Source organism: Mesocricetus auratus, unplaced genomic scaffold (assembly GCF_017639785.1).
Source record: "Mesocricetus auratus isolate SY011 unplaced genomic scaffold, BCM_Maur_2.0 Super-Scaffold_100011, whole genome shotgun sequence".
NCBI classification, from domain to species: domain Eukaryota; kingdom Metazoa; phylum Chordata; class Mammalia; order Rodentia; family Cricetidae; genus Mesocricetus; species Mesocricetus auratus.
The window spans coordinates 31,377,491-31,449,579 of record NW_024429195.1 but is presented as its reverse complement, the minus strand read 5'-3'; the positions used below and the strand labels follow the sequence as shown (position 1 = coordinate 31,449,579).

General features: G+C 42.2%; 1 long non-coding RNA gene across 1 annotated transcript; it reads right to left on the bottom strand.

The window, feature by feature from the left end:
* Positions 1-39,726: 39,726 nt before the first annotated feature.
* LOC121143121 lies at positions 39,727-48,236 on the bottom strand. The gene is made up of 3 exons (XR_005880232.1): positions 48,169-48,236; positions 44,208-44,367; positions 39,727-40,167 (listed from the first exon to the last, which is right to left on the bottom strand). It is a non-coding gene; the product is annotated as an uncharacterized LOC121143121 (long non-coding RNA).
* Between the last annotated feature and the right edge of the window lie 23,853 nt (positions 48,237-72,089).

Here is a 72,089-nt window from a genome sequence, read left to right as displayed (position 1 = left end):
AAAAGCACAGAATGCTCAAAAGAGAGGCAGGGCAAAATGGGGGAAATAGTCTCCAGCAATCATTCCTGCCTATCTCTACAGAAAACTGAAAACAAGATAAAAGGCACAAAATTTTAGTGCAGATATATCCTACGCAGAACAAGAGAGACTGTGGAAAACTCTTTGATGTTTACTGAGATTTACTTTGTGTATGAAGACTACGCTTTCCCTGGAATATACTATTCCACAACCATCTGTTTGCAAATATCACATTAAGGGGCCTGAAAAGGTCTTTCCCAGAGGGATAAAGAACCTGGAGCATGTGCCTCGCTCCATTAGCCGCATTTTTATACCATCTCCAGGCAATCTATATGTGTGTCACCGTGAGGTGACAGCAAGCTAGAGCCCTTACAATTCAGAATGGCTTCCGGCTGTCAAAGGTTACCAGTTAGAGGCTCCTCCGCACACAAGCTTCTAGGATCTACCAGGAAATACACTGTGAGGCCAAACATTAGAGTATCTGGGAAGAGGAGGGGCCCTACTTGAGATTCTCATATAAATTGCTATAAAATTGATGAAAGTGGGTTTTAGTAAAGTTGAGCTAATTACACACAAAATGCCTTTCATGCATGTACTGGCTAGTTTTCTGTCAACCTGACACAAACTAGAGTCATTTTGGAAGAGGACTTCAACTGACTAAATGCCTCTTTCATATTAGCCTGATTGGTGATTGATATGGGCGGGCCCAGTTCAGTGGGAGGTGCCATTCCTGGGCCCCTTGGTCCTACCTGCGGTAAGAAAGCAGACTGATAAGCCAGGAAGGAGCAATCCAGTAAGCAGCACTCCTCCATGGCCTCTGCATCAGCTCCTGCCTTCTGGTCCCTGCCCTGCTTGAGCTACCACTCTGACTCCCTCAGTGATGGGCGGTTGGTTATCTCACAGTGTAAGATGAAATCTTTCCTCTCCCCCACGACTCTTCTCTGGTCATGCTGCTTTATCCCAGCAATGAAAACCCTAAGGCAATACAAATATTGGACTTAAATCTCTTGTTCAAATCACCAGCGTAAGAGTCACAGCAGAAACGGTGCTGCCTATTTACAGGTTAAAATACGTTTTAATAAAAACTTACATACGAGATATACTGGGAGAAAACAGATTTACAAATGGTACTTGTTCACGCGTTGTTCACTCAACACATGGCCGAGGGGAAAGGCCTCCTTCCATCTGAACGGATGTTATCGGGCTAAGTGGAGCAGTACAGCATCCAATTACACAAAACTTCAAATGTTCTGTTGGCGGAACTGGCTTTGAAGTTAACTGCTAAAGTAAGGATGCTGTCTACAAGCTCCTCTTCCTGTGCCTACAAAAATCACTTCAGTTCAAACAGATATATGAATCAGGCCATTTGGCAAACATGTGTTAATATCCTACGTATGCCAAGCTTTGAAAAAAATGGACTTAAATGTTTTTTAAGTGGGGAGAGGACAAGTAAATATAGCCACATGAACCCATTCTTGGGAATGGGAAACACGGAGCCATCAAGGTCAGAACTCTGAAGTTTAAATGGTAGGTAAGGATGCATGTGGGGTGACTTGTGGGTAGTCAGAAAGGAAACTCTGAGATCTTAGCAAAAAGCCTTCTTCAGTCTTGGATTTTCTTTGCCCTGCTATCTGGCCACAACTAAAGTAATATATTTCATCTGTCTGGTTTTAATAACTCAAATATGTATCAACAAATCATTATCAGCATTGGTTTTTGCTCTCTAGCATTAATTTGTACATGGCTTGTGCAAAAGCATTCTATTGATTTATGTGTAGCACTGAAGGGGTTTAAGTTTTCCATATCATAAATTATATTGGACTGGTATACACATCCTTCCTTTATACCTGCCCAAGAAGCTCATGAAATGGAAAGAGTTTTAGGCACTTGTTTGAAACTGAGTCCCTGAGTGGGGCTTTTCAGAAATCATGATAAGCAGCATATATGCTGGAGCATGAAGATGAAATATATTGTACGGTTTTTTATAAAATCCACCAAGTTATTAAAACATGTACTTAGTTGAAGCACTTGATTAAGAACAACCCAGGATCCAGGAGGTAGAGTGAACAAGATGCAGGATTCCAGAAGGAGGTGGTGCCTCTGCTTTGTGCTAAGTCATAGAGTAGTTTTACAGGTATTTTGTGCTGTGTCGTCCAGGGTTTTCATGGAGACTTCTATGTCTTAGCCATTGCAAGGAAGAATTTGAGACTGCAAAGAAACTTGGAGAGCTGGGGTTAAACCACACTCTCTTGTTCTTCCTCCCCAAGAAATAGCACTAACTTCATGCCCTTTTGTTAATACAAACACACACACACACACACACACACACACACACACACACAAATTGTGTAGTGATTAGTCTCCATTTAACAGAGCCCAAGGTCAACCAGCTCAAGAGCTGTGGGAGGTCTCTAACCAAGATCTATCTCATCCATTGTTGAGGGGGTCTCTACCCAAGATCTATCTCATCCATTGGTGGGGGTGCCTCTACCCAAGATCTATCTCATCCATTGGTGGGGGTGCATCTCTAATCAAGATCTTTCTTATCCATAGGTGGGGGGGTCTCTAACCTGGATCTGCCTTATCCACTGGTAGGGGTCTCTAACCTGGATCTACCTTATCCAAAGCTGGGAACCTCATATCCTCTAAGACACATTGATTCCATGCTGTGAGGGCTGCCTTCAGGTCTCAGCATGAGTGGACTGTGTGATGCATGGATATCTGTAAAGAATTACCTTGTATATTTAGGGGGGTGTTTTGTGATCAGGTAGACTGAGAAGGGATGTTCTGTCCTTAGGGGAAGCAGACAATATTAAATCATCTGAGACCTCAAGTAAAACAAAAGTGCTAAGGAAAGTGTCCTGGTGCTGTCTGTAATGAGAGGTTCTTTGTCCTGGCTTTTCAGCCCCAAATGAACACACAGACGTTATATGAATTGTAAAATTATTGGCCGGTGTCTTGGGCTTCTTATTGGTTATCTCTGTCTTAATTATTAACCCATTTCTATTAATCTATGTATTTCCATGTAGTCTTGACTTACTGGAGAATCCCTGGCGTGTCCTCTCTTCCCAGGCTCTACCTGACGACTCCATCTGTCTATGTTTCCCAGAATTCACCTCATCTCCTAGCCCTGCCTATACTTCTTGCCTGGTCAATCACCCAATCAGTGTTTTATTCATCAACCAATAAGAGAAACAAATATACAGAAGGACATCTCCCATCACCTGTCCTTAAACATCAGACCTGCAACTTCATTAGCCTTTGGACTCCAGCACTTCCAGTAGTGATTTTCTGAGTATTGAGGCCTTTAACCTCAAGACCCAGAGTTATATCATCAGTTTCCTTGATTCTGAGTCTGCCAGATATGCACTCAGTCATGTTTCTAGCCTCCTAGGGTCTCTATCTTACAGATCGCTGGTCAAGGGTCTTCTCAAATTCTATAACTTCAAGGGCATTTCCCATAACTACTCATCTCTCTGGATATCTGTCTACCTAAAATCAATCTATCTATCTAATATACCTACTTTATATAAACTATTAAAAATTGAATAGCAAAATCAAATTTAAGGCCTAATTTGAAGATTGCTACAAACAGCCAACATTAGGACTGAGCATGGCGCAGAATCTAACTCAGTCAGACGGCCAGGCCCCATCTACTGGTGAATGTGAATAGCACTTATATTTATGCCAGTTCTGGTTAATCTTCATTGTATTTGACAAGAGACAATTCTTAACAGCGTTTCTGACTGTGGGCATGGCTTTTGTTTAGAAATATCGCAAAGAGCTGTGCATCTCCACCCTGTTTCCACGCCTTTGGGCCCTGTCTAAAACAGACATCTAGGACGTAGACAACAGCCTTGAACTTTCTTGTCCTCTTGGTCTGATCAGGTCAGAAAGTGTGAGAGATGGCAAGACACTGGGGGTCAGGACCAGTGTCTTCATTCCCATTCTGCAATCCTTCTCTGTGGCTACAGCTCTGCTGGCAGAGCCTTTTCACAAAACAGGGCTATGCCATTGCCATGTCATCTCAGAGGAAAGTGCGTATATGCTGCTTCTGCCAGACCTTAAGAATGCCACACGTCCTTACTGAAGATTTTCCAGGTCTCTAGGAGCAGACCCGAGCAAGCTATCAATAGCTATTTTCAATGTGCAGCTTTTTCAAAAAGTAATTAAAGCATTTTTTTGTGTAGTGAATGAAGGTTACACACTGAGACTGTTTTGGAAATGTCAAATTGCGTCTCTTCTTGGCTTCTTAAGTCATCACAGCCTCATTGGACTCAAACTAGCAAGAAAATCTTCATAGGTTAAGGGCATTTCCCCTGGTTTCCTGTAGTTGAGATCTGGTTTTAGTGGGATGTTTGACAAATGAATTTTTGCCTGCTCCTGACTATAAAATAATCAGCACACCTATTTATTGTGGAAAGTATTTACAAGAGAAACTGGCAACCCAGGAGAGTCAGCAGCTTTCCGATACCTGGAAGCCTGAAAGAGAGCATGTGTCTCTCCTGCACCACCTTTTATTACTACATCAGTATGTGCCTCTAGCCACTCCCAAAGTGGGCGTGGTCAGCAGTATGGTCACCTAAAATCTCTCCCTACACCTGACACTATTGTCTTGAAAACTGTTGTAGCTCTTTGAAAGGGAGTGTTGGAGGACACCATGAAAATGGTCTCTTTGCCCATGTATAACACCCTGGAATGTTAGTAGACACAATGATGATGCTCTCTTTGCCCATGTATAGCAACCTGGAGTGTTGGTGGACACCATGACAATGCTCTCTTTGCCCAGGCATAGCATTCTGGATCTCTTCTAAAGATGGTTATGTCTCCTCCGTGTAGATAATACAGCTTGAACTATTGTTTATAACATTTAGCAAAGGCCCAACAAGAACTTTTGAGGGAGTTTAAGTGGGGAGGAAAAGGACAGCAGACACTAAAGATATTTGAAAAAGGCAAGGAAGCCTGCTTATAACATAGCTCTCTCTCTCTCTCTTTCTCTCTCTCAAACACACACACACACACACACACACACACACACACACACACATACACACACACACACACTGAGTTTAGTTGGAGTTACTCTACAGAGATGATGCTCTTCCAAGAAGCTGTAAGTTATGACATAAAAAGTTGGGTGTAGGCTATGTCCCCTTAGTTGTTGGTTAGGAAGTTCAGAGGAATCCTAAAACAATACAGCCTATTGCCATTGTTCTTGCTTGCTCCCCAAAACTTGAAGATAATGCCACACACATTGGTCACAGTACATGGGGACATTAAATTGGTACTGATCAGGAAGATCCCTCCATGCTGGCTAGTTTTCATGACACTGGAAGGTTCTGGGCAGGCTGCTGGGGTCAGGGAAGGTCATGAATAGTCTTATGCTGATGTGAACTCTGTGGGCTAAATAAGAGCCAGCCTGAAAAGACATGCCTATGGGTGCAATAGTGGCCTCAATATTGAAGGGTAGCCAACTGTTTTATGATTGGATTTAAGGCCTGCACAGTAGGAAATGCATGGCTGGCATTGTCAATTTAGCCAAGAATTTTATCCTTGCATGTGCTGTTGGGATAATATGCTTTTTCACATGTGTGAGCCCTTAGTACTATTCTTGTAGCTTCTTTCCTAGTGGCTTCTCAGGGTTTTATTAGAGAAAGAAAAAATGAGTTGAGTTTGATAGGGATTAAAATGAATTTATTATATTAATAATTCTAAAGTCTAATGAACTGCCAAATCAAAGAGTTTTACTAAAGGCTACATGTCCCTTCCAACTAGAAACTTTGGTTCTGAATTTCTTTGAAGTTTCCTCAAATGATCTGATTTTATGTGGAAGAGCTTTCTTTTTAAAAAGCACATTTTTATTAATTCTTTAAGAATTTCATACAACCTACTTTGATTATATTCAACCTCTCACTATACTCCCTTTTACTTCCCCAAGGTCCACACACCCTCCTTTCCACTCACTGTTAAAAGAATAACACACCAAATCCAACTTGTGTTGCACATGGGCATGGGACCATCCCTTGGAGCATGTTCTACATATCAGTGGCCATATCCTTAAAGAAAGCTGATTCTCCCTCCTCCAGAAGCCATTAACTATCAACAGCTCTCAGTGGTGGGACCCCATGAGCCCCTTCCTATTCCATGATGGAATAGCTTCATATTGTGCAGATCTTTTGCATGTCCCATAGCTGCTGTGAATTCATGAGTGGAACAGTCCCCTCACGTCCAGAAGACACTGTTTTACTCTAGTCCTCCCTGAGCTCTGGCTCCCACAATCTTTCTGCTTCCTCTTTCCTAAGCTTGGGAGTATGTGTGTGACAATACAGTTATCCCATTTGTGGCTCAGAACTCCCCTGACCAGAAAATAGTGCCATGCACAGTGAATAGGCCTTCCCAACTCCATTCACATAATACAGAACTGCTCCCCATTAGACACACCCATGGGCTAACATGATCTGCACAATGCCTCCTTTAGACTCCATTTCTAGATGGTTTCAGATTATGTCAAACTGACAATTAACACTACCAATCACATGGGATAACTTATAAAGAATAGCAACTTAATTCTCATAGTTCTGCCTCAGAAGCCCAAGGTCAAGGCATCAGCATCTGCCTTCTTCTACTCAAGGACACCAGAATATGCTTCAGCTTTAAGCTGAGAGCAAAACTATCATCGAGAAATGGGTTTGTTGTTAGATGAATTGAAAAGAACACCTGTTTATGGTGTGAGCTGGAACAAGACAGTCTCCACTGGGACCACGCTGTGTCAAGTTCTCTGCTACTCTACACATTTGTCAGCAAGAAATATATTCCCAATGGCACCTGATGGGGAAGTCCTGTGTATATGTCAATAAAGCACTGTTGGTCAATAGGGAAGCAAGATAGGTGGGACTAAGAATCCAGGAGGACTCTGGGTAGGAGAAACACAGGGAGTCAAGATGTAACTGCCACAGGGGTAAGAAGCCCAGACCCTTTTCTCCGGTAAGAGAAATACTTAGATTGGCATTTATGGGGTAAATACTTAAGTCAGAGATAGCCAGTAAGAAACAAGCAAAGCCAACAGCTTCATAATTAATACAGCATCTTGTGTGTTATTTGGGAACTACAACTCGGCAGAGCCCAGGCGACTGGTGGGGAAAAACCAAAGCAGCTGGCAAGGAAAAAGCTTCTCTCAACAAATATAGCATCGTGTGTGTTCATTTGGGACTGATGTGGCTCTGGGACCAGGCTGGCAGGAAGCAACACTCAACAGGCACCCTTAGTTTAGAGCACTCAGAAGAGCCAAGGAGGGGTTTCTGTGGGGCTTCGGGCACATTCTCACCCTGTTGCTTGCACAGATACACTAGGATGTGAGCTGGCTTCCAGGAGCACATCAAATCACTAACCCTTGGAATGCTATTTGGCGACTTATGGAAAACTACTGAGTTGAGAATTTCCTTTCCCTTTCAGAGAAACTTACAATTACCGCTGGCTACCTCCCAGGACCTCCTGCTTTATTCTGTCTCAGGAAGTTTTAACCTAAAGAGCATCAGATCAGCGTGGGTCAAGTTAAAGTGTAGGCTCTGTGTTGAAATGGGAGCTACCCCAGGGATGGATTGTAAGGTAGCTTTGCCATGGTCTGCCTGGGACACCTTTCATCTGCCTCCAAAGAGGCAATGGGTAAAGGAAAACAGTTTATTGTTCTGATGCATGGTTCATCCAGACCCCCATCTCCTCACACCAGTCCATGCTCATAAAGCTGCCACAATCAAACACCAACCCAGACAGGTTTATTTCCCCATTTTTTAAGACATAGCTTTTAAAAACAGGAAAATGGTCACAGTGGTTGCATTAAAGGCAATTTTAAGAGGTATTTCATATCTGTTGCAAAGAACTTATGTTTACTAGAGAGATACTGTGTGCCCAAAAGTAATTACCAAAAGATCATAGGGCAGGGCTCTGTGATTATGACAACCCTGAGCTCGATTATCACCCAGCCCCTGCCATCTGAGAACTTAATGATTTTCCAGCAAAGGCGTCCACCTTTTCACTCTTCACTGGCTTGTATCATGTAGTCATTCAGGGCTATCAGTAATGGTGAGTTCTCAGATGGTTGGTCATCTACCAAGAATAGAGGTAGAGCAGAAAACAATGGCCTGTGATTCATGCAACCTGAAAAGGCACCCAGAAACTATGAATTAATATTTATTGCTGGTAAAATACTGAAAGCAAGTGAGTAATAAAAGCAAGTCAAATTAAATTCTAAAATAAGCTCCCCAAAGGCTTTAAAATTCAACTAACTGTGTTTTTTGTTTTGTTTTGGTTGGTTTATTGTTGTTTTTGCTTTGCCTGTTTCTCTTTGATTTAAGTTGCCAGTACACTGTCCTTCACTTCCCAGGATTTAGCTACTGTACACAGACCAGGAAATAAAAACATAGTTACCAGAGACTTCCACAAGGTGTCAGCCTTGGGCCAAAAAGATAAACCTAACACTGGAAGGTTTTCAGTTTTTAAAGTGAAGATTTAAAGCTCCCATCCTTGTTGTCTGTGTTTCTGGAATATACAGCAATGTAGTTTTCCTATGTTTTCTGTACCTGGTATCTGAGCCTTAGACAAAGATTCTCTCTGTCATTTGTTCCTTGCATTGAACATTACTTTCTGACTTAAGAGGATAGTACCTAGAATGAGGATGGATATCTCCAGCTCTGAACTCTTTCTCTTACACTTTGAGTGTGAGAAAACCCCGCTGGGCTATGGTGCCACACACCTTTAATCCCAGAACTCAGGAGGCAGAGGCAGGAAGATCCCTGTGAGTTCAAGACCAGCCTAGTCTACAGAAAGAGTTCCAGGACAGCGAGGGATACACAGAGAAACCCTGTCTCAAAAAACAAAAACAAAGAAAGAAAGGAAAAAAGAAAGAAGGGTGGGAAGGAGGGAGGAAGGAAGGAAAGAAAGAAAGAGGAAGGAATAGAAAAAGAGAAAACACCCATCCTTGTTTTCTGAGGCTATCCAGCAATTCTTTAATCACAGACCAATTCAGATAGTGACAAGATCTAGAATAACCTAGGAGGAGACCTCTGCACCCATGTGTGAAGGAGTCTTGAGAAGGGAGTTGAGGAGGGAAGACCCACCTTGGATATGGGTAGCACTGCTCAGTGAACTGGATGGAATGAAGAGGAGAAAGCTGGCTGAGCGGCAGCATCCACTACTGTTTTCTGATTGTGGATGCAATATGACCAACTGCCTTGTGTGCTCCTGCCATCCTGCCTTCCCCGCCATCATGACTGCATCCTGCAACTGTGAGCCAAAGTGAACCCTCCATCCATTCCTCACATTGCTTTTATCAGGTATTTATTTCGTCACAGAAGGAGAAGAGCAGCTCACACAGTGACCCGCCATAAGTTCACATTCTAGCCATGTATTCTTGACTAAGTCTTCTAAACTCTCAATACCTGAGAAGGGAACTGTAGTAGTAAGAATGTAACTGCCCCCCACATAATCCCATAATTAGAAGGTGCGGCTTTGTTGGAGTTAGTGTGTCACTGTAGGGGAAAGCTTTTAGGTTTCATATACTCAGGATACCACCCATTGTGCCAGTTGATTTCCTGTTGCTGGCAAGATGTAGAACACTGGGATTTTTCTCCAGTACCATGCCTGCCTGCATGCCATCATGCTCCCCACCATGATGGACTGAACCTCTGAACTGTAAGTGACTCACCACAATTAAATGTTTCTGTTATAAGAGTTGCCAAGGTCATGGTGTCTCTTCACAGCAATAGTAGCCCTAACTAAGACAAGAACGTAAGAAAAGCAGCCATTAAACAAGGTACATGTACAGTGCTAGCACTGGGAAATAGCATTCTTACCCCCATAACATCCAGAACTTCCAGAAGTGGAAGCTTGCTTCCTTCTTGCCAATCCTTTCCAGGAAAGAGAACCCATACCCCTGAGCCTGAGACTCAATCCTGGCACAACTCCCAAATCCCATCTACCCTTGCTTTTCCCATATTGTTTGTTTCTACACCATCAGTGCTCTAACTTGGCGGGGAACTTCTGGGAATTCTTAAGCATCAGCAACCTTTCTGACAGATTGCACTCCATAAGCCTCAGTGGCCATTAGAGCACTCCTTTCAAATAGACACAGCCGCTGATCATGGGCCCAGTCAGGAAAGTCTAAGCCGTATGTCTGTGTTAAAATATATACAATTAGATTAAATTCACCAGTATAGCATGAAGCTAGCCTTGAGAGTAATTTTGTTGACTTGGCCAATAATCCTTCTCAATCCAACTGTATCTAATATCCTTGGCAATTAACAGTCATCTTTCAAACAAGCATTTAATGGCTGTCATGTTTGACTACACTTTGACATGTATGTCTTCATCATCTTCATAAACGATAACTCTCTGCTGCTTTATAAAAGCAAGACACAGGATTCAATTCAGCTTTATCTTATGCAATTGCTTCTCTTTGCAACTAGAAAAGGAAAGTGTGGCTAGCAGTGCTGTCTGTTGTAGTTTTCCCTTTTGTAAATGTTTGTGTTTTTGTTCAGTCATATTGAAATACATGTACATATTTCTTCATTTAGGAAATTTTGCCAAGACTTTCTAGCTATACATTATCTAAAACTCAAGAACTCACAACCAAGTCTCTATGAATGAAAATAGTACGCATAATTTCTATCTACTAAGAAATACTTAAGGTTTATGCTTCCTTAGCACTGTATATCATCTCTCATTTAACTTTTAGACTTTGCCATTTAAAGTAGAATCAATATATAGACAGTAGAATTTTTGCCCTTGTCCTTCTAATTTAAAAATGTCACTCAACATCTTTATAAATGATCAATTTTCAGGGAAAGCCAGTTGGCAAATTTTTCCACATTACTCTCTACAAAGTTCAAGTCCAACTTTTCCTAAGATTTGGCTGAGTGTCATGTAGTCAAAGTGGTAATCACTTGCCTCATCCTAGTCTAATGCCCAATCCCTCCCTGGGAGAAGGATACAAGATGGTTCCCCCAAGCACTGTGTCATCTGCTCTCAGACCTCTGTGCCATATTGCCTCCCAAGCATTGTATCATCCACTCTGACCCTTCTGTGGCACACTGGCTCCTTACCAATACTAACTGACCACAGAGTTCAGTTAAAGAAAGCACAGACTCAGTTTAAAGGAGTGTCCTTTAGTTAAGCTGGTTTTTGGTCAACATGCCATGACTACACTTAATTCTCAGAGACTCAGAATATGGCAACAGATGATCACTCTAATAATTTTCAAGTTTTGTGACTGCATGATTTAAATAAAATGGAATGGAACTAGGTAGACTATATGGTGGTGAAGCCCAGTGCTCTTGATTATGAGCCAACCAAGCAAAGACATGGCGAGGATGGAGATGAGAGTTCGAAGATGGACAGGAGAGCAATCTCCAAAGTATTTCCTTCCACGTGTCCCAACTGTGTCAACGCTACTTGGCAGTTGCTAATAATCTGCCCAGAGCACCAGAGACAATAGAAAGTACACACTTAATGAGGATGCAACCTTACTCTTAATCATCAATCAACCAGTTATAGATCCATTGGCTATTATGAGTATGTGATCACATCATGGCCTGAATCTGAAATCTTTCTTGTGGCTCATGTTGTCAGTGGTTGGTCCACAGCTTGTGATACTACTTTGAAGACTATGGAGCCTTTGGGAGGTGGTGTCTAGATGGTGAAAACAGGCTGCTAAAGGAGGGCCTTTGACAGTCATACCTGCTGTAGTCCAGGGCTTCTAGCTCTCTGTCCTGCCTCTTCTCTGTCTGCTACCATGTGAACCAGATGGTACCTATGTTCCCTCTACCACAAATTTCATCAAGCCTTCCTCACCTTGATGGACAAGTCACTTGAAACACTGAGCTAAAATAAACTTTCTTCCTTTAAATGGCTTCTGTCAGGCATCTTGTCATAGCAGCAAGAAAAGAAACAAATACAACATCACGCCAATGTATTTGTTCTTAAAGGAATCTTAGAAATGAATATTCACAGTGCAGAAAACCTTAGACCCTGAGGGTGTCAGAGCTAAGGACAAAGTAATCATCTCATCTACCTTTTTCATTTTGCAGACCAGAGAACAGTGCAAATTGTGGAGTGCAGTTTTATCTAGACAGGCCGTAGCCTCTTCAGAATCTTTTCATAAATATGAATATTCATTATCACAAAGAAGAGGAGAGGTAAATTACAGGTTTCATATGTGATCATCCTCATTAACAAATACTCATTGTTCTTGATCTCTGAATTATTGGACCAGTTCCAATTAACTAATGTAGCAGTTAAGTTTTAGTTTAACCCAAAAAGAGCAATTAGAGCCAAGCCCCACCCCATGCATACACGTACACACAAACATACACAAAACACATGGAGAGTTTTCAACTCATCTACTGTGATACTTTATTCCCTTATGCATTATGCATGTTACATTAGTTACTTTTTATTGCTATAATAAAACATTTTGACAAAAACAAACAGGACGAAGAGTTTGTTACTTAGGTTTACGATTCTAGAATGATACAGACCATCATAGTGGTAAAGAGAAGACAACATACAGGGAAGGCATGGTAGCAGGAGCAGAGGGCTTGATGGACACGTTGCATTCACATTCAGTAAGCATAAAGCAAGCAAAGTGGGACCCTAGTCACCCACTTCTTCCAGCAAAGTCTCCACCTCCTAAAGAGGATTCCCTAATAAAACTACTGAGTAGAGGAGGACGTCACACGGGTTCAAACACCTGAGCCTGTGGAGGGGATTTCACATTCAGAACACAATGCTTTGGGCCTTGCTTACTTCTATGACCCCTATCAGAACATTGTGTTTGAAGTGTCTCTCATTAGTGCCTTAAAACTCGATGCAAACATCTATCTCTAGAGGACATGGAAACTTCCTAAGAGTCAGAAAACACTATGCAATTTCAGACTGGTACATTAATACCATTGTTTCATCATTAAGGAGACAGACTCAGGCAATTTAAGATGTCTGTGTATAAAAATACTTCCTTAACTGTCCCCTTGACACTGACCATGGGACACTGATTCATGGGTCCAGGATTATCACCAGTATCAAAAGGCACTTCAACCTCCTGAAATTGCTCCTCTTAAATGCTGGCATCCTGACTTGGATTTCTCTCCTGAACTATAATAATTCTGTTTGATAATTCAGAAATATAGATCCTTCTACGCTTTCATCAGTCTGAAGCATCTATGTCTAATATAAGTGTTTACTAGGAAAACATGTTGAGGATCCTGAGGAATCAGCAGCACCTGGGGCTGGGAGCCATTCACCACCACAGAGAAACAACCGCATGGTGGACCTCCAGACAGCCTTAAGCAGATTTGTATATGGACTACTCCAAATCAAAAGAGCGTCTCCAAGTACAAAATCAGAGTAGCTAGCTTTCCAAGAAAATATAAGCATTGGAAACAGAAAGCCTTAACTCTATCTGGATTCCATAAGGTTGATTATGGCAGGATGAGTCCATTCAAGATTGGGTAAAAGCCTCCATCTGACACATAGAAAGTCTACCTCTTTGGTTCCTTTATTCACTCTTTCATTCATTAGTCCACATTTATTGAGCATCTGGGCTCTAAGCCAACAACTGTGATTCAAAGCCAAAGCTATATTCCTTCTACAAAGGGTTTCATTCTCCATCAACCAAGCGCATCAACATAGAGTGACTCTGCAGTACTTTGCTCAAGCTCTATATCAAATGATTTTCTTGAGATTGGGGTGGGGGGGTGGTCTCATGTAGTTCCAGCTGACCACAAACTCAATGTATAACTAAGGATAGTTGTGAACTTCTGATCCTCCTGCCAGCACTCCAGAACGCTGATATCATAGGCATGCATCACCACAGATGATTTATGAGCTCCTGAGGATCAAACCCACAGCTTCACACATGCTATGAAAGCCTGTGCTACATCCCCAACCTCCTTAGTCATTTCTATGCTTAGCGAAGAGATATTAAAATACCTGCTCATCTCTTCAAAGATTAATAACTTTATAATTCATATGATTCCTGCAATAATACCTAACCTTAACTAAAATTATCCACTCCATACCACAAAGGTGTCCTACATTTTTGACATTCCATTTCTTGTCTTACAGGAATTTAACTATCACCACCAACACATACAGATATCCTTTCATGGTGGTCTTGTGAGACACCCTCCTACAGGCATCTCAGCCTTCTGCATCCTGCAGCACTATGGTCCACCCAATACTGGTTAAGCACCAGAATATCAGATGGGCACTCTGGACATCAGAAATGTGGACAGTTCTAAGCCAAATCCCAACTTTTCCACATAAATAGGTTGCAAGAACAAGGAAAAGTTATTTTTATTGAGTTTTTACTGTAAGCAGGTACTGTGTGCTAAGTATTTAACAGATACTATATCATCCTCTTTGAAATGCAGCAGAGACTGCTATCACTCCTATTTTCATTATTAAAGCAATTGAGGCCAAAGATGCTCACCCATGGCCATACTTGTAACTGGTGACCATGGACTAAAACTGTGGCAGGCTGACCACAAAATCCACTGGTTGAAAGGACACAGAGAAATCAATGTGTGGCATGGCTAAACTTACTTCTTTATATTACATTCAAGGATAGAATTCTCCATAGATTTTGTTGAATACCAAGTGTCTTGGGAAATGCACATTAGCCGCACAATTTTATCCCTATTTTATTTTTAATATATTTTTGAGAAAGGTTTTCATTCTATAGATAGACTAAACTGGAACTTACAGCAACCCCCTGTCTCAGCCTCCTCAGTCCTGGGATCACAGGCATGGACAACCATGCCTGGTTTTCTATTTCCATTGAACCTGATCTTTTTGGAGAATCTGCTTCCAAACTATGCTGCATCTGCTTAGTCAGGGTATGTTCTCTATGTATATCTATGCTGAGGAGTGAGAAGTTCTGAAAATCAATAGAACTATATAACACGGACACTCTCAAGTTTCCCCATCTTTGGTGTAACGGGTTTAGCCTGCTGATTCATCTAGGAATGGCTGGTCACACCTAAAGAACAGTTTGTTCTGCATCAGAGACTTGCAATGCCTTGTGCTTGCTAATTAGAAAAGGCCTAAGAATGTCTTTCATGCAGACTAATGAAGAGTCTCCTGCTGCCTGAAGCCTGCACTAAAATGGAGCCCAGAGCCAACTATCTATAACCCCTAGAAATAAGCCTTGCAGGCACACGGAAGAGTGTCTAGCTGAGACTGGATAGCAGACAGCCATGGGCCCTACTGTGATTGATGGTTACAATATGAAGTCCCTTGTCTGTCATCACAGAACAGTGTTTATGATGATGGCAGACTCCTCCTTTCCTTTCTCACTAAGCTCTTAAGGAGACTGCTCATTTATAACCACCAAGGATGCTCCTTCCAGGATGGATGTACCATCACACATTTAAAGAGGGATGAAAGAGGCGATTGCAAGAATTCCAGGGAAAAACACTGACAGCTGAATCATCCCCAGTAATCACCCAAATTTATATCCCTCAGTGTCACAAACTGAATTATCTCTATAAAAATTAGTTTAGAAAAACAACTTTTCACTTACAGCCGCATAGTGAAAAGACACACCATATCCATGCGGTCAGGATTTTATTTCCAATCTAATGTGCCAATGGCAGTTTCCAATAAGAAAAGCAATTTGCAGGTCCAGCCAATTACGGTTTGTCCTTGGCTGAAGATGACAGGAAGCCTGAGCCTCTGGTTCACAGAAAACATCAGAGAGATATCCCTAATACTCGCTGTGAAGTTAAGCATTAAGAAGGTGATTAAAATTCAGCTTAACTTTGGTACCGAATCAAAGAAAAGGCACTGCTGTCTGATAGCAGGAGAGGATTTTCCAAACTGTGCAAGGAGCAGCGGCATACATTTAAATGCCATGCTGTGTGAATAACACCAAACCTGAGGGCTTCCAGTTATGACCTCACCAAGAAGGCTCTCTTCCAGACGCCATGTGTGTAGAGGCTCCCAGTGGAGCCTTTAAGCATGCAGCCTTTGCTTCATTTGATACTCCAGCTACCCAAAGGTGACTCTGTAGTTGTGGCTGAGAGGTCTGGAGGGGTGGCTGCCACTGGTTTTCTGTGTCACAATCAGAAGATTATTTTCCTCTTTTTTCTCAGAATGCTATATTAGGATATGTCAAAGAAATGATTTCTGAAGATGCTGTGTCAGGATCAAATAGCAAGACAGGTTGGGAATATTTGCTGTGCTAATAAGTGTTTAAAGATAAATAAACCGATGACACCCGAGTAATTGCCCACTTTTGATGTTGACTAATGTGGTTATACCAATGCAACATTGAATTACTAGTGTGAGGAAATGGAAAACTTGAATAGATAATGAAAGGCATTTACTATATGCTATTCTTAAACAGATGAACATAAAATTAAGCATAAATTGTCTTCTGTCACTCAACCATCAAATAGAAGTCACAGGGAAAGATAAGATTTGGCCCTTCATTTGTTAATTCAACAAACTTTCCACCCTATGTCTGGTTGTGCTGTATCAACAGCACAGAGTAAAACTTCCTTCTGCTTCAAAACACAGAAGAGGGCAGATAGGCGTGCCCTCCATCCCTCTTCCATACGCTGATGTTGCCCCCTCCAGGAGTATACCCAGCAGCATTCCATGCTAACACTCATGGGAACATGCTCTGTTACCTCCCTTACCCTAGTAAGTCCTGTTCATCATGAAGATTTGAGCACTACACCTTCGAACGTTGGTTCTTAACTATTAATGAGTTAATGTGTGAATGATTACGTGAACAAAAGGTTGTAGTACAAGGAAAAGAAGTTCTAAAAGGTCAAATATGACTGAGAGCATAGTAAGACCATCAAGACAGGATTCACAAACCCATGGAACTGCTGGTATTTGAAATTCACTTTCCTGCAGTGCTGTGGGTGGAAGCCAGGACTTGGCTAGGTAAGATCACTACCACTGAGCTGGATCTAAAAACTGGTGCCCTAGTTTCAATAAAATACCTTGTTTCAATAAAATATCTTGCCCCCAAAAACCTTAAGGGAAAGTAGATTTATTTGGCTTACGGTTCTAGTCCATTACTGTGGGTAATTCAAAAGCAGGAACTTCAAGTAGCTAGTGACACCCACTATTAAGGGCAGAGAGAAGTGAATGCATTCATGTTTGCTTGCTTGCTTGTGCTCAGCTCAGTGACTATGGTACCATTCACAGCCTGCAGAGGGCTGGATCTTCTAACATCAATTAACATGTATAAGACGACTCCCACAGATAGGCCCACAGGCCAGCCCAATGTAGGCAATCCTTCATGAGATGTACTTTGTGGGTGACTCTGGATCGTGTCAAGATGACAATTAAAGCTAATTATTATAGGTGTAAATATTTTTTTAAAAATGGCCCTTGACAAACAGCAGGCTCGGGTTGGCTGAAAAATTGGGTGCATTGATGATAGTGTGATATGGAGGATGTTAAATTTCCTGTTGAAATTCATAAATAGCACAATTAGATGTACTGATATTTGTTTTGAGGTGATAAGAAGTTATTAAAACCCCATAGGAATCATAGCAATTGAAACTCAGAAGTAAACCACTAAAATTAAAAAAGTGTAACTCCTGTTCAAAGAGTCTCTGCGAGGGACAGTGGCCCCAGACCAAGAGGTCCCAGCAGCTCCACCATGCACATATTTCAGCAGCATATAAGAGGGCACACATTGTTAAAGCCTCCCTCAACAGGAATGGAGTATGCCCTGAGATTCCTTCCAAGTTTGTTGCTATCTCTCAAACCAAAGTCTCAGGGTGTTTCCTTTGACTGGAAGAGCACATCATGCCAACATCACACCTGTAAGAGAGGCTGAAAAAATGTGTTTCTAGCAGCTGTCCATGCTTCCCAGGAAGAAACTAAAGCCTTTAGTTCTGTGTGGCCTTGTAGATGTCTTGTCTGGAGAAGGATAAGAAGACATGCCATTCTGTCTTCTCCTTGGCCACTTTAGTCCTTGGGTAAAGCTCTTTCCAGCTCCACGTGCAGACATGTTGGTTGCCAGCTGACGCTTGTATACCCCTTTCCACATTTTAAGAAGATGCAGCAGCTTAAACCCCGAGAGTTCCTTAGCTTCTGCCCCAGTCTCTTTCTCATAAGCATCTGAAACCCTTTCAGTAAGATGACCACTAGCTAACCCCTCCCTGTAAAGAAATAAAAGCCTGCTTGCACCGTGGTGATTCGGTACTGACTCCTTAACGTTAGCAAGTTGAATCTATCACTTTTCTGTTGCTGTGACAACATATCATAACTAAGGCAATTTATGGAACAAAGTTGTTGCGCCTCCTGCGCAGTCTGTATCCGAGAATGTAGCGAAGTGGTTGGGATTGATGACACAGAGACCAGTCAGTTGCGTTAAGAAAACTTTATGCTCCCCAAATCGGCTTAGGAGAACTTCCCAAGAAAAAACGCTTCCCTTCAGAAAAACTTCTGCCATCCATACACTCACAAATCTCCAACAGAGCTCTCACACACCTCTCACAGACCTCTCACCCTCCTGGCTGGTGGTTAAATCTCCAGCACCAGAATGGGAAAACAGCAGGGAGTAGCTAGCCACCGGGAAGATCAAAGCCATGGTGTTTCAGTGAGGGAGCCCTTATTGGAGCCCTATCAGGAGCTTATGGCACTGAATTGTTTTCAGTAAACATTATCTCCCAGCAGCTGCCTGCTCCCAGGCTGATGGAGGGGTGGGTTTCCGGCCAGGGTCTGTGATCCCCACACAAAGTATTATTTATTTTGGCTTATAGCTGCAGAAGGATGAGAGTCCATTATGGTTGACAGGTGTGGCAACAAGAAACAGGCACAGTGCTCAGCGGTGGTGGTGCACACCTTTAATCCCAGCACTCGGGAGGCAGAGGCAGGCAGATCTCTGTGAGTTCGAGGCCAGGCTGGACTGACAGCCTCCAAAACAATATAGAGAAACCCTGTCTCGTAAAAACCAAAAAAAAAGAAACAGGCACAGTTATAGGAGCAGGAAACTGGTAGTTTACTTCTTCAACTGAAGCACTAAGCAAAGAGAGCAAAATAGAAGTGGGGTAAGACTAAGAACTCGCCCACTGATGTATACTTCCTCCAGCAAGTATAAACCACGTCTCCAAACAGCACCACCACGTGAGGACTAAATGTTCAAATATCTGAGCCTATAGGGGATTTGTCATGTAAATCCCCACATAAACAAAAGTTTAATTGAAGTTCTGCCCAATATGTATTCCCCTTGAGCTAGACTGGAATCTCATTTCTTTTGTTCCCTTGATGACACCCCATGTCTCAAAGAACATTTGGACAAGAAGGATCCATTACAAAGGAAATTCCAAACAGCAGTCTACCATGGCCTTGCTGAAGCTGGAACAAAGGTGTTGGTGTGATTGCAAGTGGTCAAGGGCACCCAAGCCAAACACTGAATACAGTCTTCCAGGAGAGAGGGAAGCAGTCAGTTTTGATCTGATGTTCAGTTATGGTAAAACCTTAGACACCAGGGCTGTCTAAGAAAAGGAAGGAAAACATAGTCTAAGAGTGACAGTATTGGAGAGAAAAAAATTACCTAAAAATCACCAATATTGGGCCGGACATGGTCCCAGTACTGGTGAAACAGAGGCAGGCAGAGTTCTGTGACTTCCAGGCCAGTATTGTGAGTTCAAGGCCAACCACAGCTATATAGTGAGACCCTGTTCCCAAAATCAAACAGCTTCTCAATCAATACAATGAACACGCTAGTGAGTGTGAACTGTTTCTAATCCCAATTGACACTTTCTCTGGAGGGAAACATCAGCATGAGGACCTCAAAGCCCATTGATTTCATTCCCAACTCCCTCAATAACATAAGAGACAGAAAGTTTAGGGATCGCCCATATATGAGAAATCATTCCCCGTGTTACATGTTAGAACTTGGATGTGATGTATCGCTGCCAACCCTGTCGGATAGGCAGAAGGTAGCTCTGCCATGTCTCTGCTAGGCACTTTTGAAGACTGTGTGACTTCTGGCCCCACATTAGATCCTCTTTATAATTTCATGCCATACTTGTCCGCATGTGAGCACATTGTGAGTGTGCACACACACAGAGGATTCTGGTAAAGCTTTGGCATCCCCTTCACCCCATCTCTGCTGCTTAAAATGTAAAAAGAAAAAAACCTTATAACTCATCATTTAATAATTCTTAAACTGTGTTTTTTTTTTACTTACAAAGAACACCCTCTCCACGCTAAGGTAAGAGAGGGGAAAGCAAAGGGAAGAGATTAAAATCAACAAAATAGGATCTCTGTGACAGCGCTGAGTAGACAAAACCATATTCCGATCCCAGTGTTGCCATGTGTTAGTTCATGAACTTGAGCAGATTGTTTAATTCTTCTGGGGTTTAGTAGGCTTGTTTCTAAAATGCTTTCCCATTAAGGATGTTGTTTGTGCAATGGTTAATCTTCCTCCTTACCTTGATCGGATTTGGAATAACAATAAAAATGCACCCCCCCCAGGCGTGTCTATAAGGGTGAGTCTAGGAAGATTTACCTGGGGAGGGAATACCTACATACCTTGAATGTGGAAGGCCCCATCCCTACATCTGGGGTTCTTCAACTAAATAGAAAGGAGAAAGAACACAGTGAGCATCAGTGTTCATCTCTCTGTGCTTCCTGACTGTGGACACAATGTGACCAGTTGCTTCACATTCTCATCTTCATGCCTTCCCTCACTATGATGGATTCAAATCCTGAAACTGTGACTCAAAATAAACCTGTCCTTCCTTATGCTTTCTCAATCAGATATTTTCTCACAACAGTGAGAAAAGTAACTAAAACAGACTACTTGTTCAAATCTCCAGTGCAGCCGTGGGTTTTGAGCCACAGAGGGCAAGTCTCTTCTGCTGGCGTACCCACTTGTTTGTCTGTTCAGTAATTTCAATTATTATTTATGTATTGATTCAGGACAAAATAGTAGCCCAGAATTCAAAATCGGCAGACTTCTTGAGGTAAATAATCAGACTGTCCAAAAGTTGGAAGTCATGGCAAGTAGCCCAAAATATGTCTTCACTCTGACAACAAAACAAAAAACAAAGAACAAAAACCTGACATGTTTGTGAGGTTGTGCAGGGCTTCACTGAAAAGTTATTAAGAAAGGAAGCACTGTTTGGCATCCATGCCCCTTCTTCCTTCCTCTGTCAAGCTGTATAAGCGATGAAAGAGCAGACATGTGTGCATGACACAACTTGAAAACAAAGAGTAAAATGCGTGAAATAAAACACAAAAAGAATCCTAGGCTGTAAAGGAGCCATGGGGTGGGGGTAGGTTGCTAAGTTGAGACAGAGCTCTGGTGAGTTTCGGGAGTCTTCTGGGACTTAATCAGGGGCAGCAACACCCAGAGGGAAGCACATACTTGACTGGAGATGGTTAACAGCAGAAATGACAGCTTCAAGATAGACGATAGTCCTGTGTTAACGGAAAGGGCACAGTCTCACATCTGCAAGGGCTTGTCCCTGGACTAGACAACTGCCCATGGTCATTCTCCCTCAGTAAATCAAAGCCATCAATTACCACCTCCTGCTGCAGCTGCTTCAGATGCTGTGGAATAGACAGGGCTGAACAGTAAAATCAGAATCACTGGCTAGGGATAGCTCCTTTTGGAGCTGTGTGCTGTCAGGGATGCTATCAGGCAAGCTAAGCAGTCACTGTGGGACTCCTACCCCATACTGGGCTTGGATTCCAACTGAGAGCTGTCCAGAGCTTGCCATGCATGGCTTACTTCCCACATCTGAGCTCAGAGACTATGTGCAGCCTTCACACAGCAGTGCAACCTGGAGCCTCCTTTCTCTTGTCACTGATCTCAAAAAACTGAAGTTTCAGCCCTACTGTACCCCCACGAGTTCCTCAGCTTTAATGAGTCTGTGTCTGACCAAACAGAGTCAAAATCCCTCAACAGCCAAAAGGAACTCAGGGAGAGCTAGCAGCCCATGAGATAATTATTCAATGGGAGTTGGAAAAAAATCTTTTGAGCAGATATTTGAATGATTGACATATATTGATGATTTCTAAAAACAGTCTGTTCGGGCCCGTGAGATGGCTCTATTGGAAAAACACTTGCCACTAAGACTGACAATCTTAGTTCAATCCCTGGAGCTCACATGGTAGAAGACTACCAACTTCCCACAAGATGCAAACATGATTTCCATATGTGTACAGTGGCATGCTCATGGACATGTGTGTACAAATAATGACAGTAGGAACAACCATTTTTTAAAAGAAATACTTTGTCCAGCCAACCCTACAGGAAATTTGAACCAAGCACTGTTCTATTCCCTAATAGTATTTGACAGTTGTGGCTACCAATTGAACTTGAAAAAATAATAGGTGTTTTATGAGTAAACAATGCATGCTTATAAAATGTAGGTTAAAAATGCTTGGGCATAAACAATAAGCACACATTTTCTATAGTTTCCTCTCTTGCCCTACAGCTAGTAATCTGTTCAACCCTCCAACATTTTTTTACTCTCTAAATGCAGTGTGCACGTGTGTGTCTGTTTTGTAGTAAGCATTCCTTGAGTCCCTGTGTTTATATCCTTTTGTTTATATTCATGTCACTCTAATAGGTGGTTTCTAGTAAACAAATTGTTGAAACAACAAGAACATGTGAAACACTGAAATGTGAATAATAAGCATTGACTTTTCCCTATGAGGTTTACTAACTTACACCTTGACCAATACTGCAGGAGAGCTCAATTCTCTACAACCACATCAACATGGATCACTGTCATTTCTCAGATTCATTTCTTTTAAAATTAGTTCTTTGAGAGTTTCATATAATATATTTTTATCATATTCACCACTGAAATTCAACCATTCCCAGACCCACACCCCTTACCTATGTGTATGTGTATATGTGTGCTGTATGCATGTGTGTGCTTTATTAATAATCCTCCAAGACCAGTTTGTGCTGCTCAAATATTCTTGGTTGTGTTGCCTTCCATTGGAATGTGGTTGAGGTATCAGGCACTACACTCAGAAAACACTGTATTTCCCTCTCCCAACCAGAAATGATTGCTAATAGCTTGTCAGATAAAAATGGAATTGTATGCCAAATTCCTATTTCCATGCTAGTATTTGGTCTGCAGTTTTTCTTCATGTTATCATGTGAGAGTTTACGTGTGAAGCTGACCGGCTGAATCTAGAACACTCTTCTTACAGTCATCCAAACACTATGGATCTTATACTATTTCTGCCTCCTTTTCCACAGTGACCCTTGAGCTTTGAGGTGGAGTGTGGTGTGGTATGATATACAATGTTACCTTTAGGGTTGAACATTCTACACCTTGGACAGTTGTGGATCCCTGTTTTAACCACCATCTATTTTATTGCAAGCAGAAACTTCTCAGATGACTGAGAGATGCATTGTCCTATGGATATAAAAGTAAGTGATTAGGAGTTGTTTAACACTATGTCCTTTTATCAGCACAATAGTGATAGGTTCTCTCCTGGGACCTCTAACCTATCTGACATAGGTTCTTAGCCTGATAAATGGTACCACATGGATTTCATCTTGTGGAACAGGACTTAAATTCAATCAGAAAACAGTTGCTTACTCCCATGATGCTCATTCCACTATAGCACCGAAGGACATGCCTTGCTAAGCTGTCATTATTATAACTTACAAGGTTCATAGCTAGTCATCTGATTGATGATTACTTCTTGAAGAAATTGTGTTGTCTTAAATAACATATCCCCAAGTGCTAATGGAGTTGATTGCTCTTTAACTCATAGATTGGTTTTATGGATGAACTTTCAATTGCTAGTTTATATCATTTACACTTAGTTTGTGTACTAAGCTGAGTTCTAAAGGACAAAGATTTATGTTTCTCATTTATTTATTTTAAAGAACTATGGGTTTTAATCCTCTGCTTACTTTTTGCCAGTTAATTCCCTCTTTAGCTTGTTTTCCTCTGCTTTGTTTTGTCTTGCATGTTGCATATTTTCAGTAATGTTTGCTCATCCTTGACTATTCTTTACAGACAGTGAAAGACTTAAAACAGTTCTGGGTATAGATATGAAACTTGTTGGGTAGTGGACATCACTGGGAGATCCATTGGAAAGAGGGTTTTTCCTCCAGGAAATACAAAAACTGTCTAGTTTGCCTGGGGAGTATTAGCAGCTTCTCATTTGGATACTGGAAACCAATCCAGAGAAGTTGGCTTCAGACTCCAATTTCCAACATTCATTATTCTGCCTCATTTCCATGTATTTGCTCCCGAGCTGTATCCCATTCCACCCCTCAGAGTCAAGAGGATCTCAGGATAAATGCCCCCACACAAGAATAAACCCACCACCCCATCAGCATGGAAGGGCAGTAGGGGTCTAACTGTCCTTTTAGAGTCTGTTGGCCATATCTCTAGGACACTCCCTGGTGATTAATGGGCCATTAGACCATACTTCAAGGTGAATATCATGTTTGCCAAGAGCCACCCATTCTGCTGTTTTCCATCTTGTAGAGGCCGGAACTCGCTACTGTTTCTTCTTCTGTTTTATGAGACTGTCAGTCAAGCAGAGGTCACTGGATATTCTCTGTCATGTCAAACGTCATGTAAACTTCCTTAAAAAGTCATTATCAATGCAGAGAAAAGTTGGAGCCAGTAGATATGATGATCGGTTTCAATGTCAACTTACCACCAGTAGAGTAACTTCAGCAAGGAATCTCAACTCAGGAACTGTCCTGATTAACTGATGTGGCAAGACCCACCCCAACCCAAATGTGCATGGCATCTACTGGTGGTAATTCAGACGCCCCTCCCAAAAAATAGGCACAGCAAAAGAAAGGTGGTTTACCCTTTATTCCCCTGGTCTTTCTTTTTGACACTGCTGCTGGTGATGATGGTGGTTCTTTACCAATATTAAAGCACATGCAGGCTTCCGTTACTGACTGAGGAGCAACTACTCTCCAGGGACTTCTAAGGCTTTCAACACCAAATGGGATTGCTGAGGTACCCAGCCACAAGGACCAAGGAACTATTCAATGAAAACATAATACTATACGTGTGTGTTGTGTGTGTGTGTGTGTGTGTGTAAGTTTGTGTATAAGTGTGTGTGTGTATATAAGTGCATATAATTATCATACTGATCTGTTCCTCTAGAGAACCTCCACTAATACACTGGGGAAAGCTCTGAACAGAAAATTGGAAAACAGAATTCAGTCCTAGTTTTGCCACTAATTAAATTCTCACTTGTTTTTGGCACTCATTTGTTTTTGAGGAGGCCCCTCTGCCTCCTGTCTCTCAGGCTTTTTACTGTTTTCTCTCTCTCTCTCTCTCTCTCTCTCTCTCTCTCTCTCTCTCTCTCTCTCTCTCTCTCTCTCTCTGTCTCTCTGTTTCTCCCTCTCTCTCTCTCTCTGTCTTATTCTTACCTAGGAATGCTCGGCCTCAGCATGACTTGTTTCTATCCAGTTTTGCTAAGTTAAATTATCCCTTTCTCTTTAACTACATTTTGCCTCTGGGCTTTTTACTTTTCTTTATTCTATATGTCTTCCTTTCCTTTTTAACCCTTGGCTGCTGTGTGGCTGGGTGACTGGCCCCTTGTGTCCTCCTCTCCTTTTCCTTCCTTTTCTCCCTCCTCACTCTTCCCTAGAATTCTCCTCCTATTTATTCTCTTTGCCCACCAGCCCTGCCTATTTCTCTGTCCTGCTAAGCTATTGGTTGTCCAGCTGTTTATTAGACCCATCGGGGCTTTTAGACAAGCAAAGTAGCACAGCTTTACAGAGTTTAACAAATGCAATGCATTTTTGTATCATTAAACAAATGTTCCACAGTATAGCAAGTGTAACACATCTTAAACTGATATTCCACAACACTTCATCAGTAAGTAAGTGCTGAGCTCTGTTGCTTGACAACATGGTGATTCTCTGAATGAAAGATGTGGAGACAAGTGCTGTGGTAACGGTACAAGCGGGACATGTCTGAAGGACAGATGGAGCTCAGACAACGCTGCTGGAAATCACGCATCAGAAAAACAAACTAGCAGGGTAGGCTTAGGAATTTGGGGTCAGAGAACCCATGTTCAAACCCTCAGGGGATATCTAACGCCCACTGTGTAACTAGTCCATCACTTCTGATGGCCTTATTTTCCTCACCTGTAAGGTATCATTACATGCCTATTTTATAAGGTTTGGTAAGGCATTGTTAATCACCATTTGGAATTCTCCCATCAGATAACTGTGGTCGACTTTCCAGCCTTATCTTGCTATTGGAAGTATACATTTCTCTCTATGCCATGGAATGCACAGAAATCCAACGTAACTCAAGGTGGAGATGTGACTACAAGGTGTGCTTGAATTGCTAGATGTCTGTGCTGCTGGAAAAGGGAAGGTGGCCTTGCATGTCAGTGAGACTTTAGCTGAGACGACTGGTCAGGTGGATGATGGGCTCAAGTGCCTGGGTAAAAGCAGACTGTGGAACATCAGGCTTGCCCATGTCCAACACTCCTACCAGACTCCTTTCACTGTGGCCCTGCAGCTTAGATGATAGCCAGTCTCCTGATACTGACCTCCTTGTCCTTGAATGACCCAAAAGTTATACAGGCAGCTGAGCTGTGCTTGGGAGGCTAACAGCAGGCACAGTCATGATTGTTGCTCCAACAGCATTGACAATAGTTCACTGAATTTTAGCAAAGAGCAATGGGAGGGTTTTATGGTAAGGAGGGAATATAACACTCATATGAGTTTATACAGGGCTGAGAAGAGGGAATCTATCAGAGAAGACTGCTGTATTTATCCTTTGGTCATTTTTTTCTCCAAAAGAAGGAGATAGTTAGATGGGTCTAAAAGACACCAAAGTGTTATTATATGAAGTTAAGGGATTTCCCTTGGGGAATGAGTGTGTGTGTGTATGTGTGTGTGTGTGTGTGTGTGTGTGTGTGTGTGTGTGTGTGTGTGTGTGTGTTGGCCTGCAGAGACTGGGCTCAAATGCAGGCATTCCCCAGGTAATGCCCATGTTTGGAATGCTGCCTCCAGGGGTAGAATAGAACAGCTTTTGAAAGAAAAACATTTCTTCTGAGCTTGCTGATCAGGTTTATTAACATTCCCAACGTTCATTTAAAAATACAATTTCAAAGAGTTTCCTCTCTTTCAATTACTCATGCTGACAGGCTCATTTTTTGTGTGTCATTTCTTTTGAATTAAGCCAGTCAAACTGCATTAGAGTCTAAGTGTCACACAAAGCAGCCTTAATGATGTCACTGAATAAGACTGGAATACTGGTTTGTGTACCCTAGAAGCTGTTTCCTGGGAATCATGCACACTCAGATATCTCATTCTCATCTTTGATTCCTCTTCTTCATCCTGGCTTTCTTTCTGTTGTGATTTTTCTTATCCCTCCTTGGCCCTCTTGACTGCCATTCCTATGCACTTGACCTCCCCTGGCTTGACAATAGAGAAGGCACTATGCACTGAACAGCACACTAGCATTCTGGAATTGTTGGTCCTCGTGGGAAATCAAGTATCAGAACACCAACCTTAAAAAATATTTAGTAAAAGATGCTAAGAGACTGTCAGATTCCAGGCACCAAAGTTAAGGGAACACCAGCCAGTTAGTACTGTAGAGGCCTAATAACTTTGGCAACAAGTTCAGAGACACACCTTTTAATTATGTTTCCTATGTGCAAGATGAGGTTAAAAGTGATACCAACTGTCTGAGTTAGGGTTTCTATTGCTGTGTGGAGACACCATGACCCCAGTAACTCTCACAAGGGAAAGCATTTAACTGGGGCTGGTTTGTAGTTTCAGAGGTTTAGTCCATTGTCATAACAGGGAACAAGGCAACATGCAGGCAGACATGGTGCTGGAGAAGTAGCTTGAGAGTTCTACATCTTGATCTGAAGGCAGCAGCGGGAAGAGAGAGATACTAGTCCAGGCTTGAGCATTTGAATCACAAAGCCTATTCACAATGACACACTTCCTCCAACAAGATCATACCTCCTAATCCCTGTCAAGTGGCGCCACTCCCTAATGACCAAGCATTCAAATATAAGGTGATGTCCATTCCTACGCAAACCACCACACCAATCTAGCGAAACTGGGAGGGAGGCATCCTTGAGACAAAGGATGCATGTGAAGGATGTTCTGCAGCACCCAATACTTACGAAGGTCTCCTTCCCAGTGAAGTCCCAAGACTGCCCTGTTGACACTACTTCATTGTGGCACTCTCCTCTCAGTGCATTTACTCCATTTTTGTGATTATGAAACTTTTTTCTACTGTGTTCCGAAGCCTCAGTGGGACAGTGGCTGATTCAGACTGGAGTGCAAAACTGAAACAAAATGATTCCTATGGGGCTGGAGAGCTGACCCAGCTGTTAAGAGCACCGATTTTTCCCACAGGACTGGAGCTCAGTACTCAGCACTCATAACAGGCAGCTCACAAACACCTGCAACTCCAGCACCAGGGAGCCAACATCCACTTCTAGACCCCTCAGGTATCTGCACTCATAAGGCATACATACATTCACACAGACAGACACACATGCAAAAAAATACATCTTTTAAAAATGATTCCTATTTCTGTGCTACACTAAACTTTTTATGGTGTGCTAAGAATAATACTCTACCGGCTCTTTATTGCTCTGTACTTTGGACAACCTTATGGAATAAAATTTTCATTTAGGGTCTAAGGAGATTGTTCAGTGGATAAAGTGCTTGTCACACAGGCAGGAGGACCTAAGTTCAGATCCCCGTATCCATGTAAAAGCCCTGTGTAGCAGTATATGTTTGTAACAGTGGTATTGGGAGGAGTCGAAGAAAGGTAGATTCCTAGGGGTGACTGACCAGCCCAACTAGAATATTAACACACACATACACACCCTAAAAAGTATTTTGAAACATGACAGAGATAGACAGTGAATAAAAGAAAAATAAACAAGGCCCTGAGCAATATGCACAATTAAACTTAAAGGGTGTATGTCTTTAAAGGCCAAGGAGGAAATTAAAGAATGCAAGTGCTTCTCCTCACTCCCAGGATTCCTACATGGCCAATGCTCATTGAAAACTGCAGTCTGAAGTGCTCACACGCACAGAGGCAAAGCACAGGCAGCTGTCCAGCTGCCTGGCTGCCCAGGTTCAGCCTGGGAACTCCAGAGAAAGCCTGAGTTCCTTGGTCCCAATTAGCTTCAAACTGAACAAATTCCACTTTTGCCAACAACTTTCTTCTCCAGCAGCTGTTTAAGTCTTTGGGATGTGTGCCACAGCAGGTCAGTGCTAATTGGAGCAGGTGCTGGCTTCCGTGGACACTGAGGTGGCATGGAAGGCATTGTGTTGACCGCTGCCCCCCTCCTGACCTCACCCCAGAAACCTCTCTCATGACTCATAGTTCTTACTTTCTCGCTAAGATGGCTTGTAAAAATTTTCTCATTAATTGTGTTATACAGTATTGTAAAATACCTGGGGAGAAAGTTCATATTAAACCTTGCCCAAAACGCAAAGAATATAAAGCGCTGTTATTGGCAGAGAAGATGCAATTACATTGGCAATGAATCCAGTAAGACAGCATGGGCTCTCAAAGTCCAGGGAGACAGTAGCAGCTTAAGTTTTATGCAGTTTTAATTAAATGAATATATAGGCTCAAGGAATTTATAGCAGATCCTAGACATGCAGGCTCCCAATTGAACCCCACTGAGTTTTATTCTTAAGATACCAAATAGAGAAATACTTCACAGATGGGCCTCTATGCAACATATGACCTGGAGACTTTAGGTTTGTTTTACATCATATGAGAAAAATAAATCCAAATACAGCCCTGGGACATAGCTGAATATTCATATATTTAATGTGAATAATTTAATTTATATGGTCCAAAAAGGTCTAAATATAAAATTGTTTATGAATACCTTGATGTATCCTCCAAATATAAAACTGTTTTTGGATACCTAGATGTATCCAATACTTAATTTTAATTTAAAGTCTTAATGAACACAGTTCAGTAATGCATTTTATAATTAGACTGGTTGTTGGCACCGTTTTGTTTAGATCTGGTATGTAAGTGGGCATCAGCTACATTGCCATCAAGAAAACTGAAGCCTAAGCAAGTTTGTGTGTCTACCTGAAATCTTCACGTGGACTCATTTTAATAATCATACGTTATGAAGACAGCCTCATCTGCATGATGCTTCAAACCCAGCTTTACTGACGGTGAGGATGCTGCTGTGTGCAATTAATCTTTCAAAACTGGAAGACACAGCCACATGTCTGCTTCCAAATGGAGGTCTAGAAGAAAACCAGCCTGTGTACTGTCCAAAACATTTCCTTGACAATTTGTACTATAAAGGTAACATCACTGTAGCGGCGCTGCCTCAGCTGAGAGAGAGGTAAGTGACACACAGGTGCCCTGGAAGATGACATCTCAGGGACGTGGCAGTCCAGTAAAACACCGTGGCCACATGTGTGAAGTACCAGAGGGCATGCAGGAAGCAGATGGCATTACAAATGATGTCACGTAACAGTGAATGGAACAGCTGCGTAGAGAGTGCAAACCTTTGTGAGAAGAGTCTAAGACTAGGAGCTGAAAGCCACAACTAGCAACTCCCTCAGGATCTCTAAACGTCTGTGTCCTCAGTCATTGATTACAATCAACAGAAGTTCTTCCCAGTGCATCTCCGAGAGAATGCATATTGAGCAGTGGCAGCTGACTCTGAAATGCAAGGGCATGAGACGCTAAATCAGTGGTTCTCAACCTGTGGGTCACGACCCCTTTGGGATGGCATGTTAGGTATCCTGTGTATCTACTTATGAAGTAGCAACAAACTAATTTTATGGTTGGGGTTTACCACAACAGAGGCTCTATGTTAAGAGTCACAGCATTAGCAAGGTTGAGAACCATTGCTCTAAGTGGAATTCAGGAGCTGTTGGAAATGTCATTCAGTTGTTACTGATTTAATTTTGAGAGCAAATCTTTATCAATATTAGAAGTCTCCCCGAAATTTTTGCTTCATGCTAAATAAATGACTATATAAAATCATTTTCCTTACAAGATATAAATATTCAAGTGTAAAATGGCCTCATTAACTTAAACTTTATGATCTATTTTTATAAGTTTAAATACAAACAATGGGATTATGTGAAATTAATAGCTGGTACAAGTTCCTTTTGGATTGTTACTGTAATGGTACTTTTTGCTTTATACGTGTGTGTGTGTGTGTGTGTGTGTCTGACTGCCCCAGTACAATATTTGCTCTTAGTATTTTCCAAGAGCAAATGCTTCGTAAGTTGCTTGCAATTTCAGTGTCACTTTCTGTTGGAAGATTAACTCTTAGTTAAATATGTAATTTTAGATGTTGGCGTCTCCTCTGAGATTCAACCTCATTAGATAACTTCAACCTGAACTCATATACCATTGTTTACACAAAATTGAAACTAGGTTTTTCAGAAGAACTAATAGAGGCATGTGAGAGAAGACAGATACTAGCAAGTTATTCACTTATTTGTTGTATGTTTTGTTGAGGCAAGGTCTCACTGATTGTCCATGTAGAGCAGGCTTATCTCTAATTTGCAGCAATTCCTCTGCCTCTGTTTCCTGAGGGCTGGAGTTACAGGCAGGTATCACCATGCTGGGGTGGCTACTATAAAAAAGATCTTAGACTTTGAGCTCCTACTGGAACAAATACCAAACTGTGAGAGATTAAAGCTCTTCATATACTAATGTGGAACCTAGGAAATAGTTACATGATCAGAACATATCACTTACTGGATCAGTTTCTTTTGGTTTAGAACTTAAGGGACTCTTAAGGTTATCCTGAGTGTTTGTGTCATTTCTCCTCAATTTCTTATAATGAAATTTCACTGAATCTAGGCAATAAAAGTAGAATTCTGTTGTAATTACTATATTGAAATGCAAATTTAGTGGCATAAATCACAATGAAAAAAAACCCACAAATTGGGCTCTGAATGAATCTGTTTCCCTCAACTCATTCATAAATCAATCCAATTCATCATCAGATGGTTTTGAGCAGATAGATCCTGAATCATATCACCAGCTTTCAGTGTGCCTTTATTATTAAAAATAAACTTCCATGAAGCATGGACAGCGTGAACAAATTCTGAACCAACATTGGCACCATGGCTACATCACTGTAATTGCCCTTCCTGACAGACTGGCTTATCTGTGTGGCCACCTCCTCATTCATTATAGCTACCACCTGTCCAGAAGGCTCCAGTGTGTGCATCCAAAGCAATTCAGAACAATAAAGCCAGCTGTATGTCTAGACACATCAGTTGACACACTACGTGATGGTGCAGGATACTTTCCCTCCTTGGGGTCTTGCTCTGAGTCCTGAGATTTTATTGAAGATAGACTGGCCATGGGCTGCAAGGCTCATGGAACAAGAATAGAAAAGTGTTTTGGCAACGGGTCTCTTGGTTTCCTCAAACTTTGCCAAATGCCATTGAGAAGCAGTATCAAGAAAACTGGAGCAATTACCTTGAGGAAATAAAGGAACGTAACAGGCTTTGAATCCAAAAGGCTTTAAAGTGCATGGGGACAGTCCAGCCAGACTCTCTGGACACAGCTGCAATGCCTAGGTATAGCTGAAAACTCTAATAGCATAGGTTTCCAGGGCGTCCTTGCTATCGGGTGCTAGTTTACAACAGATTGCTGTGGGGCCTGTTTAGCATAAATCACCAGAGATGGAATCAGTGTGGTGGCTAGCCTGCCGCTTGAGCTCTTGGTCATTACTCATTTTGCTGTGGTACACCCTGATCACTACACTGATGGGGGACGTCCTTCTGTATGCTGTGAATATATGTTTCTCTTATTGGTTGATGAATAAATGCTCATTGGCCAGTAGCCAAGCAGGAAGTATAGGCCAGGCTACCAGACTAGGAGAATGCTGGGACTAGGAACACAGAGAGAGAGTCAAGAGAAAGATGCCACCTAGCTACTGAAGTAATAACATGTTGGAACTTTACGGATAAGCTACAGCCTCATAGCAATACATAGCTTAATAGAAATGGGTTAATAATTAAGAGAGAGCTAGCCAATAAGAAGCCTAAGCCATTGGCCAAATGGTTTATAGTTAATATAAGCCTCTGTGTATTTATTTGGGACTAAATGACGGCGGGACCACTGTCTACACCACACCACATAGGGATATAAAATCCTGACAGGACAATGAGCTCTCTGCCAGGAAAGGGACTGAATATATATATATATATATATATATATATATATATATATACATATACATATATATATATTTTTTAAATGAACAAAAGTAAATCTAAGGAGGTTGGTGCAAATCACCAAGTTCATAGGTTACTATGACTACAAATCTGAGCTATGATCTTGAAGCATCCTCATCTATGTGCCACACAAAGGTACTGAGAAAAAATAATGAGTGGGAGCACCTGATATGGTGCCCAGACTTGGGACAACCTGAGACCTTCTCCTGGGGTTTGAAGTCATGCATTCCATGATTTGAGATACGAGAGCAAAGCACTGGATATTTACAACAATATAGGTGATTCAGAAGATCTTCTGGAAGACAAAAGCACTTGGCAGGTGCCACATTAATGTTTTGTTGCTTCTATTTTTCTCTCAGGTACTGAAGATGGCCCCCTGGCCAGGTAATGCTGGGCAACTAACTACTACACCCCTGGGCTGCAGTGCCCCTCTCCCATCTTTTTATCTGAAATCTTTTAATGCCTGGCGTAGCTACAATTTGCAAGCCAACTAAAATCAGGATTATTTAGAAGTGGCACTACCAAATGCTTCTTGTCTACATTCTTTTTAAAAATTAGATTTTTAAGTCATCAGTTTAACCACTTTACTACTAAAATGCCTCATACTTAATAATATTTATGACTATGCAGATAAGGAAAGTTTGCCAATTAATGGCCGAAAACATCTTTTCAAGTTCATTTCCCATTCTACTGTTATAAATGAACGTCCCTGGGTGAATTATCCAGCCTTGCTTTGCCTCAGTTGCCATCTGAGGAATATTTGATATCAGCTACCAACTGCATTTTCATTTATGAAAACTAACTTGTCTAACATGTTTTAAACCATTTCAGCGGGCTGGAGAGGTGACTTGACACTTGCTACTCTTTGGGGGGACACAGTTAAGCTTTCAGTACCCATATCAATATGGCAGGTTTGTAACTGATTGTAACTCTAGCTCCTGGGAATCTGATGCCCTCTCCTGGCCCTACAGGTACATGCACACAAGTAGACACACATAGGCACATACATACGCATGAATAAGCATAAAATAAACATGAAAAAATAATTTCAGGACCCAGCATTGGTGGCACACGCCTTTAATCACAGCACTCAGGAGGCAGAGGCAGGCAGATCTCTGTGAGTTCGAGGTCAATCTGGTCTACAGAGTGAGTGTTAGTATATAGGCTCCAAAACTACACAGAGGAAACCCTGCCTCAAAAAGCCAAATAATAATAATAATAGTATTAACTATTATTATTATTATTATTACTATTTCAGGTACTCAGTGAAGTCGGCAATTCTGTCTTTATCATTATACCCAGTCTTCTAATGTAGTAAATGGTCATTCTGCTAAGGAAAGTTTTGTAGAAGAACCTTTGTAGGATCACATAACTGAAAGTATCGACTATACTGTAAGAAAAATTTTTTCTATACAAATAAAATCTCATAGGAGAGACAGAATGTGCGTATTGGTTACTCATTCCATGGCCCTGCAAATCCTCTTGACAGGGAGCCTCAGTGCGGCACCGGGCCCACTAACACAGGACTAAGAAGACTATTAGAGAAAAAGTGAGATTGGCACAGAAGTCATATTGGTTACAGATAGCAATGGGGCCTAGAATTATTTCCCCAATAAAATACATAATTAGATATTGATTGTAAGACTAAGGCACCAGCTGCAATTTAAACAGTTGCAAGCAATTGCATCAGTTCCTGGTGTTATCTAAATATTATCCAACATAGGAGAAATGCTTGAAAAGCATTGAGTATCTAACGTGAAACATTTCCTTTAGGGCAGTTGAAGTAAACTTCCTCTTCATTAGTGTTTTGAAGCAAGTTCTATCTGGATCTAAAGTATACATGTTTGAGAAAAATAAGATACCCAAGTTGATGGTGGGATAAATTTTTTTATTTAAATTAGAAACAAGCTTGCTTCACATGTCAATTCCAGCTCCCTCTAACTCCCCTCCTCCCCTGTCCCCCAGCAAACCCTGCATCCTCCCACTCCATCCTCCCTCCCCTCCCCATGGAGGAGAGATCTGGCACCAGTGAGATTTTCAGAGATCCACAAGGATGACACCAACTGGCAATCTAGGCAATAGTGGAGAAGCTAACTTAAGTGCCCTTCCCCAATAATGAGATTGATGACTACCTTGTATGTCATCCTAGAGCCTTCATTCAGTGGCTGATGGAAGCAGAGGCAGACACCTACAGCTAAACACTGATCTGAACTCCTGGAACCTAGCTTCAGAGAGGTAGGAGTGATGAGCCAAGGGGTCAAGACCAGGCTGGTGAAACCCACAAAGACAGCTGACCTGAACAAGGGGGAGCTCATGGACCCCAAACTGATGGCTGAGAAGCCAACATGGGACTGATCTAGACCCTGAATGTGGGTGTCAGTGAGGAGGCCTTGGAAATCTATGGGGCCTCTGGTAGTAGGTCAATATTTATCCCTGGCGTATAAATGGACTTGGGGATCCCATTCCACATGGAGAGATATTCTCTCAGCCTCGATACATGGAGGAGGGCCTAGACTCTTTCCTGGATGATATGACAGACTTTGGGGATAAATTTCTTTATTTTAATAAAGTTAGTATCTTTACTTAAAAATTGTAAAAACATTAAACCCTATTGCTGTCCAATTTTGTATATGGTATAAATTAGATGGGATATCATATCTATGTGACAATATATATATGTATAATACATTTCAATATGCTTGAACATCCATACATAATGTATATTTCAGTGTATAATGTAGAATTTATACATAATCATAATTTAGTATATCTCACATATATGTTCATACATCAAACAACCATGATAGAAGGTAAAAAAATAATAAGCATTATTTTATTCATTTTAGATACACATCTTAAAATTGTTTAAAGTTTTTTAATTACTAATAGAAGAAAATTAAAATGATTAGGGAATATGAATCCAAATTTTAAGAAAGAACATAAGTAGCAAATTAATCAATGAAGAATACAAATGACATCTGTGTACTTTTACACACTAGGAAGTGCTTCTCCTAAATGATGCTGCTGATGAGTGTAGACAGATCCCAGGTAGCACAGATTCAGTGCTTGCTGGAACCACAGTGTCACTCTCTACTCTATGGGGAGCAGTCCTCAGAGTATCACCTAACTAGTGGTGGTGTGACAAGAGCATTACCTAAACTAGTGGTAGTGTGAAAAGGACTTGAAAATGATTCACTAATAAAAGAACCAGGGTCTCATATCATACATCAGACAGAGGTGGATCTGGTAGTCGGACCCAAGGTGTTTCCACAACTGTGGGTTCTAATCAGATGCAGTTACTCTGATACAGGCTGTCAATCTCCATTGGAGTCAGTGAAAACACATCATGAATTGAAGAGTGGCAAAGCAAATGTGCATCCTTATTCCACAGCCTGTCCCAAGTCAACGGCAAATGTATTTCAGTGATATTTGAAGACAGTGTAAGCAACATCTTTCCAAGGCTTTCTTACTTTAGTGTCTGGATGAAGTCATAACTACCATAAAAATGGGCTGTTGTTTCTGAGTTGAAGGTCAAGGAAACAATCACTGATGGAAGCTATAGATGAGTATCTATATGAGTACATGCATATATGTGTGTGTATATGTGCATGTAGGTTTATATGTGTATGTGTGCATGTATGTGTATGTCTGTGTTTATATGTGTATGTGTATGAACGTGTGTGTGTGTGTGTGTGTGTGTGTGTGGTGTTTGAATGAGAATGGTCCCATAGACTCATACATTTGAACACTTGGTCCCCAGTTGATGAGACTGCTTGGGAAGGATTAGGAGGTGTGACTTTGTTGGAGAAGGTGTGTCACTAGGGGCAGGCTTTGAGATTTCAAAAGATTTGTGCCATTCCCAGTGTGCTCTTTGCCTCCTACTTGTGAATCAAAATGTGAGCTCTCTGATGCTGTTGCATCCACCCATCACGTCCTTCACTCCATCAGCTTAGACTCTATCCCCCTGGATATATCAGCCCAATTAAACTCTTTCTTTTTGAAGTTGCTTTGGTCCTAGTGCTTTATTACAGCAATAAAAAAGAAGGTAAACAGTGTTTGTATGGATATGTGTATATGTATGAGTGTTTACACATATGTGTATCAGGGTGTGTGCTTATGTGAGTGAATGTGTATATTCATTTGGAGATGATAGGGGGCATTGATGTTCAGCAGACTGAAGGGCCCAACATTCCTTTAAGATCTGTCAGAGGTTCATCCATGTCAACTCCTACTTGCAACATGAGTTCATCTTGAGGTCTTAATAGTAGAAGGCTGGAGTCAGGTACAGGGGAAAACACTGAGAGATCAGAGAGACAAATGAGCAAAATTGCAGCCACCTTACCTACTGAGCTTCTCAACTGAAAGGAGACTGAGCTCCTGTTTCTTCCTGTCTTATCACTTCCTCTCTCTGTCCAGCCATATCACTTCCTGTCTGTCTCTACAGACCTCCAGACCTCTATGGTTAAGTAGTTGCTAGGTCTGTCCTCTGATCTTCAGGTGCAGCTTTATTTGTTAGAGTATAAAAAAGATATCACTATACCTACTAGTCTCATAATTCTGGAAGTTTAGTTATTTATACTTAACAGCAGATAATTCTACAAATAAGCTGATTTATTTTTACATGTTTGGTAGTTAATCCAGCTACTAAGTAACATACTTTTGCTTGATCTTTGTGTGGCTCTAAGATCCTGTGCTGGCTGTAGCACTGCCTCTGCATAAGGGCTGGGATGAAAAATCAAAGCACTCGACTGGCCCTCAGCATGTGACCAGAGAAGGCAGCATGAGGAAGTCTATGGATGCACCTGATTGATTCATCAGTGCAGCTGGTAGATGGAGACCCATTCAGCAGTCGGTGCCAAGGAACCTATCACAAACAGCATAGGTGTGGGATGAAAAGAACCTGGTCCAGGGAAACAGCACAAGACCTGAGGGATACAGATGAAGTTCTATGTCGGCTGTCATGGTGCTCTTGCTCTAAAGACAGTGTTCCAAGCCCTGTCCTTATGCATAGTAAATACAGACACATCTCTCCACTCATCCTAGAAACTCCTCAAAGAGAGATCCATGCTTAAATAACCACACTCTACCATTACAGGTTTTAAAGCAGATACATTATGGAGAATAGATGGACAAATAGTAAATGAACTTTGATGGAATCATCTGATTAAATCATAAGAGCCCAGATTAGAGGGACCAGGTAGGATAGCTTGATCATAGATCCCAAGGGATTCCAAATCAGAGCTCAGAAGATTCTTCTGTGAAAAGTCACCCCAGGACCTGAAAGGTGAGTCCCCAGGGATCACTGGAACTGGAGCAGTTGGATAGAAAGGATATCAAGACATGGAGACAACAAGGCCATCACCACATGAGAAATGCCACCAAGGAAAAACCAATGCTGATGGTTGTAGACAAACTAGAAAAATACGTCTAGAGAAATGAGGGTGACTATGGAGGGTATAAAAGCTCACACATGGTCCTGTACTGCTGGAATAAGACCATCTAAAGAGTAGGGTAACATCAGGACAACCGCCTTCAAGCAAATAACTTTCTCTTACATAATATTCTAGGTCTGAACTGAGATTGGAGAATGTGGAGAATGTTTACTCCAGTGCTTTACTAGCAGCTCAGGCAAACCAATGGCAGGGAAGTTCCAGGGGTTGTTCCTAGAAGATTCCATTGGTGAAACTGTAATGTGGAACCGTCTTACTTCCAAGTTATCAACCTACCTACTCTCTCCTCTGCTTCAAGAGACCCAGTTTTAAGGAAGTACACCATAATACTCTGGAAAACAAATGTTAAAGAATAAAAGGCTGTATGTGTGTGTGTGTGTGTGAGATAGATAGAGAGAGAGAGAGAGAGAGAGAGAGAGAGAGAGAGAGAGAGAGAGAGAGAGAGAGAGAGAGAGAGAGAGCAATAGTGAGAACAAGAGCTATGGCATCCAAGGGACACCTGGAGTCCCATGTTTTCCTATTGTTCTTAATAAGATTCAACATCGATTCATAGATTAGTCAATACAATCTTCTGGAGGCCACCTGCTCCTTCCCTGAAATGGGAAGCCATTTGTCATCACATGCCTCTTTTCCTGAAGGTCCAAGATCTAAAATAGATGCGGCAATCTTGCATTCACTTTTGAAATATGAACTCATTTTCTAATTATCACACTCATTACCCCCTTGCTTCCATGAAATAGTATGTTATGCTAATTCATTAGCCGATGCCCCATGACGAAAATCAACCACTGCTTCTAACTACAGAGTTCAACTGAATCATCTAGAACAACAGAGCGACAGTAGCAGACCCAAAATGTGAACTCAAAACTTTGACCGTCCTGAGTGGCTGAGGGTAAATATGATATGATACTTGCTGAATGCCTCTTCTTCAGAAGGTAAAGCTGGATAGAACTGCCAGCACCACCTAACTCAAACACTCACTGTTTCTTTCACGTGTTAGAGATCAGAAAGGAACTCAGATTCCACTCTCCTCCCTTACAACCTAATCAATGCATTTATTGTATCGAATGGCCATTGTCACAGATGGAAAGTGAATCAATAAAAGCATGTATGTGTTTATACAGAAAGGTCTGATGTGTAACTAGACATGATAAAATATCACTTAGAAGCTCAAGGCTTTGTAGTGTTAAAGGGTGATGGCCAAGGGTGGTTTAACTGCTGCAACGCACTGAGAAGACCTTTAAATACATGGAATTTTGCATTCTTAAAATTCTGTTGCACTGTTCAGTGCAACTAGTTTTGACTTTTACTGTAGACCAAACAACTGTATAAGCTGTTACTAAATCCCCATGTAGTCTAAGAGGGTGTATGGCTCAAAGGATGTCAGAGATCCAGAGAAACAAGTTATCACACATGCCAGGAAGCAGACTGGAATCCAGGGAGCAGAGTCCAAAGTCCAGGCTGTCTTCATTTTGTCACCTGAAAATACATGAGCAACACATAGCTAATACAGGAGGACTTCTGAGGTCAGATGAGTCAGACATTGCTTGTTTGTAACAATTAGTGTAGTTAATTCTGGCGGTCCCCAGGTATTATGCGCATGGGCCTGGGAGTCACTCTGGGGAAGGAGTAGCAGTTTCTGAGGTGCTATTGCAAGAGATTGGACGGTGTTTATTTTACACTGGCTCATGCGAGAATGAGGCTTCCAGCATCTTCTGGTACTCGAAATTCAGAGAGCTAGTTCTATTCAACACCTTTGAATTTCTTAAGACATCAGTGGGAGCAGCCAAGCCACCTGCCTGTGACTGGGGTGTGAGTCGTGACATCTGCTTGGAAGCCAGCAACTGTGGTGCGAGTCAGGGCATCTCTCTGGAGTGAACCAGCTGTGTGCTGGCTCCTTCCTCTATTACTTGTTAGGGAAGCAGCTTCACTGCACTCTGCCTTGCGTTACCCAGAGGTCTTCACCCCATGAGAAAGAATTCAAGGTATCTTAAAATAGCTATGAATAATGCAAAGACTATGACATGAACCCTAACACATGTTTTAAGCAGCTTGTGAAGGCCAAGCCCACTCAGGGAGGTCATGCTGCAGTTCATCTTCCTCAAAATATGCAACACTGAAAACTAAGAATAAGACTTACTTATCAGTATTTTCCATCCAACTGCATAATTATACTAGTTGATTAGAAGCCTCTTTTTTTTTTAGCTCATTTCTATCTCCAGGGTAGATGTAGAATAAGTTGGCTGTAATTTCAGAGGTTGGAGGAAGCACAGAACTTTGAATTGGTGTACATAAAATGAGAAGCATGTGGGGGTGTGTCCAAAATACGTGTAGTTGATATGTCTAGTGTTAGTGAAAATTTTTATTCACCTGTTTCTGGTTTTCTGCTACAACTCTGAAGGTGCCTAATACATTTTTATACAATCTAAATTTTCTCTTCCTTTACTCTAAATTTTCTCTTCCTTTACTCTCCATTCTAGGATTAATATGTTTTCATAGAAGTAAATTCTAACAGGCAATAACATATAAACTTAATAGTCACTTTTATTCTTTATCCAATAACTGATTAGAACTTTGGAAGATTATTCCCGAATCATACATGATGATCAATTTAATATACAAAGACTTAAATCCTTAAGAGATGTAAACATGATATCTACAAACTTACTTTGTCCTGTAACTGGAAGATGAAACACAGCCCAAGAAAGCATTAAGAATCTTAGGAAGGTGGGGAATTTGACTCTATTTTATTTTCATTTGTGCCTTGTAGATTAAAAAATTATTTTAACTTGAAATAAACGGGTACACCATCTTTCTTATTACCTTCCTTTTGCAGTTGCTTCCAAACCCATCAAAGGCAGTATGCACAAGAAAGGTGGCCACAGAGAAAGCCTTGAAGCCCACAGAATACTCTTCCTTGACCAGACTGGGCCAGGGTTCTAAGTAAATGGAACAGCCGAATTCAGTCCCATAGTTCCTGAAGTCTGTCTCTGCATCTACCCTGCCTGGGGGATCTTTGAAATGTCCCTAGTAATGCAGGTCCCCCAGCAAGAAACTGATTAAATTAACAAGTACATAGGAAGGCTCACCCTGATCAAGGCAAAAGGTGTTTAACAGCAATGAGCAGAGAGAATGAACGGATGCACCTGGCAAGGTGAGAGGGGGGAGGGTCTTGTGGAGAACCTGATGTTTTGTCTGAGCTGGGTCATCAAGTTAACAGACATGAGAGTCGAACCCATGAAGAAGGATTGATGTAAGTTTAATTGCACAGATGTTTGAGTGCACCGAAAACCGGAGTGATGCTTTGAAAAAAAACAGCAAAGCTGGGAAGTTGGAACACAAGGCAACAGTCAGGATGAGTAGAAAGTCAGGCTGGAGAAGTCGATGTGAAAAGTGAGCATCTGAAGTGAGAGTTTTAAGTCTAATTTGAGAGCTGCAGTCGCATCACCAGAAGGGTGTGGTCTCGTTTCATTTCATATATTTTGTTGGAGTATTATACAAATCCAGAAGGGATGTGTGTCTTGAAGTTTCACTGATAGGATGCACTGCTACAGATCAGGACACGCAATAGTCTCAGGTGGCTCTGCAAGGACTGCCCACGTCCCTTTCCTGCCATCCACACCCACACCGACACCACGCCACACCTATTGACTGCCGGCACTATGTGGGGTGAGTGGAAGCAGAGGTCTTGAGAGCAACTGAGACTCTCCAAGTGACCTTTACCTCAGGAGTTAGTAGGCTAGAAGCTCATGATCTCACAAAACTTTTGAGTCGGTGGCTGCAGGCTCTTGTCTGGAAAATTTTAAGGATGAAATTCATAAGCCACAGAACAGTAAGGTGTAGAAATTGTATTATAAAGAGTTCAAGATAAAAAGGCAGAACCTTTTTACAACGGGAGCCAGTCCCTGGAAATAGGTACCATCAAGCTGCTGATACTGGGGCTAATAGGAGAAACTGGGGTAGCCAGGAAGCAGTAAGGCCAGATGGATCATCATCAAGCTGCCCATGAGCCTTCTTTCAGTTTCTGTTCTCTTATCCTTATCTGGAAGCTACGTGTGAGGCTGTGACAGAACTGCCAGTGGGACCAAGGGCATTTCCAGAACTGTTCCTTTGAGGGTCCCTGCCCCAGAGCCAACAGACCAGTTCCCACCTCCTGTTCTCAACACTGATGGTTTCTTTTGTCCAGTTTCGAGTCAGAGGAATGGAGTGATATGACATGACATGTCTGCTCTTCCTCGGCTTTTCAATACTATGGTTGAGGGTTTCATCCACATTGCAGCAGAGAGCTGAGTGTATTCATTCCCGTTGTGGAGTTGTTTACTGCCCTACTGTAAGCTGTGCATACTTCATCCGTTTCAGCTTGAGATGGGCAAGGGAACTATTTCTGAATTTGAGCTAGTCACAGAGACTCGCGAATCATGGGACTATGCTTGCCATGTTTTTGCTTGTGTGTCACACCCTGGACTCCAATCTGGTGATCTGATCTCTCTGTCCCTCTCATTCTTCCCCTTCCCCAGGTCTCTGTCTCTATTTCCCTCCTGACACTTTGATACTTTCTGTGTTGAGCCCCTCATGTGAGTCAACAACCAATGCACACACTCCACTCTTGAGAACAGTGAACTAAACAAACCATCTGTTTGAGAAGCTACCCAACCTGAAGTGTTTTGTTAAGAAAACTGGATGAGAAAAGATAATCAGGTGTGCAGTGTTGGATCTGAGCTATGAGCAAATAATTCTGCAGCCATTACATGCACACATCTTGCTGACATACGAACTAGTTTGTCTCTGTTGACGAGACATGCATATGCTGAGTACATGGTGTTCAGTGTTAGCACACAGATGCTTCTTCACTCATGAAAGGATTACCTCCCATAAACTCGTGAGAAGTTGGAAACATCAGAGGTTAAAAGTGACGTTCCTAAACCTCATCTGCTAAGTATCACAACTGAGTAGCACTGTGCACTACAGGCCGTTGTTTCCCAGCAGAGCAGCAGGGAGAAGGGACACAGAGACCCAGCCTCTAGAGTTGGGAGCGGAGGGAGAGAGAGAGAGAAAGGGAAAGAGGAAAACAGGGAGAGAAAGAGACAGAGACACAGAGAGAGGAGGGGAGAGGGGAAGTGTGAGTGGGGAGAGGGGAGAAGAAAGAGAAGAGGGATGTGAGAGAGAGAGGGAAGAGGGTGAGGGAGAGAGAGATGGGAGGGGCCTGCTTTTGATAAGGGGGTATAGCACATGCGCACAGGGAGAACTCTGTTGCAGTAGCTGCCACTGGATCATGTATTCTGTCAGGATCCTTAGCCCTGGCCAGTGAAGATGCCTGACTACTGACAAGAGCATGAGCACAGAGAATGTTCTTAGTAGCTGAAGCTGAAGACCCTGAATGCTACCAGACACTACAGTGGAGAGAGTGTTGGTTTATCTTCTCATGGCCAACTTCCCAGCAGGAAAGACAATCTTTTGTGAGTCCAGAAAAGATCAAAATTCAAAAGATGATTTATATTAAATATGTATTGATTTCCTACCTCTGTCTGAACAGTTTTGCATTTTCCTACAATGCACAGTTCATCATCAGCAGTCTATGGTGTTCTGAGTGTCCCACATCCTTGCCAACTTCCGTACTGTATTTTCCCTTTAATCGTAGTCGATGGGAGCCCTCTGCAGTGTATCTTGAAGAGGATGACCCTGGAGAGAGTCAGGGGAAACATAGAGATAATTCCAGAATGACGTGGGCCAAGTGCAGAGTGGGGCCAGGAAAGGCAATCTTCTCATTCTACCAGTGTCTGTCCTTTACCAGTACCAGGGAATTAAGGGACGTAAAATACCCCTGGAAGCTGTGATGAAGTAGTCCCCAATCCCTCATGCATATTCATAGCTCTCCTTTCGATGATAAGATAATTTCCATTTATATAGGTTCCTTAGACCTTTGCAAATGAAGCAAAAAAGATGCAGCCCTGTGATGCCATTCAACAGAAGAGAGAAAACACAGAAGTCCAGGTGTGCTTGCCCATCCTACCCCTCTGTTATGGAGCAAGACTGAGGAGCTTGTGTCTTCAGGAGTTCCACAAAAACCAGCCTCCTCAGGGTCCTTGGCAGTGGATGATAACGTGGCAGAGTGGTGAGGGCACCTGCCCCTGCTCCAATCTGGAGCCCCCTTCTGTGGGACAGGCAGGTGAGGACAAGGGGCCACCAGATGGACAGGCATCCAGCCAAGGCACCTGCAGACAACAGAGGCGTTTTGGTTTCTTCTGAATAGCTTGGCTAATGATGATCGCTTGATGTAGGAACAAGGATGTGGTTTGTGCATTAAAGGTGTTTAAGACAGTGTTCAGAAAGTTGTCAGGCCTTACAATTTAATTGGTCATTTCTGAGAGGTAGGGTTCATGGGGTATTAGGAAACTAGTAGCCATGGTTGGTTACAGACTACAGCTCCTGGGACTCCATTTGACATCTCCTTCCCCCAAAACCATTTGTAGGGCACAGTGCCCTTAACACACACAAGCAGGCCATGGTTCTCAAGAGACACTTTAATGGAGCACCTGAACATCACATGGGCACAGTTCCTATAGAACAGGGAACCATGAAGGTTGACATTGGGCCTGTGAAGAAATTGGCAGAGGAGCTCTTTGTCACTAGGTCTTCTTACTGAAACAAATGCTATTCTCTGTAGTCAAGTAAATATGCATTTCTAGCACTGCCCCATCCTTTTCAAATCCTATTTCCTAGTGCATGAAGTCTGTGTGACCTTCTTTCTGGTCCTTAACTGACTGGGACTCTGAAACTAGCACCCTTAATACCCTTAGCAAAAAAACTTTTCCTCAACCCCAGCCCTTATCCTTTGGAGTAGCCTTCTCTATCTCTGCTAATAGCAGGACTGACTTCCCTAGTGGCTGATCCAGACTGACCCTTGAAGATGTCTTCATTTCATTCCTGCTCTCCCTTCCACTTATCATGCTCTGTCAGAGTCTGATCAGTTCTGCTTCCCATAGACCACTGCGTGTAACACTCCTGCTTCTCCTGCTGCACACACACACATACACACACACACACACTTATTTATCATAGATTTATATCTACATACCTTATTAATTTTTATATATGGTATTATATGTATAATGAGGTATAAATATATATGTATGTATACATACACGTATCAAGCACTTATCTTAAAATACTCAGATTTTAAATAACCAATATTCTCCCAGTGTCTGAAAATGAAATGCAAATCCTTCCAATAGCATTCAAGCCCTTCAGAACAGACAAACTGGGTTGCCTTTCTAACATCTTTCCATTGTTCCTCACCCACCTTTGCTGTCCAGCTTAGTAGACTTTAAGTTGACATTTAAATCCACCTATTTTAGGGAAGGTCTTTGGAATCTATTTCCGGTAATAGAGAGGTAGGAAGGGATTCCGCCTCTGCCTCTAAGGTCATTAACACGTATTTGTATCCATTTGACCCATGTTTTATGCATAAAGTAAGTACTACATTTTACTTACTGTAACCTTTGTTTTCAAATCCCAGATTTTACTATGTAGTCTATACAGGTCTCAATATTGCTATTATCCTGCATCAGATTCCTAAATTATGGGATTTAAATGTACCATCTTCACTCCTCGATACATTTTAATATTGTGTGCATAATTTCCACTTAAAAATACAAGAAATTTTAAGTTCATTGCTTAAAACAAAACAAAACAAGCAAAACTTTTCTGAGCTACGACATCGAATGCCGTGACCCTCATGATCTCCCACAGCCTGCGATGTCTTTTCACACCAGCTAAACCTCTGTCTCTCCAGTCCAGCAACATTTCCAAACCACCTTCAAGGTGCTTCAAGCAAAAGTGCTTTTTTACGGCTTGTTTTCCCGCTGTCATCTCTCAGACTCTGTCCCTCCCCTGAAGAGCGGCTCGCGGGCACTAGCCCGCCTGTGGCTTCTCCTGAGATGCTCAGGTGTGTAAGAGGTAGGTAGGCTGCAGACACCCCAATAGAACAACTGAGAAAACCTCTACTCAGACACCCCACTTCCCACTCAGCCGCTCTGCCTCTTTAGAGAGAAATTCCTAGCTTTCAACCAAGGAACAAATACTGTCTTGGAAAGACTCACTGTGTGTCAATGAGGGGACAGTGTTCAATCCAAACAACCTGATTTCTGTCCCTTTGCACAGTTCGGTTTCCTGTACCCATTTCTGGAAGAGGGTCCAGCCCTTGAAAGTGAGTCTTATCTTCATTAACTCTCCCATGCTGACATTCTGCCCGCAACACGTGTTCATTTCTTTAACAGTCTTTCCCCTGTACAGTGTATCTTCCAGAAATCAATTAACATTCTAGTTCACTTAAACTCCTTCCCTTCTTTAAGGATTTTAAAATGCAGTGTTAGAGAAGAAAACACTCCTTCTGGCGGCAAGAATAGAATCTCAGGCCTGTGTTAGGCACGGCCAATCACTTGGTCAAGGGACCACCACAGGAAGGCAGGTTCACTTGAAGCCATGCTAAAGAGACAGCTGGAATAATTAGTCCTTTAATGAGATACTCTACTTTTTTTACTAAATCCCCACCCCTAGTGCAGTGCATAGCTGTGTACGTCTTCCACTTTACTGAATTACTAAGAAAAGCATAACTTCTCTTTTCTTCTGTTTCTTTTCTAAGCATGTTTTCCTTAACACTTTGGGCTTCCTCAACATTTTGGCCTTCCTTCCTTTTTCTCTAAAGCCTCCTGCCCTGCCATATGGCTGTTTGTCTGCCATGTGTCTGATTTCGTGCCAGCTTCAATACTTGGCTATTTTTGCCTCTCCCTACCATTCTCCTTCTCCAGGCAGCTGTTGAGATGTACAGCTTGCTTGCTCTGGGTTTTTATCTTTTAACCTTTAACACAATAGTCTTTGAGTTTCTGTTTGAGTTCATTCTAGGAACCCCAAGAGGAGGCCCCGATTTCCCCTGTATCACAAGTTCTCCCACTTTGCAGAATTCATTAAAAAATAGCAAACATTGTTTTGAACTGAAGATGTATGAGATCCAAGTAGCTTGAGAATTGAAAATGTTCAAGATAAAAAGGATTAGGTGGTGTTATACGTTGATTTTTAAATGTCCCCTGTGGGTTTACATTTACAGCACATCTTCTCTTGTTGTTATTGCTGCCTTAAAAGCCTATGAAACCTTCAGGAGATGGGATCTGGGTGACAAAAGTAGGTGACTAGACGTGGCCATTGCAGGTTAAAGTTCAGCCCCTAGTTCCAGCCTAGTTCACCATCTCCTGGTCCACCATAAAAGTCTGACCAGAAATAAATTAAATCTAAAGAGCTGTACAGAATTGAAGGTAAAACTAGCAAAAGGCATCAAATCCAGCAGTGTATAAGACAACAGCAACAAATGGGAAGATGAAGGTCTGGGCCACTGGAGAGCCACGGGCAGCACAGCTCCGGTCTTTCCAGTGACTTTTCTGTAGTCGAGCAATTCTTAGGGGCAGAATGAGAAGCCAGAATCCTCACCTGTGACCTGATCCAGTTTGCTGTGCAGGGAAGCCCTGTGATTCCCAAGCTGTTGAAATGAACAGTCCCCCACCAACAGATTGTGATGTCATAGACCTGACAGTGTTTCAAATATTGAGCTCAGGCTTCAGGACCCTTGCCATGCCAGCAAGAAAGCAAATACAGCATCAACACACAGCTAACATTTAGGCCCTGCTCCCAAATCAATGTGACAGCTTTTACTATGAAATCAATGAAAGTCAAGCCCGGAAAGAAATGGCCCTCATTCTGTAGGCATACACTGATCAATTAAAGGACCTATTACAGAGAAGTCAGGCCAGAGAAGGGTAGTTGAATGTGTCTTTATGTATATGTGCTCAAATGAAAGGGAAAAAGTGCCAATAAAATAACCAGCCATTTGGTTACCATAGCTACCCAAAAAACACACTCACATGCACTTGCTCTATGACGTCTTAATGGCCCATGGTATTAAAAACAGTTGAAGAGAGCCAAGATTATTTTCATAGTGACTTGTAGGAAAGATGATGATAAGAACGAAGCCTTGGAAAGAGCGGGTTCCGAGTGTGTTTGTGTGTACTTCTCCCACGAGGGGAGAAATGCATACAGTCTCCGAAATGAATCACCATCCCGGAACCACATAGCTGCAGCCTTGGGGCCTAACTTCATTTCTGTAGAAACGAAGCAGTTCAACGATGCACAGAAATTAGAGCATCAGGAGTGGGGAGGGGCACTGAACAAAAAAAATGAGCTGTAATGAAATCTGAAATGCCAGAGAACTCTATTGTCACTTACTTTGTGTGACCATGAGGGACAAGAACCTGGGTAATGACAGGTCACCATGGTTAAAACTGCAGCACTAATGAGTGTAACCTGCTGGTGAGAACCAGTGATCTCCATAAAGTACAATACTAATGGAAATAGCCCATTGGGGGAGGCTGATGTTTATGATGTAGGAAAGAGGAAAGAGAAAATGTCTCTATCCACTTAAACATCTAGTGTTTCAACAAATAGTGCCTTTTTTAAATTGGCTGAGAAATTTCCCCTGTAAATGCGTGCTCCTTATGTTTCTCCCTCATAGAATCCAATCTTCTAACTTTCTCCTGGGTGAATAAATCATCCAGGGCTGTCTGTGGCCCTCTTGGGAGTGTTTCTAGGTGGGACAGCAGCAAGTATGTCCACATGAAAAGCTGATATCAAGCAGGCTTCTAGGGAGAAAAGGGGGTACAGTTAGGGTCAGGCACTAGCTGGGGTCCTCAAACCTCATGCCACAGAAAAACCAAAGTCAAGGAGAGCCATCTCTCTGCTTCTATAATAAAGCTGTCTTGTGTATGCACTTGAGTGTGTGTCCAGGTTGACACTTCAAGATCTTCCTGTCTCTATCTCTCAAACATTGAGATTATTACAGGCATGCTTCACCATGCCTAATTGGTATGTTGCTGGGCACTGAACTGAGTGTCATGTATGCCAGTGAGTATTCTATCAAGTAAACAATGCCCAACCCTACATGACAGTCACCTTGTAATTTGGAGCAGGGGCTCACTGGCCTGAGAAGCACTGCTTAAGAAGCCAACCATCTCTGCTTCCCCAGCAGTGTTTAGAGGAAGGCACCATAGCGTCTGGCTTTTCACATGGTTCTGGGGCTTGAACTCAGGTCCTCAGGCTTACAAGACTAGTACTTTACCAACTAAGCCATTTCCCACCCCAGAGCTTTCTCTGAGTTGTTTAGTTGTCTTTGTTGTTGCTGTTTGGGGAGTTCGGAGGCTCCATTTTATATTGTTTTTGTAGAAAAATGATAAAGGGAACAAGCTTCTGGATGACTGCCCCATGGAAATAATTCTCCCTATGCCATTTCAGTTTAGAGTGTCTCCACACGACATATTCTGTGAGACATTTAAGACCCCTCAGAACTCAAGACACTTTCTAAAGTTGTCTAAAAAATTACCACTAACTACTTTTGGTGTGTTCTCCACATATTCAGAAACTTTGACACCAATGACTGTGAAACGTTAGGCTACCCAAAGTGAACACATCTGGGCATAAATCCTTGCCATGAAGGGTTGGGCGCTACTTACCTGAGAGAATCCTCACTGGCATAGATGGAACCCAGTTCAGTGCCCAGCACCACCCAAGTTAGTGGGGTGCATGCCCGTAATCTCACACTTGAGAGATGAAGGCGGGAGAATCACCAGTGTCCTCCCTGGTCACCTCTATAAGGAGATGTGAGATAGCCTGGGCTACATGAGACCCTGCTTGTTTTTGCTGTTTTGTTTTGTTTTTCTAAAGTTGCTTATCTAAAAAGTTGCTTGGAATCATATCACATACAGTGGGAACCCGACAAAGAACCAGGATGTTAAAAAAATGCAAACGACAAAGGATATACCAACAGGGCCATGGAAGGGAGAACAGGAGAGAGGAGGCTGCATCTTCTCATCCAGGTCTCAGCCTGTGAAATTATTCAGACAGGGAAAATTTGGGGACATGAGGAGAGAGATAGAAGCCATTCATCCTGGACTCAGTGCGAGTCTCTCACTAGCAAAGAAGCAAAATTTCCAGTACAATCACCAGCTGCTCAAGGTCTTTCTCCCTTCCAGTCTTATCCTCCGACTTTTCTCATCAAAGACCCCATTTACAGGGAATGTGCTCCGTAAATATCGTGTGCCCTGGTACCTCCTGGTTTAACTCATCAGAATCTAATTCCAGCTAAGGCATCTCCACAGCTGCCTTGCTTATCTCACTTACTGAGTAAGGAAGCAAAGCGGGTGGTTCTTAGCACCCTTTTGAGATGTGACTTGAGAGTTACCGAAAGGGTTAATGTGACCAATGCTAAGATGGTTGATATTTCTGCCCAGAGAAGCTTGTACACCCTTGTGGGTGTGCTCAGCTTTCCTCTGAGTGTCTCTCTTTCTCTTAATCCCTGTGTTTACTCTTATGTTAAAGTATTTGCAATAAATCCACAAAGCTTTGTTTGACCTGAGTGAAGGTCCTCCAAAGTCCAGGGGAAGTCATCAGGCTGCTGGGGTGGCAGTGTGGATCTGTGTCTCCACCCCCCCCCCACTGCTGACATTACAAAGGAAGGAAACCGCTAAGCTCGTTTTTGATCATTTGTATCTCACAAGGGTGTGAAAATACATCCAATTTATATCTCTCCAGGCAACCAGAGTTCTGGAGTCTTGGTTTGAATGATATTTTCACAACATTATTTCACATAAAGAGAACTTGAGTTTGAAGGAGAAACAGAGCACGGGGCAGGAACAAGTTTCAGAATTCCACGGGTGGAAACTGGGGTAGAATGGGGGCGGGCATGGGGACCACCAGGTGGCTGATAAAGGTGGGAAGCTTCCTGCTGGAAAATTCCAGTGTTGCTTTGACAAATGAACTCTACTTCCTGCCATATCCAATTGTGACTCACTGTGTTATAAACTATAATTCACCACCAGATGCCCAGCTCCTGGGGTCATTGCCGCCTCCTTGCTTGAAAGCCAGTGTCTCCTCCATCATTAAATATAATAAAAACACCTCCATGAGTGACTCGGTAGGCTCCTCTACACAGTCTGCGCCCACAAACCTGTGCCCATAGCCGTTCCCAGAATGTTCATGTCTATGAGCCTCCGACTTCATTTAATGCTATCCTCTCCACAATGTGGTTTCCATCTCTCCCCCATAACAGTTTCACCATTCTCAAACTCCAGCCCATAACACAAATCCTGTAAAATTGTCCTTAATCTTTCCTTTTATTTAATAACACCATGAACTTATTTTGAATTTTTCTTCTCATCCATTCATTCTTTATTGCTATCTACTAAATTATGCTTCCTTAAAATTCCTGTGTTAAAATCCTAACTTCAATAGGACCTTCAAGATGGTCATTAAAGTGAGGTGAGGCTGTAAGGGTAGGGTCTAATCCAACAGGACTACTGTCTTGGTAAAACAAGGAAAAACACCAAATTGCAGCTCTGTGCACAAAACACAGATAAAGGGGAGACACTGAGGCCCCTGAAGGCCTTGGAGAGAGACTTCTAGGGGATCTCTGGAAAGGTAAGTCTCTGTTGTTTAAACCACTTAGACAACAGAGTTTTATTATAGTTGCCTAAGAAGACTACTGTACTTACCATACTTTTATTAAGAACTTCCCACATATCAACGCTCTCAACCATGGCTTCTGGGCATCAGTTGTCTCCTCTGCCCAAAAGGAAGCTCTGTGAGGACCAGCCAGACATACACCTTCTGTGTCCAGAGGCTCCCTCAGCTACAAAATAAAAACCACGCTTTGCTTAAGCTGTGCATTAGACCTGGGGAAAGGCAGCTTCCTTTCTTCCACATATCCCACTCCTCTCCTGAGCAGTCAGGCTACACGCATTAATCTCCTAGCCAAGAAGCAGTTCGCTGTAAGGGCATGCTCGTGGCACAGCAGGGCTCCTCTCCCTTCACAGTTCAGCTAAGAAAGGTAAATGCTTTCCAGACTGGCTGCCTCTCCTCCCAGCTCATCCTGCTTTGTTCTAATAATCCAATCCTGTGTGTGCACATTTTGGAAAAGCACAAGCAAGATGTGTCAGGTTCCTTCTCTCTCCTCCCATCTTGGGCTTTTCACAGTTGACTGCAAAAGACTGCCCAAGTTCAACAAAATCGATTTTTTCCATTTAAATAATCTGGGCTCCATAAGCCCCTTAATACCCAAACAAAAGCCACTTAAGGCACAGCAAGATAATTAATACAGAAAACAGTCTCCACAGGGGGACTCTACCTGCCCTTCCACATTTTCCAGCCTGAGGAACTCTCTAGAATGTATGTGTACAGTTAGGGGAAGCTTTACTACCAAACATGAATTCCATTTTAACAGGCCTTTTCTTCCACATATTTTGCAACTTGATCAAATTAACTGGCCGAATAGTAATTAAAAATGCATTAGGAGGCAGTTTGCCTTCCATGGCTTTGCGAATATTCTTCCTGATGTTTTGAGAACCCATTGAGTTATAAAAATTGATGCACTGAGTTTATTTCTTTGCCGTAGCCCTACACAGTGTACAAACCCACTGACGTGGTAGACACTGTGAAGCCAGGGGAAAGGGAATAGAAGTTATTCTTGAAAAGCCAAATGCCACTGTTAGCATCCCTAGTACATTCAGGGTTCACAGCTACACACAAGCATGGAAATATGTTGTTTTTATTATAATCATTTACTATTATTATTTATTAATATTATTATTTTAAGAAGGACAAAAAGAAACCAGGAGATGGATCCTGTTGGTTAAGGTCTTGCTGGCAAGCATAGGCATTGGGGCTTAGATCCCTAGAACCCATATAAAAAGTGAGGTGTAGTGGTTCATACTGTAATCCCACCGATGACATGATAGGAGACAGGGACAGGAAGTTTGCAGGTCAGCTCGCCTTGCAGTCACATACACACACACATGCACATGCACATGCATGCACAAGGACACATACAGAGACACACATACATGCACATGCATGCATGCAGGCAGCATACATGGGTGAAGAAAGAAATAAAACAGTGAGCCCAGTGCCCCACCATAATTTCACAAACACTTCTAATCCACAAACCTTCTTTGGGGTGCAAACCCTTTTTCCGCCTGAGAGCCGGCACCAGCCACATCAACACAAGCCTGGAGACCTTACAAAGAACCTCATGGCCAGCCCTCTGGAAATCCATGCACAGTCAATCCTTGTGGACAGCCATGAGTTCATAGCCACCAGGAGCAAGGTACTGAGCTCTGACGACTAGCCTTCAGTCTTCATGCGGGAGGATGGGACCTTCCTATCCCAGTTGAAATTTCTGCATTGCTGCATCCATAGACAATTCTTTCCACTCCAACCTCTAAATGTCCCCTATCCTTTCAAACTATTTTCTCTAAAAATTGTCTTTCAAGGAACTTAAATTCGTATCTGCAATTGTGTGGCCTGTGGTGCATCTCCCATTACACCATGAGTCCCATGAAATTAGAAAGCATCTACTTTCGCCATTGTTTTGTCAGGCCCTGGGAGAACCTAAACCATTTTTATAATACTTGCTGACAAGATGGAGAACACCAGACTAATGAATCCATTTGCACCCTAGCCTCATTTTTCAGTGAGCTTCCTACAACTAAGTTGGCTGATAGTCTTAATTTTCTAAAATGTTGAATTCTCAAATCCACCATCTATTTGGACACTATTTATTGTCTCCTGGCTTTTTCAGAAAAAGCTTGTGCATTCTGGATTCTCTCTGGGACTAAGTCAGGTCTCACTCTCCCCAGGGAGCTCCTATCTCCAATGGCTCCTTCTTAAGCACATGCTGGAAAGTGAGCAGATGTTCATGTGTGGCTTAAAATTCAACCAGATCCTGCTGTCCAACATCCCACAGCAAGAATGCCCTCTGTAGCTCGGCCTGTGCACACTAAGTTGCAATAACTGCAAGGAAGTTTAGTATTTGCCCTGCTTCCCAGGTCCTTGTTCCACACTTCTTCAGTAACAACCAGAGTAGTGCTGTGCGCTTGGCAGACTCAGAGCCAGCTCTATGGCTAACTCCAACATGTAGAATATGCTTAGGCAGTCAGTAGCTGTGTCTTCATGGGACTTGTAAATGGGAAGAAGCAAGCGTCAAACCTACTCAGAGTTTTCTTATGTCATTCCCACTGTAGAAGAGGAATGTCTGTTGGACAAGCTGACTTACCAGAGGGCTCTCCACTTCTTACAACTGTGTTTTGACTGAGTCAAATGCCCTAACGACATCTTCTTTTCAGAAACCTGCAGGGTGAGTGACAGTGATAGCCTGTTTCTTTCCAATTCACTTCCCAACTGTGGTTCACCTTCAGGACAAGGTCCATACCCTTTGCCAGCCATTAGCCTGGTGAATTTTAGGATAGTAAAGGGGAGAACAAGATGGATTAAATTGTCTGGATTCCCAGAAGCCCAGGCAGTAAACGTATTTTACAACTCAATCAACAAATACCTACAGGCAGCATTTTGTCCTATATCATTATTTATGATGAGGAAGTCAGGGGCAAAATGCATGAAGTTTGTGAACCAGAAAAGGTTCTGTTTAATATCCCAGAAAGAAGCAACATTATGCCAGCTATGAAAATGATAGTTGTCTTGTAGCTTCTGCCTTAAGATACACTGTCAGAGTTACAACAAGGCAACCAGGCATCTCCTCTGGGATGGGATGAAACTTAACTGAGTATCTATTAGATGGACTACAAGTTGGTGTGTAATCACTAATGCCGAGAGTCATCAGAGCCTCCAGACAGAGGTTATCAAGGTAGAAGAAATTAAGCAGATGCAGAATAGGAAGCACTGAGTATCTTCTCTCCTATCTGAAATCTAAAAACCAAACCCAAGCAAATAAATAAAGGCCTGAAAACAGAAGACAAGGCTTTCCGGATGGAAGAGTCAGACCCAGGCTCTTATGCCTGGTGCTCAGCCTGGTGGGTAAAGCTGGTGTGGACCTTCTCGGTTATTGTGATTTGGTGTAGAAAAGGCTGAGCTTCATGATTGAACAGTAAATGAAGCTTGGGCATCTGAAGGCTTTTTAGCATGTGCAAAACAAGGAGCTGTGGCAAGTTGGCAGCTACCTGGGGAGTGTGAGATCCACCTCTGTCCCAAAGAGCTATTGGTGCTTTGAGAAAAAAGGAGACTTGCCTTGAAGCAGCCAGGTGACAAGGAGGAGAGGACAGAGAAGGAAAGGAGCATTGAGGAGATTGGATGCTATCTACCATGCTTGCATGGAAACATCACAGGGAAACCACAAAGTTATACAATCAAGATGTTGGATAATTATGTCTTCAAGGAGTCACAGATGAAAGAGTGATTTATCATAAAGTATCTCAATATACCCCCCTTTGTCTAGTTTTCTAATAGCTCATGTCAAAGCACAACAGACTGGGTGGCTTAAATAACAGTTCGTTGTGCTCCCACAGTCTGGGGGCTGAAGCCCATGAGAGGGGTGGCAAGGTTTGGTTTCTCCCGAGGCCCATCTCTGTGGATTTATGACAGCCACACTCTCTATCTCCATCTGGATGCCTCTGGGTCTGTTTCTTACCCTTCTTTACTTTATAAGTGGCACCAAGCATGTTTATATTGGATTAAGTCTGACCTATGTGAGCTCATGGTACCATATTATTTTTCACTAGAGACTCTGTCTATGCAGTAGGGTGCCAAGTACTGAAAGCTAGGACCTCGGAACAGGAACTGGGGAGGAGCAGGAGAGAAAAAGCAGCCCAGACACCTCTCTTTCTTGCACTAATAAATCATCCAAACATCCCACATCTCCAATACTTTTGTCCTCTAAATCTTACCATAGGCAGGGATCTTTACTGAACACAGTCCCAACCTTGTCATTTTCCTGGTTAAAAACCTTAGTTCCTATTGTCTATAGGTCATCAAATAAATTATATACTCCAATCAGACACTTGAGCCTTTTTGACTTCAGGTTTATCTATAGATCATGGGTTCCCAGGCTGTCTGACCTCTGTAGCTGTAGCTACCTGGCCAACCCCATCGTCTTCCTCCAATACCATCTCCCTGAGTTCTATTCTGTTTACTCCAAGTCTTACTGTGTCTTTTAGTATTCTTGAATCTCTCTTCCTCCAATATATGGCATTGTACTCTGACAGAAACCAGAATCTCTTTCCTCCAGACTCCTAACCAATCTTGTGATAGTTTACTATATGATACAGAAATATACCTTCCTTGGGCAGGACTTCCATTAGTCTACCATAGTTTTTTTTTTTTTTTTGGTTTTTTCGAGACAGGGTTTCTCTGTATTATTTTGGAGACTGTCCTGGAACTCACTCGGTAGACCAGGCTGGTCTCGAACTCACAGTGATCCCCCTGTCTCTGCCTCCCGAGTGCTGGGATTAAAGGCGTGTGCCACCATCGCCCGGCCTCTACCATAGTTTTTTAACAACAAAAAAATTCTACTAGTCTTTTATGTTCTTGTATATAGATGTATACATGCTCATTTGTTGGGGATAATCGTTTAGGTATCTTTGTGTACATGTATGTCTATGTGAAGAACATCTTGAGTGTCACTCTTCAGGAACCTCCATTCTGATTTTAAAAAGAGAGTATCTCTGCAGGACCTGGAGCTTGCCAGTTATACCAGACTGACTGGCCCATGAGCTTCAGGAATCTTCCTGACTCTTCTTCCCAGCTCTGAGATTACAAGCACACCATAGTGCCTATATTTTTACATGGTTTGTAGACACTGAACTCAGGTCCTTGTTTTGCATAGCGAACACTTTACTGACTGCTGTGAGATAACCCTTCTGTACACAGTGAATATATGATGCTCTCATTGGTTGATTATAAAAGCTTCTTTGACCCATAGCAAGGCATAATATAGCTAGGTGGGAAAGCCAGACTGAATATAGGGAAAAAGAATTGGGGGAGTCAAGAGATCCAGTCACCCAAGAAGCAAGATGCCAGCACACCAATAAAATCCATGGTCACATGGCAATACATAAATTAGTAGAATTGGTTAACCTAGTAAGATCTAGTAAGTAATAAGCCTGAACTATAGGCCAAATATTCCTTAATTAATATTAAGCGTCTGAGTGATCATTTAGAAGTGGCCTCAGGACAGGGTAGGACAGAGAAACCTCTGTTTACAACTGACAAATTAATCTTACATGGTTCTGCCATGGTTCTAGAGAGTGGAAGGTTAAAATTGAGCAGGCTTGGGGATGCACTCCATCTGGAGGCTCTAGAGCAGGGCTAATTGCCTTCTTCTTCTACCTTCTGCTGGCTGTGGCCATTTCCTGATTTTTTTAATCACAAAACTCTAGTTTCCAGCTCAGTGGTCACACTGCCTCCTCCTCTTCTCTTCTCAGTTGGGTTTCCCTCTGCCTTCCTCCCATAAGGGCATGTCATTGGATCTATAGCCTCTCTAGAAAAGCTAGAATTATTTCCTTATCTCAAGATTCACAATTATAATTGTAAGACATTTTCTGAGAAGAGAATATAATGCTTGGGGAAAGAACACAGAGATGTATCTTTGGGGTCTGGTAGACACAGCATTCAACCTGCTGCTGGATGCAGTCTAGTCCATGTTTAGATGCACAGTATCACACACAGAGTCTGACAACATCTTGAACCCATCTTTACACCTTCCCAGTGTCTGGCAATGTGTATACATACACCACCCATCTTTAGCTCTCCCCAGTGTCTAACAATGCTGTTATAAGTCTGTCCTTACATCTTCCAGTGTCTAGCAATACTTCAGAAATAGATGCTCAAATAATATTTACTGCATGAGGGAGTGACTAGAAAGATCCTTCATGTTCTTAGCCTCAACAGATTGGTCCCTGAGTAAACGCACTGCTCACCTGAACAGTCAGCCACTGATGGCTTCATTGTGTCTTAGAAAAGCTTCTCACCACAACTTATGTTAACAGAAAGGAAAATAGCTGATAAAATAAATCTCCAAGCTGGATGGATTACTTATTGATAACTTTTATATCCTTTCAAATTCTTTATTTAGACACTTTTCACTTTTTAATCAAAGTGAATTTTTGTGTGAGTTTCAATTGAGGCGTTTCTCTCTGTTTCATTATATCCCAAATACATCAATGCCAGGAATGGTGAAATATTATTCTTATATAAAACAAAATAAAATTGGTTCATTGTTATCTTTTAATGCTACCCATTTACCAATATTTGTTGAAAAGCATCAGATATTTATATTCCCAGTGGGGAGCCTCAATTATTTAAAATATGGCATAATTTTCAATGAAATCGTCATTTGTTTTATGGGCAAATACTGCAAACAGCACATAATTCACCTTCTAGAAAAAAATTAACTTAACTCAATTTAAATTTTACAGTTACATTTTCCACACACTAAAGTATGGTTTAAAATAATACTTCACATGTGGACAGCACCTTAATACTCTTCGGCTGCCCTGCTGTGGTCCCTGTCTCATTGACCAGTATGACAACTCTATGACTCACATATAACTTATCTACCTAAGGTTCACACTCTGGAAAACTGATCCTCAGTGTGGTGGGGAGGTGATGGAGCCTTTAGGAGGTGGAGTCCGAGGGCACCATTCCCTGAGAAGATTCAGGTTGCTGTTACACAGAGTAGTAGTTTTCACAAGAGCAGGTTGTAATGGACCAAAACCAACTCACAGTCACAGCTCCTCTGAATCCGGCCATGTCCCCCCACCCCCACTTTCCCTCCATAGCGTGATGCCACCAGAGAACCCGCTTCAGATGCTGGACACCATACTGCTCACGAGACAAACATCACTTTTCTTTATACTTTAACCCAGCATCAAGTATTCTGTCACAGCAACACAGACCACACAAGAGGAAAGTGAAGCTTGCCCTATTCGCTTCTCTAAGCCCTGCAGAACTCACTCTGAATGTACTCTGTTAGTGATCAATAAACCTCTTCTCAGTGAGAATAAATATTCACCAGGAACTATAAAGATAAAGACCTTTTAGTTTCTTTTCTCCCAAAGCTTGTTAAAAACCCAAGGTCTCTCTGTTTGTACTAAGATAATAAAACATGATCTTTAAAAACAAAGGCAATGGAAAAGAAGTATCTTTGAAATCACTAAATAATGATGAGAGTTAGAAAATACCCAAGATATTCTCCAATGTCAGACTTGGTTTGCTCTCAAACACAGTCAAGTGACTTTACCAAGGTCACGAAGTCAGGACTAGAATACAAGTGTCCCATTCTAAGTTCTGCAAGTACTTGAGCACAGTTGGAAGCCAGGGTTGTATACACTGTATGTCATACCGAATGTACATCACAGCAGCCAGACAGCCTGACTTTACAGCTCATAGGTATTGAGGGTGATGGGGAGGCTCCATGCTCTGCTGGAGTAGTCTCTGCCTGATGCCACAACTGCTTTTAGCAGCTCCTCTGCTCCTTTCTCTCTCCAGCAACATTGGTCATGTTTGCACCACAGGAATCAGCAAACACTATAAACAGAACCGTATGCAAGGAGGTGGGGCTAGTTAAAATGCTTAGCATATGTCAGAGTGCCAGTGCTAAAGAGCTGTATTCATGGCTGATCCCCCAGAAACTTTAAAGGAATGGAATAAAAGGAGTGTTCTTTCTGTAAGATGTACCAGGAAAAGGAAACAATTATAATAAATGTAGTCCTTGCCGGATGTCAGGCTGGGAACTTGGCATGGTCCATTCTTATCTAAGATATGCCCACTAACCTTTTAGATGCCCTTATTATTCTCATTTTATCAACAAGCAAACTGCAGCTCAGAGTTGCTATGTCATTGTGAGCCTTTGCTGGTCCTTCAGTGTAGAGCCAGAATCAAGTATCAGACGCTCCTCCAACACCTGCCCTGTATCGCGATACTTCTGGAAATAGATCTGCTTCTCAGTGGATGCTAGGGTGATTTGTTTGTTTTGTTTGTAGTCACAGACCTATGCCCTATATTACTTTTCCTGCTGCTGTGATAAAATATCTGGAGAAAAACAACTTAAAGAAGAACGATTTTATTTGGCTCACAATTCTAGGACGCAATCCACCATGGTGAAGAAGTCACAGAGGAAGCAACTTGAGGTAACTGTTTAACTGGTAACATCACTTGTAGTTATGAGGCAGAGGGCAATGAATAAATGTGCTTAGCCAGCTTCCACCTTTTTATTCTGGACTATAAGCCCATGGCATAGTGTGGTCCACATTTAAGGTGGGTTGTTTCACTTAAATCAACCTAATCACGATAATCTCTTACAGGTGTGCCCAAAAACTAACCACATCTAAATAACTCCCTATAGTGAACCTGGAGGCTGGCATCCTAAGTGCTTCTAGAACCTGTGGAATAGTGGCTAATACTAACATCAATAGCCTGGATACAAGGAACCTGAGCCAAAGCCTCATGCACACTAGGCAAATGTCCTATCACCAACTATGCACATTATATTCTTTGAAACACCCAGAGTTCTGGGTGCTGAATATCCTCTGGGCCCTGGTTCTGCTGGCCACATACAAACACAGCTCTTGTGGAGTAGGATTCATGATCATCTGGTCTTGCACTGAGAACTGAATGGGCATTCAAAATAGTGGAAGAATTCCCTTTCAGTAACAGTGCTTGGTGTAGGAGCCCATTGTGTGTCCCCAGCCCACAACTTGCTGTGCTCTCTCTTTCCCCAAGTCTCCCCAAGGATGGCATTTGGGGAAAGTGACTAAGTTGACACAAGGTCACCTCTACAAAACTGTCATCTTTTGCTTCTCATTTTCCATATCACAAATGTATCTGAATGAACTATAGAAATGATAAATGAAAGTTTCCAGAGTTCAGTGAGCCTTCAGGGCCAACTCACTTTCATGACTGAAAACTTCCATGTATTTGCATGGTTGCTATTATTACACCATTCTTCTGTACTTGGTATCACCATCATAAAGTAATTTATTTCTCTTCCTCATTTAGGCAGGAAGTTTTCATGATCAGACTGTGAATGGAAATAATTTTAAAACTCAAGTTCCTCATGGGTCTAAGACTTAAGCCTTTCTCCAGGCCCTCAGCAGCTCACACTGGTAAGCCACATGCTTGAGAGGTGGGCCTCACTGTTTCTACTGTGGGTCTCCCATGTCTTCTCTGCAGCTTCTGAAATGATGCTGTCTGAACCAGGCTCCACCACAGCTCTAGAAACTGAATTCTGGATCCACTCAGTGACTTTCAGCAAGCTTTTTCTCCTCATCTCTGAACTGCATCTCTAAACTTCGGAAGCATGTGGATATCTGATCATAACCCCTGGGTTCTTGTGTCACCCTCCATCCTTGGGGTATGCCACAGCTATGCTTCCTAAATATCTCACTAACTTTGCCATTCCTCTTTTGTGGGAATAAAAGATGCTCACATCATAGGCTACTGTGGTGGCCAAGGGGCTGCACTTACAATGCTACTTCTTAGATGAAAACTATGCTCTGACCACACAGAGGAGGAGAGCAAATTGAACACTAACACTCAACTCTTTCTGCTTCCTGATCACAGACTCAATGGGACCAGTTGCCTTGAGCTTCTACAGACATGACTTGTTGACCATGATGCACTCTCAAACTGTGAGCCATCCCCTCCCCTTTTGCTTTTGTCTAGTATTTCTCCACTGCAAGAAAAAGAACAAGTATAGTTCCCTTGTCTATCCTCCACAGAGGAACTAGAAGGCTAAGACCTATTTGATGGGGGTAAGGAGTATTATTAGATTTGAGTATTCTCCCAAACTGGGACCTGTGCCCCTTGGAGGCATAAACTCAAAGGACAGCTGGCACCTTGTATCCAGAAAGCATCTGCAATACTGTATTTGATTCTCAGGAGGAGGCAGTGTTTGTGGGAGAGTGTATGTTATCTGAGCACAAGGACAGGAGGCAGGCCCAAGAAGAGGGGCAATCTCAGGCATCATGTAGAAGAAAAGAACAGTTTGGCTCATTTCCTGACTTCAAGAAACACAAAATTCCATCAGCCTAAAGAAACATTAGAAGTTGATGATGCAGAAATAAGTAGCTTATGTACGATGCATTTGCAACTTATGGCAAGCAGCTATTAGAATGTGATGCTCTCCGATGGAGGATACCAGGCTGGGCTCCATTGCTGCCAGGAAACACGGCTCCAGAAAATTGACAATTGTGCGCAAATGAGAAACGATTAGTGTTACCTCTGCTGTTGTACTCTTCCCCATGGGGAGGTGACAGCTACCCATTTACAAGAAACTATTAGGAAAAACAGCAGACATGTGTCTGTGTTGTCTTTTAAAGATGTTGTTTTTGTCTGTGCGCCTTTCCCTGAATAGTGTTAAATTATTTATTCACTCATTTATTCAGCAACATTAATTGAGCATTGCTCATTGCCAGTACCAGGCAAAGTTCTCAGCCCAACAGTTTAAAGACAAATAAGACCTTTGTCTTTGACAAGCCTATATTCTAGGAGGAATAAGAGAATAAACAATTAGCAATTAATATAGAAAGAAGCCAGAGAACAAAGATGGGACTTGTTCTATAACACTTTGCTTTCAGTGGGAGAGAACAAATGCCTAAGAGGTTAGGCTCCTCGGGGAGCACCTTGTTATGGCAACCCTGACAAGAGAGAGTCAGATAAAAAGTTGGTTTGTCAGGGCATGGTTGGTATGCAGATGAGAAGACATGTTGTAGATAACGTCCTATCTTCTGTGGGCTCAGAGTCCAGAGGAAGCCTGCAGCAGGAGAGAGGCAACCCCATCTAGGGCAGGATGTAGAGATGCAACCCTGCCAGCATGGCTTCAGTTCGTCTATGAGTGTGGAGGGTGAAGTTCTGCAAGCCAAGCTTGGGCTCCTGTCTTGGGACACAGTTGACTTTTCTTCCTGTGCTGGTGAAGGGGAGAAGAGAGACGGATGCATACTATTTTTAACCACTTTCCATATCGGTGCCTCTCTTCTCATAGATGTCAGAGTTTCAAAGACCTTCAAGATAATTCAATTCAGTCTCCTTATTTCATAGATGAGAAAACAGCTCTGCAAAGGTTAAGGTTAAATGACTTCAGTGTGCATAAATAGCAAAACCCCAAGAACTCACTTTTGAGCTTTTCAAATTCTTATATGTGAGAATGTCAGGAACCAGTCTAACCTCCCCATTCGTCACCTCTCAGCATACAAACCTCCCTCATTGTCTTTCCACTCTGCAGGCTTTCACCTCACCTCTTCCCACATTCCAGGGTTGAGCCCTTCGCCCTCCCTGACCCCTACGGTATATGAAAAGCATTGAAATAAATCTTTACTCAAAAATACAAATCTGTCAAATCATTGGAGACACTGTGGCTACACATATTTCTCTTCTTATAACATGGCCTCTCTTTTCCTATAAACAATAACAAGTAATTGCATAGAATTTAATCATTTTTCATAATTTTGAGAGAAATAACCTGCAAAAGATTATTGCACCACTCCCAACTTTCATAGGTCTCCTTGGTCCCCAGAGCTTCCAAACTTAATCAATTTCATAGCATTGTTAAAAGAAATTCTTAAAAAGTCTTTCTCTAAATATTTCTTTATTTGGAGAGGAGAGAGGGGATGGAAGGGGAGGGGCGAGAGAGAAAATGCCACAGTGCATGCCTGGAGTTCATAGGCTCCCTCAGTTCTCTCCTCCCATTTTATTTGAGGCAAAGTCGCTCTTATTTATGCTGCTAAGCTCTGCGTGTGCTTTTCCAGATGGTCCTCCTGTCTCTGTTTCCCATCTCACTGTAGGATTCCAGGCACCATGTCTGACATCAAAAGAAAATGGCTAAGTGATTAAGAGCACCTGCAGCTCCTCCCGAGGCTCCAGGTCAGGTTCCCAGCACCCACACGGTGGCCCCAGCCACATGTAACTCCAGCTCCAGGGAATCTGGTGATCTCAATTGGCCTCCATGGGCACCACACACACTCATAATGTACATATATACATACAAGGGAAATACTTATACATATAAATAAATCCTCTTTTTAATTAAAAAAAAACATTTATGTTTTCTTTACCTGCCAAACCTTATAATGTCTAATGCCACGGTTATCTTTAACATGCAAGCTCAGTATTCCCCTTTATTTTTCAGTAAACTATATTTTAAGGTAAAGTATGATTCAGACAATGGAAAAATTCAGTCAGGCTGGCTTCCTTTGACAAATCTCATATCAGAGTCATATTCAATAATAGTCTGAAAGAAACCTTTCTGGAATTATGTAAAAGTGTCCTTGTTTCCCTCAAGAAAAAAAATGCCATGTATGCTCTTCCTGAGAAAGATTTCTATGGGTTTCACTATCAAACCCTCATAGCCACCCTTACCGTGTGGTCTCAGGTTAAGTGGATCTCCAGGTTTCTGTGAACAACTCGGGTTATTTCTTCATGTTCTTTAAGACAAGAGATCACATGCAGAGTGAAAGGGAGCTTGCCCAGCCTTGGTTCTCCTGACAGAAATGGCCTTTTGGAAGTCCAGAACCACAGCTGGATACCCTGGGACTATGTTTCTACAAAGTATGTCTCTAGGGACCACAGTGTTGCCATGAGCATCTCAGTTATGATGACATCAGGAGCAAGAACCAAAGTGGGTGTAAATACATGGATGTTTCTTCCAGGCAAGCCCCAGAGGAGCAGATGTCACCCTCAAGATGAGTGTGCTCATGGGATTAGAGCCCCAGAAAGCTCTTTGTGAAGGATGCTTGGGGCTTTGTGGCTTAATTCATAACGCAGAATCCTTTAGGCTTTCTTCAGGAAACAGTGTGTTGGTGAGGTTGTTATCTTGAAAGTGCAACTTCCAAATTTCTTAGTGATAAACTTTCCCTGAATGACATGAAAGCTTAAGTTTAAATCTTACCTGCAGCCCTGACTTCGGCTAACTTAGCAATACTCTCAGGTCACTCATATCAGAACTTAAGATAACACAAATGTGTGTTATCTATAACACAGTAAAAGTTGCCAATTAACAGAGCCAATAAGATACTGAGTACTTTGTGTATTTGTGGGAAGTGATTGTGAGAATATGGGAAGTAGTGAAAACAGACTAAGGAAATAGGAAGTGATGATACAAACTGGAAATGAATTTGAATGCTATACAAGGAGTTTGATATTAGTTGCCCACTCCCCAATACACACACACACACACACACACACACTTGGTAGCTTCTCTCTATCCTAGGGCATCAGTGGTCCGTACCAATCTGTTGGTTTACATTGGTATCCCTACCACATGGACAACAACCTAGATGTAGATCCTATATTCAAGATCCCTATTTCTCCAGGGTTTGGTATTAGAGGATATTATTGCTGTTGTAGAAACACTAAACTATATTTTATTAAAATAAGAAGTGAATGAAATGTATGAACATCTGGGAAAAGAATATGCCTCAGTGTAGAGCTCTTGTCAAGTACACATGAAGCACCCAGCACCATTAAAGGAATAAATCTGCTTGAATATCTTCTTGAGCTTAAGTGCTTATACTGGGTTAAAGTGTCCCATAGTGCTACACAGCAATAACCCTCATAGTCTGAGGTCAAGGAAATTTGTCTGTCTGTAACAATGTAGTCACTTCTGTTGTACAGGATGGACATCCAGAGTCCCCACCATGAGCACCAAGTCTTCATTGTCTTGTACATCCATGTCATATTGCAATTGGAGCTGATTGGCTCCACTGTGTTGCTCAAGTGTCCTGTCTCTTGAGGACAGCCCACAGGGAGAGGCGTAGAGTGGATTCCAATGCACGCAATCCATATGACTTTCCAGATACACTGGACCTCCAAGTGCTGGCACAGGACACTCTTCTACCCAGTAAGCACAGACCAGGTTTAGCAACCAAGTCAGACCAAACAGAACTACCCAACCAAGTTCAACATCATGTTTTCCACATTTGCAACTTTTGGCTTTTAATAACAAGTGAATAATAATAAAATAGCATGATAGTAGTCAGAACCACTTGGGGGCAATTTGTTGTGTACTGTGAGCTTTCCTGGCTGCTATTGAGTAAAACAATCTTTTCTAGTTTTCACTCTAGATGAATGAGTCTCACAAGGAATCAAAGTGTATGCACAGATCATGCTAAAAGAAGATGATGCCTAGTGTTGCTTACCACGTCTGTCCAGCTCTGAGAGCCTCCTGTCTTTAGTTTGGAGGCTCTTTGGGGATCTGTCTGGATAATTTATAACAAACGACTGTACAGACAGTTTGTATCATGAGACCATCCCAGGAAGGATGCAGGAAAATCCCCTGGCCCCTGGCAGCAGCAGTCTCATCGTGGCCACGGAGCAGAAGCTAGTTTGGGATGGTATTATTATATTCCATGAGGCATTTGGATCAAATGGATTGGGAGGTAAACAAGAGCCAGAGAGAAATAAGGCACATGGAAAAAGCAGGTGCTCGCTTTGGTGCTGCCTGTAACGACAGAAGGCCACAATCCCATCAAAGGAATAACAAACAAACCTGCCAGTGAGCAGAAGATAAACCTGAAAACAACCTGAAGGCGCAGGTGTCACCTGTGATCACGCTGACATATTACCCCAAGGACAGACTAGGATCAAGATTGCAGAAATGGAGCTCTTGGGATTGCAGAAATGAAGCTCTCTTTCTCTGTCTCTGTCTCTCTGTCTCTCTCTGTCTCTCTATCTCTCTCCGTGTGTGTATGTGTGTGTGTATGTGTGTGTGTGTGTGTGTGTGTGTGTGTGTGTGTGTGTGTGTGTGTGTGTACAGCAGGAGCCTTCCTTCTGTGTGTTAATAGATTTCAGGGTTGACAGCACATGTGAAGGTCTGTCATCTATGGAAACAACACCAAATGATAATTTGAAGGCAGTCATCACCTCCTCTGAAATCAACAAACCTGACCACAATATCCATCCCTTTCATTTGTCCAAAATGGGGCTTCTTCCCAATATCCCTTCAGTTTATCAACTAGAACACACTGGTGTTGTGTTTGTTTGGTTTTGTTCTGTTCTGTTCTGTTTGGTTTTATTCTGTTTGGTTTGTTTTTTGAGAAAGAGTTCTTTGTATAACCCGGCTGTCCTGAAATTAGCTTTGTAGACCAGGCTGGCCCCCAGCTCACTGAGATCCACCTGCCTCTGATCAAAGATAGGTACCACACCAACACCTGACTCAAATTCACTATTACTTAGTTTTTTTCTGAATAACTAAGCAAAAAAATGTAACTTTTGAAAGGAAATTAAGACTTAGGATGGAGGTCCAGGAACTTAGGTTCTGGGTCTGGGCCCTAGAATGTTTATCGGTTCTTACCATTTCACCCAAAATTTTCCTATTTTCTAAATGATGTTTCTGCAAAGCACAGCAGTCACCTGAATCACTAAATATGTAAAAAGATAATAAAACTATAATAAAGAGTACTTTCCCATTATAGACTACTAACAGCGAAGAACTGCTTGTTATTTATTTCTGCTGTGGGTGGATATTAATCATGTTCAGATTAGAAATGGCTTTCATTCACTAAAGTGTTTTAAAGGCTACTATGCATCATTTATAAGGCTCTCATCTGACATTTGCACATCATCAAAACAAGAAGCAAAAGGGTGAAATTAAAGTATTAAAGAGCATCTACTCCATAGGCACCGTATATTTGATAAATTCTTCTCACATCCACTACTAAATAGTGGTATTCTATTGAAATTTTTAAAATTAGCATTTTAATTCAAGCTGTTAAGGAGTGAGAAAATTTATAGCAACCTTCTCTTTATTATAAGACAATTGTCAGGCATGTCTGGCCTTGTGGCTGAGAGGGACATGTGCATCCCAGGCCTCAATATGGCCCAACATTATGAAGTGTTTTGTGCCTTTGTTTTTGTTGGTGGTGGTTCTGTTTGTTTGGCTTTATTTTATTTTATTTTCTTGGCTGTTTGTTTCATTTTGTTTCTGTTTTGGTTGGGTGCTTGTTTTTATAACATTGTGTGTGTGTGTGTGTGTGTGTGTGTGTGTGCGCGTGCGTGCGTGCGTGCGTGCGTGTGCTTGCAATTCTAAAATGACAATAGCAAGGGTAGGATGAGCCTGGATGGAATGAGGTTTGGAAGACCTACTTTTTGAAAGACAACAAGACAGCAACAATCAGCCAATTCTACCCAATTTGTCTCCCCTTTTCTAACCTTTCCTTCTCAGGAGGCTGTGACTTGCCATTAGATGTCAGGCTCCACGCATGACCTTCTCCGTATGTGAAGATCTCAAAGAGAGCCTGCAATTCATCCATGGGAGCTGCAAAGAGCTCATCAGTCATTGCACAGAGGTGACGACATTTTCCAGCCCTGCACTAATGTATTTGGAAGTTCTTCCTGAAACTCCTTGGAGAGAAAGGCAATGAAATCAGGTGAGTCCTATAGATACGAAGGCCTAGCCTGACACTCACTACCCAGGGCAGTACACTTTGTCCCTCCAACATGTTCACTTGGCACTAGGAAAACCTCAGCCCACAAGTACGGCTGATGCCACTCAATGCTATAGTCAAACCAAGAAATTACAAAAGGAACCATCCATGTCTTCAGATTTAAAGTGCAGTGCACTTTGCCTTTGATATGTTCATCCACACCACCTGTAGATTCTAGTCTGACAATCACTGTTTAGTTTAATCACGAAAGGGGAGTAAATATTGAAGTAGAATGGGAGCGGGCCGCATGTGGAAACTCTAACATTAACATTACAAATTTCTTCAGTGTTCTCTAAGAAAAAAATACTGAGACACAAGCCCAGACCATGATAAACCAAAGGCAGACAAAAAATAAGTTCCTATATAACCCCAATATCTCAGGCTAATGGAGCAGTTTGTGCAAACAGTCTAAGTAAACAGAAACAAGCATCCTGCGAGGATTACGTAGATGCCTAATCTGTGTAATATGCTAGAAAATAAGAGGTACTGCCTGCCTCCGCTGTGCTGTCAACAATGAGACTTATGGCCTGCCCATGCTATCTGTCAGCAGGAGGTTTCACAGTAAGAGTCTGTCTCTGAGCAACGGCAAGTTATTGATGTGTGCACAGCAAGCTTACATCCAACTTTGCATTGATACCAGGTATATGCAAGATAGACTCTTGTATCCATAGCTGAGAATCAACTGACTTGTCCTATTTACAGTCATCTAAGGGCCCAGATCAGACAGTTCGTAAGTGCTACACACTTATACTGCCTAAGAAAATCAATGATCTGAATTTCTAACTTGACTCATGTTTTTCTTTTCTTTTCTTTTTTTTTATTTTCCAGTTTAAATTTAGATAAGAAACGAGGTTGCTTCACAAGTCAGTTCCAGGTCCCTCTCCCATTCCCTCCCCTCCTCCCGTGCCCTCCCCCCAGCCCCCCCGTTATCCCCTCATTCCCCCAGGGAGGGTGAGGCCCTCCATGGGGGTGTCCATAGTCTGTCATTTCATATAGGGCAGGGCCTAGACCCTTCCCCAAGAGTTCAGGGTGGGAGTGCACCTCACATTGTTCTATGGGAGTCCAAAGTCCGTGTGTATACTTGGGATGGGTACTGATCTGCTGCCCAAGGCTCAGTAGATTCCCTAGGCCTCCTCACTGACACCCAAATTCAGGGGGTATTGATCAGTCCCATGCTGGATTCCCAGGCTGATGCCTGGGTTTCAAGAGTTAACATTTGTCTAGTCAGCTGTTTCTGGGGGTTAAACCAGCCCAGTCTTAATCCCTTTGATCACCAGTCCTCCCTCTCTGTTACTGGCTTTCTTGAGTTCAGCTCAGTACTTAACCAAGGGAGTCTGCCTCTTCTTCGATCAGCCACTAAATGAAGTTTCTGTTTCCCAGACTCTCTGGCCATAGGATTGAAGGCTGGCACTCCCCAGATCTATGTCTAAAATCCATATATGGGAGAGTACATGCCATGTTTCTCTTTTTGTGACTGGGTTACCTCACTCAGGATGGTTTCTTCTAGTGTCATCCATTTGCCTGCGAATCTCATGATTCCATTATTTTTTTCTGCTGAATAGTACTCCATTGTGTAGATGTACCACATTTTCTCTATCCACTCTTCGGGTGAGGGACATCTAGGTTGCTTCCAAGTTCTGGCTATTACAAATAAAGCTGCTATGAACATAGTGGAACAGACATCTTTGTTGTATGAATGGGCATCTTTTGGATATATGCCTAAGAGTGGAGTTGCTGGGTCTTGTGGTAGGTTTATTCCCATTTTTCTGAGGAATCTCCATACTGATTTCCAAAGTGGCTGAACCAGTTGGCACTCCCACCAGCAATGGAGGAGTGTTCCCCTTTCACCACATCCTCTCCAGCATAAATTGTCATTGGTGTTTTTGATTTTAGCCATTCTGACAGGAGTGAGATGGTATCTCAGAGTTGTTTTGATTTGCATTTCCCTGATGGCTAAGGATGTTGAGCACTTTCTCAAGTGCCTCTCAGCCATTTTAGACTCCTCTATTGAAAACTCTCTATTTAGTTCTGCAGCCCACTTTTTAATTGGGTACTTTGCTGTTTTGGAGACTTGCTTCTTTAGTTCTTTGTAAATTTTGGAGATCAACCCTCTGTCAGATGTGGGATTAGTGAATATTTTTTCCCATTCTGTGGGCTGCCTTTTTGTCTTGCTGACTGTGTCCTTTGCCTTACAGAAGCTTCTCAGTTTCAGTAGGTCCCCTTTATTAATTGTTGATCTCACTGTCTGTGCTACTGGTGTTATGTTCAGGAAGCTGTCTCCTGTACCAATTCGTTCAAGGGTACCATCCACTTTCTCTTCTAAGAGGTTCAGTGTGGCTGGATTTATGTTGAGGTCTTTGATCCCTTTGGACTTAAGTTTTGTGCATGGCGATAAACATGGATCGATCTGCATTCTTCTACATGCCAGTCTCCAATTATGCCAGCACCATTTGTTGAAGATGCTTTCTTTACTCCATTGTATATTTTTAGCTTCTTTGTCAAAGATCAGATGTTCGTACGTGTGTGGGTTAATACCCGGATTTTCAATTCGATTCCATTGGTCTACCTGTCTATTTTTGTGCCAATACCAAGCTGTTTTCAGGACTATAGCTCTATAATAGAGCTTGAGGTCAGGGATGGTTATGCCTCCGGACGATGCCTTGTAAAAACATGACTATCCTGGGTCTTTTGTATGGAAAAACAAAAGACCCAGGATAGTCATGTTTTTATTTTCTTCAAGAACTACTCTTCAGCCTTCCTGAGAAGAAAACTGGCCCCTATAGAGATGCTGGGCTCATGTGTTATCCTTCAGTCCTTGCTCAGCATTGGATTAGAAAAGTAAACACACAAGAAGAGATGCTTTATTTTCTCTTTCTAGAGGGAGGTATCCATTGCTTGGCAGACCCAGGCTGGGGTCCTGGGAAATGCAGGTATCAGTGAATCACCCTAAGCAGGTATCCCACTCAACTACCTCAGGAGGTCTCTATAATGACTGGATGTGGATTAACCAGATGAAGTATATTTTTCACATGTGATATACTATGGACAGCCTTTGGCACTGAAGCATAAAGAGCTAGAATGGTTCAGTGTGCTGACATA